Source organism: Pezoporus occidentalis, unplaced genomic scaffold, assembly GCF_034315485.1.
Source record: "Pezoporus occidentalis ecotype Australia unplaced genomic scaffold, CSIRO_AGI_Poc_V1 ctg7, whole genome shotgun sequence".
Classification (NCBI taxonomy): Eukaryota; Metazoa; Chordata; class Aves; order Psittaciformes; family Psittacidae; genus Pezoporus; species Pezoporus occidentalis.
Genome location: NW_026916052.1, coordinates 4,259,169 through 4,320,116, shown reverse-complemented (window position 1 = coordinate 4,320,116; position 60,948 = coordinate 4,259,169). Strand labels below are relative to the sequence as shown.

Here is a 60,948-nt window from a genome sequence, read left to right as displayed (position 1 = left end):
GGCACAGCTACAGGTTGGGCAGAGAAGAGATTCAGAGCAGCCCTGTGGATAAGGACTTGGGGGTGTTGGTCGATGAGAAAATGAACATGAGCCGGCTTCAGTGTGCACTTGCAGCCCAGAAAGCCAACCGTATTCTGGGCTGCATCGAAAGGAGCGTGACCAGCAGGTCGAAGGAGGTGATCCTGCCCCTGCTCTCGTGAGACCTCACTTGGAGCATTGTGTGCAGTTCTGGTGTCCTCAGCATAAAAAGGACATGGAACTTTTGGAACAAGTCCAGAGGAGGGCCACGAGGATGATCAGGGGACTGGAGCACCTCCCGTATGAAAACAGGCTGAGAAAGTTGGGGCTGTTCAGCCTGGAGAAGACTGCGTGGAGACCTCATAGCAGCCTTCCAGTATCTGAAGGGGGCTATAGTAATGCTGGGGAGGGACTCTTCATTAGGGACTGTAGTGATAGGACAAGGGGTAACGGGTTAAAACTTAAACAGGGGAAGTTTAGATTAGATATAAAGAAGAAGTTCTTTCCTGTTAGGGTGGTGAGGCACTGGAATGGGTTGCCCAGGGAAGTTGTGAATGCTCCATCCCTGGTGGTGTTCAAGGCCAGGTTAGGCAGAGGCTTTGGGTGGCATGGTTTAGTGTGAGGTGTCCCTGCCCATGGCAGGGGGGTTGGAACTTGATGATCTTAAGGTCCTTTCCAACCCTGACTATTCTATGATTCTATGATTCTATGTAACCCTACGGTACTAGGTCTGATGCGCAGATACAGAAATATGAGGACCTCAGGAGTCTTGTTTACATTTATTAGGACTTTATTAATTGAAAAAAAAAACCCAAAACAACATTTAGTTGGTCATATGCATGAAAGGGTAAAGTCAGATAATCTTCCCTTATAAAGCTGAGATGTCAAAAGAGGTTTTACTCCTAAGACATTTGCATTATACTGGCCTCGAAATTTGTCCCTTTACCATCTTTCTGGAGACAGAACATGTTGGAACACCTTTGGAGACATGCCTGTAGGAGCCAGCCAGTTTGCTTTGCCTGCATTGCTTTGACCCTGTTGGGTTACACATGTGTATCCTGGGTGAGGGGTCCTACATCTTCCTTCTTTGTAACAGGAGGTGTCACAGGGGAGCTCTTAGCTTCGAGGTATTCGACTGCTCCATACGTCACCACAGACAACACAAGCATAGACAATAAAATGTACAGTTTGATGTAGATTTGCAATTTGGTGCTGTAACCAAAGGCGATGACAAATCCTAACGATTCCCAGAGACGGTAATTTGCAAAGGCAGCCTCCTTGTGTTTCTCAAATAAAATGCCATAGAGTCCTAGAATGAAGGAGAGACAAGGCTTGCAGAGATTAAATCTGCAACTACATATTTTCCACAAAGGGAATAAATAGGTGACAATCTCCCTCATAAATGTCAGAGAAAGGAAAACACCAACTTTGTTTTTAAGAATATTTATGCTCCTGTGAATTGCTGTAAGTGAAATAACAGAGCAAAAATGACAAAATAGAGACTATCAGAGAAAAAGCAAAAGAAAGGAAGGTTGGGCTCTACCGGAGTGAGATGACAGGAAGTTAATTTCTCAAGCTATCAATCAGCCACAAAAAAGGAAGGTTCTTGCACTGACGAACAAGTAAGTAAGGAAGAAGAGGAGATGGCCAGAATGTAACCTATTGAGAAGGTTATACCAAGTCCTTACAGGCTTCCAGGTAGTTTTGTCTATGGACAACATGGTCCTTAGGGACCAAGTTGCTCTTTCAGTGTGGGGTAGAAAGGATCAAAGAGCTATGGGGATCTCCCACTGCCATCCTTCACCACTTTTGGGGGGAACCTGCATGGACCCTGCTTACACTCTCTACCTGTTCTTCAAACCATTTTCTTTCACCTGCCTAAGAACACGCAGAGACTGTGCACGTAAAATGCATGTCACTTGTTTTCACCACAACTTGGCTTCAGAAAGCCCCCAGGTGAGGCTCACACAGTGTTCCTAACAGTAGTAACATATATGCGAAGGTTTGCCTCTGAGATAAGTAGGTTTTCCGATTTTTCAGGTCCTGGACAATTTGGAAAAAAAATTATCTTTGATGTATACAGAAACTCTGGCCAGCAGCTGGAAAATGTTCTTGACATAGAAACTTGGTTAAACTGGTAATCCTAATGCACTTGTGCTCACTGGGAAACTCCCACTGAGTTCAGTCAGCTGCACACCCACAGCTGGGAGTCAGGGAGGGATTCCTAGCCTCTAGGTGTGACTAGTTGGGCACACAGGGAAGGGGAGAGAGCTTGCTTTCCTCCAGGTGCTAGCTAGCATCAGGGGTAATAAAGCAGCAGGCATTTCCACTGACTTACTTATCTGTGGTATGCATGGGGGGAAGGCAAGAAATACAATGAACCTTAATTCTTCTCATCCACTTCTCTATTTAACGACACATCTGTGTGAAATATGCACATTCAGCCAAAAGGCACAGAGGAATACAAAGTTCTCTAAAAAACTGGGTTGGCTCAACTAACCTTTCAGTTTTGTTAAGAAGGGGGAGATATCTTCTGTATGTAAAAACTTACCGCATCCTGATGACTGTAAAAGGACATTTACTTCATTTTTCAATTTAGACATGATGGAAAATCTGGACAAGAGCATCACAAGATGTACTTAGCTCATTAAACTGGCAGAGTGTAGTGTAGTGTGAATTATTTGACAATAACTCATTATTATGTGACCTGTGTTATCTTCTGGAAAGGGATTAGTGAGGAGAGTTATTACAGGAAGGTTCCTGATGCCATGACAATTCCATGTGTTGAGATAAAAATGGCTTGCAGCTGGTACCTATTTTCCCTTGCTAATTTGAAGCCTTCTTTTTCATTCAAAGCAATGTTAGAATTGAGTGAGGATCTACTCCAGGGTTCAGTTATAGGAAAAGTTGATTTGGCAGGAGAGATTTCATTTCCACGGTGCAAACATGGTATTAACTAGCAGTTATATGGGAGTGCAGTGGTGGTTTTGCCTCAAACCTAAACGTTTGTCCTTATCACTAACAGTCAGCTGCAGTACTGTGCAAATTGCCTGGCTGATGCTTTAACAGGACCTGCTGAGCTGGCCAAGTGGAGAGGCTGCTAGGTCTGAATTTTTGCAGCTCACTTCCATGGCAATTATCCTCCCTGTTTGCCAATGCCTATTTTCCCACTCGTTCTCCTGGTACTAGTATGTACAAGGTATGTAACAGGACTGCTGGAATATTTGAGTCCAGGTATATAAACCTTCCAGACTGATTTATATCCTTCCTAAAGATACATGTCAGCCTGGAAAGGACTTTATTTTACTGTAGTCTCCCCAATAGCTTAGCTCAGTGCAATATAATGGTTACACCCCAAGTGCAGTTATTGCCGGGGGGGGGGGATAATAATAGTATCTGTGTTCAGGTTAGATAAGAAAGGGCACTACACATTCGTAAATGAAGCAACTTTCTTTGGAAATGAAGGAGGGTGTCCACACATACACAGACACGTTAGGAAAGCTTTAAAAAAATCAAGTGATTCACCTACTGTGAGCCTATATATCCTCTAGGGGGAACTCCAGTATTAACTATCCACAGCAGGCCAAAGTGAGCCATCTTCGATTAACACAGAATACCTTTAGTACGTGGCACAATGCCATTCTGTTCAATCATCGGTTAACCTACTGAGGCCCAAGCAGCAGTTATGGGAGCTTGACAAAGGAAGGACCAGAAACCTTAGTCCCCAGTGCTGTTTTAGAAGTCTTATCTCACCTGATAGCCTTTGGAGCTGAGAATTTCTCATGTGATGTGTATCTGTATAAAACTGATAAAGGGAAAAAGAAATTTAGCCCTAAATGGGTATGTCAAACTGGAGATTCCGTTCTCGGAAGCAGCATTATGGAGTAATGTCACTGCACCTGTCTGATAAGGTTTTATGTCATCACTTGGTATTTCAGGATGACAATATGACAAAGCAAACTGTGATTTTATAACTGGGGGCTGTGGAACAGCTGAAGAAGGTACAGACAAAAAAAGATACTGTGCAAGCATAAGGAACATTTGGGGTTTTTCTCAGCTAACACAAATATGGAATTTGCACAAGTATTCTGCAGGGATCTGGGAATGGAGATGACCTGTTACAGTGCTGTAATGGAGGTGAGCCTTGTCACATAGCCGCAGACCTCACTTGCCATTGAGTAAGCATGAAGCATTATTCACTGTCTATCTGGGGGCTGGGAACTGCAATCACTTCCCAGCCACCTTCTCTGACACTTAGGTTCTCTGCAGTTACACCTTCTTTCCAAAGGAGGTCATCAGGTCCGTCTTTGTCAGGTGTGCAGGGACCTGGCTGAGGAGATGTCCTTCTCATGGGACATCTCAAATGCATGTAAATTCCTGAACAGAGGTGCAAAGGGGGTGGAGGCTCTTTTCAGTGGTGTCTAACAAAAGTGGACAAGAGGCAATGGGCACAAACTGAAACACAGGAGGTTCCCTCTGAACATCGGGAAACACTTTTCACTGTGAGGGTGACTGAACACTTGCTTGGGTGCCCAGGGAAGGTGTGGAGTCTCCCTCCCTGGAGATATTCAAAAGCTGCCTGGACATGGTCCACGGTAAATGACTGTGCCTGGGTTGCCCTGCTTGAGCAAGGGGTTGGACCAGGTGACATTCAGAGGTCACTTCCAGCCTCAACCCTTCTGTGATTCTGAAAGAAGCAAAGTATCTGGGGACAAGGCTTTCTGGAAAAGAGAGAAGCAAGATAAAGAGTAGGTCCTTTATCCTGGTGGGAGACTGAGATATAGCTCTCAAGAGTGTTGGGAAGAAGCCTGATTAGCAGCCAGGAAGGCTGTGGCTGCAGAAGCAGGAAACAGCTTTACTTCAGAGAGAGCAAATCCTCACTGAAGTTCTTCCATGAACTTGAATAATGAGAGTACTGATTTAAAATTACACCAAAGGCACAAGTCTGTGGGTTGAGATGAGAGAAGATGAGAGGGTGTCCCTTGACATATGTAGTAGTTCTCCTCCAAGGGATATGAGCTGCTGGAGGGACAGAGAAGTCTGGCTGGTCACTTCCTTCTGTGTAGAGGTGGGGACATATTCTTGAGATGAGATCACTGTCAGTGCCATGCAAAGAACTGTGATGTTTTTTTCCCTTTGGCTCTCTGGGAGGAACATGACAATTTATCTAGTGCATAAAATCATCTAAGCTACCGAAGCATCCAGAGGGATCAAAGGGAGGGAAGCCAAGAAACATAACCTGATGTGGGCCCAGGTGAGCTAGCTCTGTCACATGCATATTCCTACGGCATCTGCCAAATACGAATTTGAGATAGAGAAAAACAATATTCATGAAATAAGAGGCAAAATATGAGAGCAGATGGGAGAATATTTAACTGTCTTCTTATCCAGGCTAAGGCATTGATTTACAAAGAGTGCGACTGATAGTCATGAGCAGACTTTACTTCAACTTGTCACAATATATATGTATCACTTTCTTTCCCTCTTCAGCATTTTAGAGTCTGTCTTTAGTGTCTAGAAGAGAATTTCCTCTAGTTTTGATTAAGGGATATGTTTAAATAATCCCTTGTGGAAGTCAGTTCATATCAGCTCATTATCTGAACTCTAAGTACATAATAATCACACTACATCACAAAGCAGAAGAACATAAAAGATTCTAGAGACAACAGTAATACATCATATAAGTCAAATGGTATACTTCCAGTAACAGACTCCTAGGTTAAGAGTGTAATAACTGAGGCAAGTATACAGTGATTTTCCCCACTTAGTGCTCTCCTGACTCTCTCAGTCAAAGCTGTAGAGACTTCCTGAGTTGGAAACTTCCTCTGTACTACCAGGCTTTAATAGCCCCCTCAGAATATTTCCCCTGAAGTGATGTAATTCCAGCTTAAAAACATTTACATTTTGGCAATGAATTTCATACTTCAATCATGCATTATGTAGAAAAAGCATTTCTTTTGATTTCTATAAAGCTGCTGCCTGATAACTTTATTTGGTACCATTAGTCCTGTTATAAAGGGAAATAGTGAATTTCTAAACTTTTTCATACTATTATCTTACTGACTGTTTTCCTTACTTATCACTTGTCCAGGCTATAGTGTTCCAGTCCGTTAGTCTTTCCTCAAGTGGAAGTCTCCCATGACTCTGTTCCTTTTTATTGGCTTTTTATGTCTTATCACATTGGATTAAGATTTTTGAAATAGAGCAAATCAGAGCTGCAGGAATTTATTTGGTTGCATAATGTAGCTCTCTGTGGTTTTCTTCACTTTTTTCAAATAACTCCTAACAGCCAATTTGCTGCTTCTTTTGTTGCTGAACTTCGAGTTGATTTTTTATCCAGAGTGCTCTCCTTTATTGCAAAAGACAGACTAAATGTGTCATTCTTCTTAGTTTTCCAATTTTCTTTGAAATACTTATGCTCCTCCAGAATATTTATTCTGAGTACCCATTATCATCTTCTGCAGTGTTATTCCCTCTTCATCTTAGAAAAAAATGTTTAATGAATATTTTACTTTTTTATTCCCAACTTGTTATTTCTTTTACTTTCCGATGAACTAATATATTTCTTTCAGATGCTGTCTTAAACCGATTATAATTTTTATGCACTCTTTGTTTTATAAATACAACCATACGAATTTTTATATCTCTATAGAATACATTTCATTGTCACCAAGACTTACCATTAGTTTGTGTCTGCCAAATGGCATCAGATAGGCCCCAAAGAGCAGGGAATACAAAAAACACAGCAAGCTGCTTAGGATGAGGTTTCCACAGCAGTAGTGCTATTATACAGGCAGTGTTTGTAACCGCGGCTGTTAATTTAGAGAGAAAGAAGATAAATGTAAATGCAATTACAAACACGACAGATAGTAGTAGGTAACACTTTCAAATTCTTCCCCCAACTAGAGCACAAGTCAATCTTAAAGTCTTTCTGGTTCATTGAGATTTGTGCTGACAGAGTTGATACCACATGGAATACAAGACAATGTAGTCCTTTAACAGTCTTCAATTAATAATTCTGAGCAGCGTCCTGTGCTGAGAGATCCTCATTGCTGATTAGCCCAAAGGACAAAAACTGCCACTCAGTAGGAGAAGGGGCAGCTGAAAGATTTGCAGTCACCATGTGAGTCATGTGCAAGGGGGAGGAAGCACCCTTCGACTCTCCCTACCAAGTCCTTAAATTGTAGATTTCCTTTCAGAGCCAGAGGAGGCAGTTAAGGATATATAGAGGGTCTGGTGACTTTTTGTCTTTCTTTTTAAAAGTGGTTTGTAAATGATTGCTCCCTTCACGGGTGCACCTTCACCAACTGAATACAAAGACCATTAAACAGAACTGAGAGGTTCAGAGGTCTTGTATTGCTAACACTATAGTTCTGCTGTTGTTCTTGTTATTGGTTTACTCTAAAGCGAGTTTCATAGAGTGAGACATACACCTATGACAGACACATACAGAAAAAATCTCTGAAGTAGTGACTGTAGCCCAGGTTTAAAATTTCCTGTGGAGGAAATGCCTAGAATACCTAGATGCACACTGACTCAGTGACAATTCTAATAATACAGGTTACTCTTGTAGTGGAAATCAGGTATTCTCTTCAGTAAGCTTAGTGGATACAGGGACACAAATGAAATATTTCTTGGTATTTTTTAATGCCTCCATTACTCTATTACTCATTCGAGTCTTCCCTGGAGAGGGAAATGTCCTTAAATATACACATCTCTTCTCACAGCAACATGAAAATTACTATCCCACACAAGCCCTCAATTTATTCTAGCCTGACATGCTGTCGCATGACTTTCTTTCCTTTTTCTCCCTATACAACGAGTAGTGAAAAGAACACCAGGCCAACCTTTAAAGCTCTATAAAGGTGGAGGTTTCACCCCAATGGAGAAATCCTTCTCAGGCATAGTGTAGGCCTCAACATCTGTATTGTAAGATGATTTATCACTGGTTGCATTAGAGCTATAGAACATTAAAGCTGCAGGGCACTTTCTGAGTAGACAATACCCTCAAAAGCAGGATGAACTACACCACCAGCAAAGTGATGTAAGGTCTCAATGATAATGACCTCAGTACAGTGGTTAACTGTGCTGCCCCTCTTCTTATGAATGAAATTTGCCTCCAGATTGACTTTGGTTTTAAGTGATAGCTGACAGTGAGCTTTCCCTTTGTAGTGCATGCAAAGGGGAGAGCACTGGGTTTGATATATATCACATGAGGTGATTAGTCCTTCAAATGACCTTTACATACCTAATGCAAACAGAAGCTTTCTACCGGTGAACTGAGAGATCTTTCCAAAGAGCAGAGAGCAGAGGGAATTTACAGCTGAAAAGCAGATCATCACATAACCAACATAATGTATCCCCAGGGCACAGGTCACGTATGCCTGGAAGAGAAAAGACAGTGATAGCACCTTTTCTTCAGTAAAAACAAGCAGCTGAAGTTCAAGGGTCTTAGCCTGAGTATTTGGTAAATAGCCAGCATGGACAAGATCAAAGGAGCACAGCTACAGAGTTTGTTGACAACTCCCTGGTGTATTGACATAGTTGGCCTTCAGCAGTTATATTCCTAACCTAGTTCCCAGTCAGGCTGATGCCATGCAAACAGAGCAGTAACAGGCAGAATTCAGAGCACTGCTTGCTGTGCAAATAAAACTCCTGGAAGTGGCACTAGGAATTTTCTGCCCTTCCTTTCATAGCCTAAGAGATGAAAATCCACAGTCAGCAGTATTGTCATTACAGAGCAGCTCCAAAGAAAAGGACCTCACCTGTAAGAGTATACAACCAAGGAAGGGGCCACAGAGTGCCCCATTCAATCCATTCAAACACAGCAGCAAGTGCACTCTCCCATTTGCTCATATGCAAGGTTTGAAAGCTTAAGTGTCAAATAAGCAGCTCAGGAAGATTGTCCCCTTTCTTTGGAGACTTTCTCAACAAATGTCTGGAGAACACACCTGCTGTGTGTTTAGGTTTGTAGAGAGACTGGAGGAGCAGAGGTGGTTTTAATCATTTCAGTCCAGAGTTTGGACCTGTTGCACTAGTGACGGGCGAGGGCTTTCAGCCAGCCACATTGAGGATTTGCCCTGTTACCGTAAAGGTTGTCAAAATAAAATATGTGGTATGTGTGCTGACTTGCACTTATACAAACTCTAGGGAAACCAGAAGGAAGGAAAATATAAAAGCTTTGCAGGCTGCTGGCTTTTCTCCCAGTTTGTTATTTACAACAAGCTGAAGAGTTTGAACCTGTAGCTCTCTGCTGTGGCCTCCACTGGTGAGTTAAGCTCTCTACACTGTTCTTTTTGAGGCTGTTCCAAGGGACATATTTATTGGTGGCCTCTCCTGTTTGAAGCTGTCACTCGGAGTTCATTCGAGAAGTAAGCAGTAATTTAGCAAACCACAAACTGCTATTGAAAACATCTTCATTTAACAAGGAAATAGAGTTCAGATGCAATAGCAAGACACAAAGGCACAAAAAAACAAGTCAGAAAGACACAGATTTTCATTGTCATCCACACCTTTGTGTAGTCACCAGAAAGAAATCCCTGTTCCAACCCACTGTAAATTGTCAGAGGAATTAGAAGACACTGTCTTTTATCTTTAAGATGCTGGAAAGTTGCTAGGAACGTAGACCAAAAGGATGATGTCTCTAGTATTTCTTTCTCAGTCTCTGCTTGGTCAGATTTGATCTGGTCCAGAAATGTAACAATCAGCAACACAGCTAGCACACCACTAGCTGCAAAAACAAAACAAAAAGTTCATGAAAAACTGAGGAATGCTGCAAGAATGATGGGAAGTTGCTTGCTGCGGTTATTGTTCTGACTTAGTGCTTAGCTCTCTGTGGGATGTTTTGGCAGATGCCTCTGATTCCGCTTCAGTGTAAAGGCCATTTCTGTGCAAACAAGGAGGCCTGATCTACATCCACATCTTCTGCTTACAGCTGCACAGCTTTCAAATCCCCTCAGCTTAACTGCGACTGACCTGTTGTGACAGATGCCGGGGCAGCTGATCGGGCACAGAGGGTGATCGCTCACCCTTCCAGGGCAAGGGAGGGGTGTGGGGGCAAGGAGCTGGCCACAAACAGCTCCCTCGGGAGCTATCAGAAGGCTTTAAATCAACATGAGAGAGGGATATTCACTTCCAGTGCCAAGTTTTTCATGGCTAGGGGAGATCTTCCTCCAAATACATAGAAAGAATAATAAAAGGCTGGAAGCAGAACTGCTGCCTTGGATCCCAGTATATGCTGCCTTTTTTCTTGCCTTTTCTTTTTTTCCTTTGTTAGCTCAGAGCCATGCTTTTAGCACAGAATATTGTGACAGGATGAGGGGTGATGGTTTTAAATTAAAGGAGGGGAGATTCAATCTGGACATGAGGAAGAAATTTTTTACAGTGAGTGCGGTAAAATTCTGGAAAAAGTTGGCGAGGGAAGTGGTGGATGCCTGACACCTGAAGACATTCAAGGCCAGGCTGGATGTGGTTCTGAGCAACCTGAACTAGTTGAAGATGTCCCTGTTCATTGCAGAGGTGTAGGACTCAAAGACCTTTGAAGGTCCCTTCCAACCTAAGCTATTCTATGATTCTATGTGCTATTTTAAAGATGACAGAGAGTAACTCTGGGGGACTTGAAAAGGATGCAAATTACAGCTTTGACCCTATAATTTCCAAGCAGAAGCAGCATATGAAAGAATACATGGGGTAGTTAATCAGAAAATAATCATGTATGTATCAGTCTAGGCTTCTTGCTTGTGGAGTGAAGCAATACCATCTTTTTCATGTTATGAAGAAGTTAACTGTCTCATAATGTACATGGAGCACCCACAGATTCACAAGTGATTGCTTCTTTACAAATGCAAGGCATGATTATGTTTCCTGTCTTACTTATGCTGACTGGAATTCCATCCATGGAAACAAGTGGAGTTCAGAGTAAGAGGAGAACGAGGCACCTGTTCCCATCTGCATTGCCTATTTAATGTGCTCCTATGTTACTATGTATGGGCGCACTCTCTTCTGCAAACTTAATGTCCAAATATGTTAACAGATTTATATTTTTTATCACTTATTATTTCTTAGCCATGCCTCCTAGAATGAAATTGTATTCTTCGGTGCCCTCATTCTCCACTGTAGCTGAGCTGTAAATGCTTCGTCATTGTTGGCTCTGCCATGCTGTTTATTAGTGCTTATGTACTGACTGAAGGACTTACTTACATGGATGAGAGCAGGACATCCACATTTACAAGACAAAAAAATAATCTTACAAACAGGTTGGACGAGGCCTTGGGTGATATGATTTAGCGTAAGGTGTCCCTGCCCACGGCAGGGGGTTTGGAACTTGATGATCTTAAGGTCCTTTCCAACCCTAACTACTCTATGATTCTATGATTCTATGTCAAATGAATCAATAGCAATTATAGGACATAAGTAACTTAATACTGGTTAGTATGAACATTAATAGAGATATCCACAGCTTGTGGGAAAACTAAACAACAAAAGAGTTGTTCATTATTGTCTCCACCCAAGCTGGGCAAGATATGTATTCAGCAACCAAACAGAGGAAACATTTAAAAAATGTCTGTGAATGAAATAGTTAGCTATTTGGGTTCCCTCAAGGTAGGAAAAGACATGCCTTTTATTAAGAGCTTAAAAGAAAAATGAAACCCTACTGACGCGGGGTCAGTAGACAGCAAGATTGCATTCATTTTGCATGATCCCAGCCTAAGGGAGTGCTGTATATGTTAGTCATCAAATTTAAATTTAAACTTGTGAGCCAAGCCTGCCTTTAGCAGAAAGACATCAGCTCCAGCACACTCTGGAAGGGAAGTGGGGGGAATATCCTTTGCATTTTCTCACCAATTAGGAATGGAGCTTGGGGAAGGAAGGAGGTTTTCCTGCGATGCCCCTGTCCAGTGAGGGCTGGCTTTGACCAAGTCACATTCTGTTTGAGCATATGGCAAATTACATGCATCTGTCCCAGCAAAGAAGGTATATCTGTATGCAGGGACTGCAAAGATATTTAATCAGAGCTAAGGTGACATATTGCCTTTCCAGATACTTCCACTTTATCCAGAGAATAACTTGTTTTGAGCCAGATACTTTTTGAACTTTCGTCACTGAATGAATCTTTGCACATCTATTTTTGTCTTTCTGATTTTGGATGGCATCAGCCTTCTCTGTCTTTGATTCCTTTCTAACCTTATGCAAGGAAGGTCTATAGCAGCTGTAGTTACTGAAGGGGAGATATGCCACTTCATCTAGTGCTTCTTTTTATCTTTGCCTTTCACACTAAGGTATTGTAATTCAGGCCACACAGATGAGAATTGACTGAAGTTGTAAAGTCTCAGTGGGGGTCCAAAAACCTCCCCAAAAACGACTGCATGCTCTGGGAGCCCTGGTTCAGGTCCACCTCTAATTACAGTGCAGTTCTTGTGCTAAAACTGTATTACACATGGTAGAACACCAGCCAGTTCTGATAGGCATCCCCAGATAACTAGAAGCTGGTAAGTTCAAGTACCACTACAGCTGGCCTGCTCTTGGCATCTTGGACCTTTGCATGTGTATATAAAGTTACCCAGTGCCATCAGCAACTAGTTCACTATGGTTGATCTTGAAGATAGGTAGTGAATTTAAACCTATCATCTCATGAATAACTGGATAAACTGCTGTAATCCTCTAATTTCAATATGGGCATACTTTTGATTCTAGTCTGTAGAGCAACACAGACTTTGGGTGAAACAGAGGGGTCACCATGCTGGAATTCAGCTCTATTCCAGGTGGAGAGTGTAAAGAATGTCTTGCTCATAGAAACAAAAATGGTAAGGCACTGGCACAAAGCATTTGAAAGTGTTTGGGAAGGAGTTGTTTACAGCTCTCACATACCTTATTTCCTTTTAGCAAATTGGATTGAGGGCGGAAGTTGGAAACTTTATCCACAAAGTCACACTAGGTTTCACAAGTAGTAGGCTCCCTGTCAATGATATCCATTAAAGACTGTGTGAATTACTTACCAGTGTAGATCCCTAGCAGAATGTAGATTAAGGAGTTGGAGGGTTCTGCTGACTCAGTGGTGTTAGTGGTATTAGTCATGCAGTCATATGCTCCACAGCAAGCCACTTCTGAGATTTCCACTAATTCAGTAAGAACCAAAAGAAACACTGGTCAGGGAAAGAGATCAGATGAATGCATGGTCTATATAAGGATAGAAGAAGAAGAGAATCCAATGCTTGGTGTTTGGTCCTGGTTTCAAATCCTTCCTGATTAGATTTGATTAACTTCAGAATGTCAGTTTAACACATAAAAATTTGATCTACCAAAAGTAGTTGCTCAAGGCAGAATGCTTTATGGGAATGGAAGCCACCTTGAGACATCTTTTTGTTTTATGAATTCAAATTATGATTACCCACAAACAGAGTCTTCCAAGAAATCAGCTTTTCTTGGCTTTATTACTTTATGACTGGTTTTATTACTCTTTGAGAATGTACTTCAAACTAGAACAGTTTGGCAGGGTTTGTAGTAAGACCTTTGCTTTGCTCAATCCCATCAGTGTTGTACTGAGCATATGTCAAAGCCACATGTGTGTGCTCACGCACCTTGTATGTTACCACAGTACCATGCCCACTTTCTCCTTCCTGTAAAGAAAAAATACTAACCCAAAGCGTAAGCTTGAATAAGCTGTATAGAGGGGAAGAATGATCAAAAAAACATAGAATTGTTTCAATGTTTTCACTGCAGAATTTGTCACTGGTCCAAGCATAACAAAGGGCAATACACTGTACCTTGGCTGATTCCTTAAACAGGGCTTGACCTGTAATTTTGCATTTAAGGTTATTGTGTAACTACTTTGAGTGTGTTTTTCTCCATTGCTTCCAATCAAAGCTGCTGCAATGTGAACCAGCTGTTTAGCTAGCTTCATAAACAACTTTAGGTTCAACATCAGATAAAACTTAACATGAACAAAATCATTACGTTATTATAGCCAGTGGCTACCACTGCAGTTTTGAACAAACAGACCTGGAGCAAAATCACCATATGCAAATAGTGAGTCACACTAGTAGAGTGCAGAAGTGTGTAAAACAAGTTTTCTATCTGTTCATGCATCCTCTAGATGAAGATGCACATGCAATTAGCGACATGGAAGTTGCAAGGCAGGGTTTGCTCTGTTCCTCTACAAATAAAGCTGCAATATTGATGAGTAAGAAAGGATGACTCTTGTTTTTTACATTCTTTTGTAGTATTACCTCATGGTGTAGCTTGCCTTGCTGTGTCTGGATGCAGTGATGCAGGCAAAACGTCAAGTGTATGTACGTGTCTGAATTTTATGCATTTTGATTCTGTAGGTGCATACCATATCTATCTTTCTGGCTGCTCAGTGAAATTATACATTTTAAGCATATGAGCAATAGAGGTGGGTGCCTTTGCTGCACTGTCAGAGGAGAGGAAAAGAAGTGAGTAACTGGAGATCCTTACCCCCTCACCCACAAGAAGCTCTCTCTACATTAAAGCTGAGTTTCACTGAGAAGGCACAGCTGGAAAGCTTATGGTATGACTGCTCATCATTGTTGTGAAGATAGGCAAGGCCTTTGGCTTTGAGAGCTGTTCACAGCACACCTCCCAGGAAAAGAGCATTTCCTGAAATCCAATGTAGTTGGCAAAAAATAAGTAAAATATTTTCTTTAGAATTTAATGGAACATTCTCCAATGTAAAATCAGGAGGGGATTTACAGGACCAAAAAAATAAACCCCCAGTATTTTAATCCCCTTATTAATATGATGTGTGCTGTGAAGCTGAAGAGAGTAAAATGGTTGCTCTCTGTGCAGACCCCACAGCTGCACCACAGCTTCTGTCCTGCAAATGAAATCAGAAAGAACAGACAGTCCCTCCCGAGATATGTGGATCAGGTCATTAGATCAGCAGGGCTCTGTTGCAGTTGATGCAGTCCTTTAGCATTCTGCTTTGACTGTGTTTCATTTGTAGTTTCTTAGGTTTAAAGGAAGTAAGTGCCACACCTTGTGACAACTACTTTGCCATAAACCAAGAATTCAAATACTAAAACCTGATGCCAGCTCCCTGACATTTAGTTTTAACCTAATACCTATTTGAATACTTTCTAGAGGACATACTGCTGAACTGAGCCAGAGGAGAGAGCTAACTTCTTGCTATTCATAGTAGCAGTGTGTATGGAAGGCTCTTTCTATGTCCATCTTGTTCAGACTTTGACAGGATAGGGAATGCGCTGGAGACTGCAATGATAATACACCCTTCTACTTTGAATCTCTGCAGTGGCATCCAACTATTAATTTATCTTCACAACTGCCCTTTTAAGGCTTATATCAATTACAAGCATGGGAAATGAGAGCAGCACTGTTGAGTGATTTCTTCAAGCTACATGGGCATCTGCTGTCTGAGCCTGTAATGCAGCAGAGGAGCCTTGGCATGCAGGCTCCTGCCAACAGCTACTTCTATTTCTTCTTGACAATTCTGTAAAGCACTCATTTTCAGCAAGCACCAGCATCGGCTTGACTAACTTTGAATGCTCAACAGCAAATCAATCCAATGCTACAAGCTTTGTGAAAAGGCTTCTTCAGTATTTTGCCTTTTGTTTTAATCCACTTTAAACAGAAATCAGATGTGAAAGACTGCCACTGCCAGAGCCTATCTATGCGTTACAATATAGGGGTGGAATTCGAAAGGAATTCAACAGACATTTATTTTTGAGCTGGTTGTCTGAATTCTCTTTATAGATGATGAAAAGATGATAGAAAATAGACACTTCCAGAGAAAAGTGCCTGTTTCCATTGTCTGTGAAAGCTCAGCTACAGAAATCTACCTTTTAACTATCTAGAACCAGCTGATGTTTATAGAAAGAAGTGCCAAGATTTTAAAATATATTTTACCTTTGGTGGAAGCTTGGCTAAATACCAAGGATGAAATAAGATTTCCCCAGATGCCGGAGGACTGAAATATCAGAAAGAAGACCCCAAAGTATTGGTTGATAATGTCTTTCCCATTTTTTCCTGCTTTCTCAGCGTATGCATTGCCAGCTATGGTGAGGTAAGTGCATTTGGCAGACCATAGTGGTGCTCCTCCTATGCCCAGGATCACAGAGGTAGGAATTAGTGTGTACCTGCCAAAGAACACTTTATTTAGCATAGTTATTATCCATTACCATAATAATCATTTGCCCAAAGATCCAGGCACAAAAATAAACACAAAGAAATAGATTTATCCTTTGTGTGATCCAATAAATCCGTTACATGGAACCAAGGAAGGGACAATCTTATGAAGTTTAGGATGTGCAAGCACTCCCAGCTGTGTCCAGGTGCTAGGCCCAGGATGGGCTGGCTAGGTCTGTGCTCATGTGCCTTATCCTTTTGTAACTGAGAATCAAATTGCACCTGCCCTTCAGAAGATGGATCAAAACAACCTTCCTCTGCAGAACTGCATTCCCTGTCACTGGAGAGCAGAAGCTCTTCATCCACCTCTGAAATGGCAAAGCAGAATCTGGCATTCTCCTGTGGTCCTCTGCTCCCAGAACCACTGGCCAGAAGACAGCTTTCCCTTCAATCTTCTCAAAAATGGTCCTTAAATTAACTTGGGTTTTAATGAAATTTATGATTTCCTTTTTTTTTTTCCTGAAGGGAAATCTCTGCTACACACAGGATCTAGAGAAGCAGCTTCAGGTGGGTGGATGGATGCATTCATTCTGGCCTTTTGCACATTTTCACCTCTCTGCTTCATTTCCTTCTTACAGGTAACACTTTTTGCATCCAACTTTAAATTCTGCAACACAGACGCAGAGAAGAACGAACTTTGCCCTTACCGATTTGATTCAAACACAATAGACAGAGTTAAAGTATTTAAATTGTACCAGCTAGCATGGAAGTTTCCTAGGGAGAATGCGATGTAGCAGCACATAGAGCCTGCAATGGTCCACTTGCAGCCCAACTTCTTGATGAGGATTGGAGGGAGGAACATGGAGGATAAGATGAGCGCAGCATAGAGAACACTTAAGGATGCAACACCCAGGCCTTCTTCTGAATGGAGACTGCTCTGCATTGACAACAACAGCAGTTGAGACAAATTTTATTACAGTCATTGTGTTGTTTGTGTATTGTGTTTTTCCTAACAATGATAGCCTATTTATGAAAATATGATACAAAACCAGGTGAGCATTGCTCAGATTCAAAGCTTTCATGAGTCAGACTTTATTTAATGTAATTCGCTTGAGTTTCTCTTTGAAAGCAAGCTGAATGAAGGATAACCTCTTTTCTTGGCCTTCGCTTTTTGTCTCAGGCAGGAATATCATCAGATCTGCACTGCAAGGGCTGATTTAGCAACAGTGGAAGATTCTTTGTTTTAAATACAGGTCTGACATTTCTAAATTCTTCTGAGGGAGGCCAAGGTCCAAATATCCTAAAGTGTTCACAGCTCACAACAGCCCTCTGTAGTTGGAAGTAATTGATTCACTGACACTTTCACAAGGGAGGTATAACATGTTACTGATCTAACCAAGTTTTATACCTTTTATGCTTAAAAATTCTCCTCTTGTCTTGATACTGTGAAACTTGCAATGAGAAGATTGAGATGCTGCTTATCAACTTTTTCCTTTTCCTTTTCATTAAAAGCTAACATGATCCAGTTCGATTTTGGAAGAGGGAATGGATGTTGTGAGGGTAGCACTTGAGAGCGCTATAGGAGGGCAAGGTTGCTGGTACCTGCACTGAACACTTCCAAGCCCTCCAGCAGCTGCATGGCCTGGCCATGCAGGACCATGATGGCAGCCACACAACATCCCTAGCAAAAAGCAGGTATCAGGAAAGGGAGGTGAGGAGATTCTCTGCTATGCAGGGTCAGAATATCTGAGAATCAAAATTGCTTTGTAAACAGGCAAAGAGGCTTCCTGATCACAGAGGTCTTATCTCTGAAACACCACAAGCCCAGTTTCGTCAGCTACAGCTTCCAAAAACTAGAAGCCAGGCTTTCAAAATCATATGATTAGCTCAATTCTTGCTGCTTTGGGTTTTTTTTTGTTTTTTTTTTTTGGAGGGAGGAATCACAGAACCTCAGAATGGTTGAGACTGGAAGGCACCTCTGGAGATCATCGAGTCAAACCCTCCTACCACCTATAGCATGTTACCTGTGTCCTGGCAGGTTCTGAATGTCTTCACAGAGAGAGACTCCACAACCTCCCTAGGCACCCTGTTCCAGTGCTCTCAATGTAAAGAAGTTCTTCCTCATGTTGAGGTGAAACTTCTCGTGTTTTAGTTTATGGCCATTACTCCTCATCCAGTTGCTGGGCACCACTGAAAAGAGTCTGGCACCATCCTCCTGGCACCAGCTTTTGAGATATCGATAGGCGTTAATGAGATGCCCTCTCAGTCTTCTCTTCTCTAGACAAAACAGGTCCAGCTCCCACAATCTCTCCTTGTAAGAGGATTTAATACTTCTGCAGGCTACAATACAATAAAATAACTTACTTTTGATTACATCTCATCAAGTCCTCTTAACCACCAAGACAAAATGGAGAAAGAAGAGGGCTATTTGTGAATCAGCACCACTGCCTCCTGCAGTGTTAGAGGAGGCTTTATATTCAAGCACTTACCCTGAGTGTGCCCTGTTTCAGATGGTGGGTTGACTAGTGGCTTCTTGGGTTTATCTTTCCCTGGCTTATCAGTCTGCACAGATCATAAGATCTCCATGCATTTTGGGACTGTTTGTGCAGAACTTCCCTGAACTTGGAATTTGACACTGTCAACAAAGAGAAACTGCTCAAGGAAAGGAGAAGAAAGAAATGTAAAGAGCTAGCAGGGACCTGCCATTCTATAAACCCATCTCTGCTACTGTGCTTTAAGATGTTAATACCAATACAAGGCAAATCTGCCTTTGATTTAAAATAGTATTTTTTATTATTATGCTATATCATGATGCCAGGAATTATTGTATGATTTTATACTTATATTATTATACTTAATGGATTGTGCATTTTATATTTTACATTGTTGCATAACAATAATATTTTGGAAATTTAGAATTATTCAAAACAAACCCTTTCCAGAGATTAAATTTCTTTTCCATTTTGCAATATCTTCTTTTACCCTTTCCAGAAATGGGATTTGGTTTCCATTTTGCAAAATCTTATTTTGAGAAAAATCTCAGAGAAATTTAGTTTTCATCCTAACGACTAATTTCCAGACCTAAAGTACTCAGACACAAGTATTCAAACTACTTGAGAAGTACTAGAATAAAATATTCAGTAAATGCTGGGAATCAGGGTGAGGAATACTAACCTGTAGCAAATTGATGGTTTAACCCACCATGTAAAAAACACTGTGCATGCCTTCCTTGCAGAAACCATGGAAAGACTGATGGGTCTCACACTACCAGCTGGCCTGATGGTCTTCCATGCCAACTGTCCTGCCAACCAGCAGCACAGTCTCCTCTTACCTGTAGATTCTGGAGTCCTCCATAAGCAGTGAAGAGAAGTAAAAATCCGAAAGAAATGATCAAAACATTCTTAAGATTCCTTTCCATGTTGATTCATACAAGACAAAAGGTCTGGCGGTAGGCAGAGATGATCCAATTATTCCAGGGGATGATCTGAGTTGGAGAAAAACAGTTTATGCTTTGTTGGAAAAGGTCACTTCTCACTGCATGTGTAGAGGAAAGAGTTGTTAATTATTTGAGGATTGGCCAGTGAACTTTACTTTTACTGATACTGAAAATGGAGCTGTTACTCCTGTTATGGACCTGTTGTGGCTGAGGCAATAATGAGCACTCCTGTCTAGCAGGTTTTATTAGATAGGTATGTAAGTCATTTGGAGCACTTTGACTTAGTACTGCAGTTGTATGCTATATGGTTCTCTCCTACGACTAGCACAGAAGAAAAAAATTGCAAGCAGTGAAACGACTGTCTGGCATACAGGTACACTAATCCATAAAGGGCAAAGATTAAAAGATCATACTGAAATCTGTGTTACGCCTATTGCTTAACTAAGGTTACAAAAGCATATTAGGAAATGGGATTGTGTTACAGTGCTGTCTGCATACACCAGCCCTAAAACTGTGCAAACCAGCATTGCTGGCTGCATGGCAAAAGGGAGAGTCTTAATCCATGGTGAGCCCTGTGGCTTCGGTGTTCCAAATTTACCAAGTCATACTAATGAAAATCATTTTCCCCTATCTTTCCCAGCAACTCAGAAGACAAGAATTAAAACGGATAAAGCAGATAAATTAAAAAGCTTCTCCAGATCCTGGGGAAAAAAAAACAGCTTTTGTGGGATGTATTTTACCTTGCCAGTGCTGCCTGCTCAAGGAGGGAAGTTTCCCCCTAGCCAGCCAAACAACCCTTGCTGTGTTTGCCCCTGCTTTTACCTGTTTTAAGAGTCTGCCCTGTGAAGTTGCACCCTCTGTTTGCTCATGACACATCGGCCATCATGTAGGTCCTGACTGAGTTTCTGAATATTCCCCTTCTGAGCATATAATATCCTCTCTGCCCCTAAGCCTGGCAGCGTGAACAGACCCTTCTTGCAGCTGTAGTAGAGGAGGCGTTTGAACGTGGGACCAAAGTGGAATACAAGAAAGTCCACACAATAATGTAAACAGATTCAAGTGGAGGTGGTCTATATGGTGTCCGTTTGCGCCTAGTGGGAACGCACAGCTAAGACTTGGTTTAAATCCCGCTAGATGGCACAATTTTGCTTTCCACAGGGACACGGTGGGGAGCTTTAACGTATTAATTCATTTAATACTTTAAAGAGGTCGCAGCTAGTTTCTACTTTGGAGAAAATTCCAATGTGTGCCTTTTCATTTTCTTCTTCTGTTTTATGATCTTTTCGAATGAAATAATGCAGAAAACATAATCTTTTAATTCTCTATTGTTAAAGGTAGTGCTATATTGCAAGTCTAAATGGTGAAATACTGTCTTTTAATTTTACAGACTAGTATGCTCAGCATGCAAACACTTTCAATGCTATCACAATGCTGCTCTTGTTTTGTGGTGTTTGTAATCCTCTACAGGGCTTCTAAACCAAACCGGTAGTACTTTTTCCAGTCTTTAGGGTTTATGGACCGTTGCAGTTTTCAGGTGAAAACATTTCAAAGAAGTTTATGCCTGGTGATCATACGGTTGTTTCTGTTTTGTGCCTCTCAGAAACAGTCTGCAAAATTCCAGAGGTTTGAGCCCACAGGTTTAAAATCACTGGAAAAAATGAATGAGAAAATGTAAGAACAATGCTTACCCTAAACAAAAGTGTAATTATCACCTGCTCTGGCAGAGGCAAGAACCAAGATAATGCAAAGCAGACTTAGTTATAAAAGCAATTATTTTAGTGTTTGTTTTTTTTTTTTGACATAAGCAGTAATAACAACACAGCTTTTAAAAATCAGCATTAACTGGATGCTATGTTTAGCACGTGGTGGTGGATGGGTTATCTGCAGCTCTTCTGCGCTGGAGGAATTTTTAACTCCTAACTCAGTCATGGCCTCTCAGCAGCACAGTATTGGAGAGCATTTGGGGGAGGGTGCTGGGTTGTTTTTTTTGTGGAGTTTATTTCTTTTTTCTCTCTCCTTTCAACTGATCAAAGACATTTCAGCCTGTTCCATATCTCTTGCCCAGAGATTTGGGTTATCCAACTGCCTGGTCCTGAGCTTCTCCTTAGGAATGTGTGGAGTCTTTACCAAGGAGATCTGATAAGGCTGAGGATCTCTTCCTTTGGTACCAGGCAGCGGGGGGCTCCAGCAGGCCTGCTGTGTATCACCCTTGACACCTCTTTCATTATTTCTGCCAGTCTAACTAAGATTAAGTGAGCCTCAGGAGCTGTGCACCGCATTTTGGGTTTAGCTTTCACATACAAGACTGCAGCCGCCAAACTGAAATGTCTGTCGGAGTGCAATCGCAAAAGTGAGAAATAGAAGATGCTGGTTGAGTTCATCACTGCATCCCACAGCTGATTATGTTTGTTTTCCTGTGTTTATTAGTGTAAATGAGGGCAGCTTTTTGCTCAAAAGATTATAGCACCAGAGGCTAATCTTTGTGGGGGGTGGGGTGGAATTGTGCTTTATAATTATCATTTCCCTATTTACTCTTTCCTGGTTAAACATATTGTTTAGGCAGTTCTTTTAACTACACCAAAACAACAACTCCTCCTCCTCCTCCCCGCCCCCCCCCCCCCCCAAACCAGAATACTCATCACAGGATTTTCTGGTTTAGGAGGTTTTTAATTAATTAGCTCCTTGGTGGTACACACTATACCTTGAATCTATCTGTAGAAAGGATGAGCACTTTTATATGCCAGCTGGCCAGTGGTTTGGCCACCCACATAATATGAGCAAGCGTGCAAGAGCTGTTCTCAGAGCTTGCCCTAACTGGCACTGGTCAAAGGACATGTGCTTGCCCGTGGGTGACTCCAAACACAAGGGTGGGGGAGAGGGTAAAGACAGAGTCTTCATATTCTCACTTGAAGAAATTAAGTTGATTCCTACTCTTTTTCCATGATAAGGGCATTTCAGATGTACTAGAGGGGAACATCAGGACTGAGCCTCTGGTCCTGAGCTGTAGCAGTACTACAGAGCCCTAGTATGCTGTCTTGTGCTGCTCCAGTTTTGCATGGCTGAGATGTCCAGGCACATCTAACTCAAATACAGCTATTCCTTTTATTCCAAAGTCCTGTTCTCCCAGAACATTAGCCTGGGCTGACTCACCTGCAATGTTCCCACCTGCCAGACCAATGGCCAAGTGCTCCATTTTTACTAGACCCCTCAGAAGAAAAGTGCCTAATTAAAATCCAGAGCTGTTTGGTCCAGACTGCCTACACAGCATTTCCTTTCTTGCTGTGAAAACCTGGCCATGTTGCTCTGTTCTTCCAGTCTTCTTTCATCTGTATTGGTGCCCTGCTGATTTTGGAGTTGAAGCAGGAATGGCTAAATGTGACACACATGCCTTGCAAATCCCAGACATTCTGACTGAGGCCTTAGGAAATATAGGCCGTTACATATTGAGAGAATCTCGGATGTGAAATTCATAACTCTGAGCTGAACAGGTCATGCAGTAAAGGCTGCTTTCTCCTGGAAGCAGGTGAGAAGAGAGTTGCCAGTCCGTGAGCTCACACTGACTTTTGCCCACAAAGTTGGAATAGTTCTTCTCGTGTGAAGGATCCCAGCAGTATGAGTTGCTCCTATGTGCCTCCAAGGGCCCAAACATCCCCCCCCTCCTCCAGCTTTTCAGCTCTTGTTTCCAAATTTCCCTTCTCTCCTTTCAAATATACTGTTCCTTTTACACCATGCAGTGCGTCCACAGATGTTGTCCTTTAATCTGTTCCCCCAAGACCCTTGTACAGACATCAGTATGCCACTTCTGTCTGAATTTTACCTGCTGATGTCCTCTGCCTTTCTCTGGAGGCACTAAACTGTCTATTTCAATTTTCCTTTATGTCCTTGATGTATGTTGTCCTTCCTTACTTCTGTGCTGTTCTTTAGCCATTATCCTGCCTTCGTCTCTCTGCTTCTCCCTCCTTGCCTCATGTCCTGAGTGCCACTAGAATTTTGCTTCTTAAGGAAGTCACCTGAAAACTGCTGGTTTTCTCACAGGTTGTTACACTGCTTCTAGCCTCACTGTCTATAAGATTCCTCTCAGCACTGTTCTTAACATCTGATGAGGCCCTTTTCCAGCTCCACTACCTATCCCTTAAAAAAGAGGAGAGATGCCTTGTCTTCTGGGCTCAGAGCCAGCTCATGGTAAAAGGAGGATCAAATGAAGAAGGAGCGAAGAAGGTGCAAGCCATAGGCTGAATAAAGGTGTGACTTTTCCATCAGTAGGAACATGTAGGAGACTTTCCCCACAGGACACTCCACTCGTCTGCTCTGCTGAAGGCAGCTGTCCAAATAACTAATATTGTCTCTATAGAAAATGCAGGACTCTATTTAGGGTGGAATGGTGTGATGCCAGTCCAGGCTCATTCGTTAGTTTTTATTAGCCAGAGAAACAGTTCCTTTAGGTGTTGGACTTCTTATAGCTGTTACTCTGCTCTTGAGATTTGCATTTCTCTTGGCTGGAGCTTTCAATGCATGAATGCATGTATGAGAGTGTTCATACATACTAATTCTAGCCTAAGGGGAGATTCAAGTATTCTGAAGGTAAGACACTGCCCTGCTCAGCAGCTGACCTCTCTGCAGAGGACAGTTCAGATCAGCCTCTCCAGGCTGACAGCTGCTGATAAACATCATCCTGTTTCTCCATCACAGTTGTCTTGCACTCATTCTCATAAAAAAGTGCTTTCATCTGGTTCAGACTCAGTCTATTCCCATTTTACCTTCTTAAAACTGTTGCCTGAGCGCTGACATTGTACATGAGCTTTGCCCTGCATTTTGGATGTTTCAGAATATCTGGGGGTAAACCTTTTTCTAATCCTAAACCAGAGGCTGTTACTCAGTTGGTGAGACTTAACACCCTGCTAAGATAAACATGCCACTGTTGTGATCTGTGCTTTTATAATGAAAGTGTAGGGAGGCGGATCCTGCATGTGAACAATGGATATTTGTGTGGCAGGGGCGCTGAAGTCTTAAAAGCCATTTACTGGAAACTGCTTGACTGCATACTGGTTGTTCACATAAGCATGCATCAGAAATCCCTTGCACACACCCATGATGTGGGCTGGGAGGATGGGACTCAACAACCCAAACCATGTACTTTCACCTTCCTTTTTTGGTTGAGAGGTGGTTGCTCATGTTATTAATATCCACTATCAAACTAGCACAGAAATATGGTCTATAATGCTCAGCCAGGAAGCTGTTGCTTTTGAAAGTCTATGACAAAGAACAGTGACCAATTTATCATCTTGTGGAAATAAAAGGGAAAGGAGAATAAGGCTCAATCCCAGAAGGCAGGGCTCCTCAAAAGCATATCGGTGTAGACATCCCAGGATATGAAGGTTTTCACTCTCCAGTGTCTTCCATGTTCCATTTGTCCATTGGTTGCACCCGTGGCTGGAGACTGACATCAGCAGAATATTTACCACCTATTTGCCACTCACTTGCCATCAACATAAATATCTATGGCAGATAAAATGAAAAGGGAGCATGAGTCTTTTCCTCTGTAAGTGTTGCTCCCACTCACTTCTGCTTTCTGTTACTGAATATACTCTAAAGGAGCAGGAGCTACGAAGCTGCGGAAGTGCAAGAGGGGGCTCCTGGGAGTGAAACATAAAAACAGGGCTGTTCTTTACAGGTTGGTGTGCAGTACAGCATCAGAGAGAGGGTTTGTTAAAGACAAAAAAGAAGATCTACAAGAACGAATCAGAATAAGCAATTTTGATGTTTTTCCTTTCATTTAGTATATTTTGATGACGAAACCTTTTCCTTGTCCAGTAGGTATCAACGGGTGCCTGGAGCAGGTGATTACCTGTTTTACCTGGCATTTTCTGTGACATAAAATATAGGGAAGCTCCATAACTTTCCCCTAAGGTGACGGGAAGTCTCCCCCAGGTCTGAACAACAGACTTCTTCCATTGCCTTAGTATCAGTATCAGTAAATCATGCAGCCATTCAGGACACTGTTTCTTTGCCTGCCATCCCTGACCCTCTTCCTCCCATCTGGAGAAGCCTTGGCTTCTCCCACAAATACCCCTCCAATCACAAGCCCATTAGTCTGTGTTGCCTTATGTTCAATCAAATCAAATTACCTTTTCAAGTGGCTTCCTCTACTTTGAAATTATGGAGCTGTGAAAGACCTCCCTGGAAACAGGTACCGGAGTCCAGCTGGGAACGTCTTTGTGGCTGCTGGTCTAAACAAGCCTCACATTTCCTGTCCGTTTTAGAGAGATTAGCAGGCTCTCTGTGCATTTCTAATCTTGCATCGATCTTTATGGAAACTGCCCCAGTATGCTCACGTTGCAAAACTACTATCCCATCCTTGTTTGGAAACTCCTCTTCATTTTGGCAGTCTTTATGCAAGCTTTGAACCAAAAAGCTAACAGTATTTAGGAAGACAGGACACATACAACTCCACCTCTTGCTTATTATCTGAAATAAGAGTAATTACTATTTGCTTGCATTCTTGCTTTCATATCCTTTTCTTGTGAACTGTTAATGTTCTACCAAAGTGCTCCCACCTCCAGAGGACTGCTGAGATTGTTAATCACAGTCACTCTCTCTATTTCACAGAAGCCATGCCACAACCAGGATGGTGAGGACCATCAGTCACCCCCACCATGGTGTGGTGGGCACATAGTGGGGACCTGAAGGTGAAAAGTGGCAGCCTCTTACCATCTGTTCCCTAGTCATTTATCAGTACCATAGGAATAGTCTCTGCATACAGATAGTTTCACCCTGAATTGCATCACTGGAAAGTCATCCTGGGTTTTTTCCTATTAACAGTCATTCACAGAGTCTGTTTCAGGATCCACCGCAAACACTGGAAGACTGCTGATTTTGGCATCAGCAACTTCAGTCCTCATACACCAGTGGATGGATCCCCTTGGCTTTCCCACATAAGAAAATTAAAGCTTGGTGAAGTCAGCTTAAGTAGGAGGCTAAAGACTTCCGAGCATTGTAGGACAAGTCTGGAGAAACGTGGAGGAAAAACTGTCAGAGCAGCAGGCAGGAAATCTAGAAGCAGTATCTAGTTCCTAACAGACTGCTAACTTCAATAGGCTCTCTGTGAGAAATGGCATTTCTATTCTGTTTGCTAGTTCCCTAAGGCCAACAAGCAGACCAGAGTGGACTAATGTGTCTGCTGCTGCTTCAAAAAAACAACACTTCAATATGTTTAACTGCCAGAAATTACAAAAATGGTGCTAACCATGGATTCCTCCACACCAGCCCTCTGGAGGCATGGTAGTTTTAATTATTAAGCATTAAATACTGACTTAATTAAGTTTTATCTTAGATATTCTCTTTCAGAGATAGCTTTTTAAGTGACTATAAATGTTTTTCTTAGGCAAATAGAAAGAAATTCTGAGTTTACTACAGAAAATCTCAGCGTCTTTTCATTGTGAGATCCCTGGTCTGCAACGGAGGAGAAGAAAATTAATGAGTAAAACCACATAGGAAGGAGAAGTAGCACTAAGGACTTTATTGGAGAAGTTAGAGATAAGCTGACAAACTGTTGGCCTCTTTTTCTGATTACCAAACCCTTAAATAATCAGAATCTTCACATCTTTTAAAGATCAGAGGCAGAAGATACACATTCACAGCTCTTTATTAAAGGAGCAGATCATGCATGAAGAGGCTTTCAGTAAACATACAAAATCCATGCTACAAAACCCTGTAATAAATAGTGATTATTTTTTATTTTCAGCATGAATTATTCTGTGTGTAAATATGTTCAATTCTTTCTAGTACTTGCATCTCCTTTAAGCTGAACCCTTATTAAGCCTTGAAGCTGTTTTAAGCTATGGTCCCTAGGAATCCCTGTTGAAAAGCACAGGATTTAGATTGTGCAGGGTGCATGGGCTGTTTATCCCAAAGGCCCTCTTACAGTGAGGAGGAATGCTAAAAACAAGTGTGACTTCAGTAGGAACCTAGTTCCTGGTAGCTTTTGGCTGGAACTGGAGCTGCAGTGAGACACAGTTTGGTACGCAATGATGCAGCCTATAACCTAGCTCTCTGCTGTGCAGAATCCCTCTGCAGAGATGAGAACTCAGCCAGGAGGAATCATCTGTTTCTTGTCCTTTGCATTGCTGTTGGAGAGCCACCAGGACATTTAATCCCAAGGGCTGAAAGCATTTAGGGCTTGGTTTTACAATGAGCAGAGCTAAAGCCTGTGTTTTGGGTTCCAAGCATTCTTTTACCCTTTACAAGTCAAGGTCCTGATATGGACTTTTAGTTAATTATACTTTTAAATCTTCCTCCTTTCTATTTAAGTTTCAGGTGTAGGTGCAGAATTCCAACAGAAATCAGCTTCTGCTAAGACAGAGCTCTTTGGCAGCCTGAGTAATGCAGACCTCACAGAAACAGATTAAATATTTCAGTCTAAAGAGTTTGCTGGAATTGCAATTCAAAATAGGTAAAAAGTGCTTTGTGCTTTTAAACAGAAGCACAGCTCTCCTAAAAATGTCATCTACGAGGCATGTCAAAGGTTTTTGACGTTTGAAATTATAACTCCAGTACCACAGAGAGACTGTCCATTTGTAGCTTTGTGCTTTTTCTCCCTGTAAATGTGAGTAATTTCTTTTAGCCCTCAGTGTATCACCAGTATATTGTTTGTGGAGCTGCTTGGACTTAATAGATGAGAATCAATGAATAAACCATTTACTGGCTGTAAAATCGACTTTTATAATTGAGAGACTGCTGAAAATGTACGTATATCTGAGAGAAGCAAAAATCAAACTGTATGAATGTTTGCTGAAGATCTGAATGAAGTAAGTTGCATCTGTTTATGGTAAAAGTCACAGAATCACCTAAATGTTAGATGGCAGAGACCATGGGATATCACTTACTCCAACCTCCCACTCCCAGCACTATTGCTACCAGCACTAAGTCAGATCAGCCATTAATTTGTTTTGCTTGGGTCTTGAAAATCCTCCAAGGATGGATCCTACACAGCCTTTCTAGTAACCTGTTCCCATGCTGTGCTACTCTTCCAGTGAGGAAATGTTTCCTTTCTGTAATGCAAAAGTAGTAACTTGTGGTTTATACTTATTTTCAATTTTATGTTAATATTATTCTGTTAGGAGAAAAAAAGTCCTATGTATACAAAATATAAGGGAATGGGAAGGAAACTTCTTTCCATGAGGCATCTCAGCTGCTTAATTTCATCAATTTAGGCTCCCTGGCAGGGGGTTGGAACTAAATGATCTTTAAGGTCCCTTCCAACCCAAACCATTCTACGAAGTTAGTGTACCTGTACCAAGGACTACTCCAACATTTCTCTTCAGTGAAATATTACAGAGTAGTGGGAGTTTTCTGTAGACAGTTCTGTTGATGGATCTTACTTACCCCTTTGTCAGGAAGCCCTGCTTCTGAGGCTTATCCCAGAGACAGACACGAGCAATGCATTCAGGCACGAGATACTTATAGAGAGAGACTGCCATATTACAGACTGCTTGGGTACCTTATGTAGCCTTACACAGAAAGCACAGAGTAGAGTCTGTGCTAGAGAAAGGAGTAGCTGGTCTACAGAATCCATTATGAAATTTATGATAAGTAGATGGCAATATAAGCACTTGTGAGAAATTACTGTATTGCAAAATTAGGCTTATAGACACAAATTGTGTCTTAGTCTTCATTTTGGGTTAATACCTTGAACTTTTTCACAGGTAATGAGCCTGTGAAATAGCTTGTTTCTTGAAGGACTAAGAATTCAGATCTAGATGTAGAGTTAGAATACCTATTGTTAGGCTTTGTGGCATTTATATACTTTTCCTACACAGTTGCCACTAGGCCCCTTTTCCTTAAGTAGAGCATTCTCCTGCTCCAAATGCTATGGGATTTTAGGAACTTCCTTTGAGAATTCAGAAGCGCTGCTTGACTTGCTGCTCAGGTTTGATGTACTTTTTCTGTCTGGTTGAACTCTTTCCATCTGATCAATTCTCAGGTATTGAACTTATTTGACACCTTGCCTCAGCAACTTCCTTGGGCTTGCTCGACATACTAATTTTTATCACTGATTCTTCTATATCTATTCAGAGGCTGAGAGCATCACCTTTGTCATGGCTGATTTTTCTTCTACCCTGCTTATTAAATCATTTCCCCCCCTCCAGTCTCTGAGCCATGAGTTGACAGAGAGAAGCTGTACATAGCAGGTATGGTTGACCTGCTCCTTCAGCATCTGAAGGCTTTTTAATGAAAACAGGGCATTGCAAATTACTGAAGAGAGTTCTGCCTCTGACTTTTTGCTTTTCCTTAGGAACATTCTGTGAAGGCCTATTTAGTATCACAAAGCATATAAAATGAAAAAATATCTGTCTTCCAAAGGCTCAAAGGCTCCCTTAGAAGCACGTTGGCAGAGGCTTCATGAAAAGAGAAACCACATATCATGTTAAAAGCTACAAAGTCAGCATGAAGATCCATAGGGGCCAATACAGCTTCGAAAGGATGGAGGGTGGGGATGAGTAATGTGTAGGTACTATGGCATGGCATTCTGTTTGTTTAAGCACTTACAACTTTCAGAAACTAATAGAGAAAACCCTTTATAAACTGGTCTCAGACCAATCAAGTGACCTCACTTTCATCTAATTTAGATGAGCTATTGCTTTTAAAAACCAAGGCTGGAATCTGACAATTTGGTAACATGAAATACCACTTTGTTTGTGTATGGCTACTAAAATTGCACTGTATTTAAAATGAGGCAACCAAATAACTTTTTTGGATTCTGTTGCTCCCAAGGGCACAGAGTGTGGGCACCAAGGAAAAAAGCTGAAAGGGAAGAGAAGTGTGGCATGTGACTTAAACAGCTCCTCCAGTTTATCCCCCTGTCCCGTGGCAGGATCACCTCTACCTAGGTCATTTCTTAAATATTTGTCTAATCTCTTCTTAAAGATGCCCAAATAAAGACGTAGTACACACCTCCTCTGGGAATCTGTTTCAAACCTTTTATGGACTTCACTGAATGTACAATTTGAGTCAGTCTTGCTTCTGTAGGAACAAATTACTGGGGCCTCACAAATGCCAGGCAGAATAGAGAGGTAACTTTGTATGCTCTGCAGATAGCACCTGTCTATGAAGTCTTGGATGACACTTGTAAAACCAACTTGAATTCTAATCCTGTCTTACTTAAGGCCTTTTCCAGTGATGTATCTTCTGCAGATGTACTCAGCCCCTTCTCTATTCAGGCCTCCAGGTTATAAGTGAAATCCTTAAGCAGGACTAGATCCAAGACAGTATCTACAACACCTTGCCACAAAGCCTGTTACCCACTATAGGAAGGAAATTCTACTGGTGTGACATAAATATTTTTCTTAACAAATCCAGTCTGGCTGCTACTTATTTCCATTTTGCCTTCAACAAATATTTTGCAAAAAAATAGGTCTCCTTTTTTTCAGGCAGAAAGCGCTGGCTTAGTAGAGCAAACCTTTGAAGTAAAGGCTATTGGAAAATCACTTAATAAACCTATATATTAGAGCATGAAAAGAAGTACTAGCAGCACTTCTTGTCATGAGATATCAGTGTTAAATTATGAATATAGAAGTTACTGTTCTTGATATTGGCAACTTTATCTAGAAAAAATGGGATTTTATTTATACCTATTTAAGCACAGTTTCTACCTTTCTTATCAGAAAACACTAGGCAATTTTTAAGACCTTTTTAGGACAGTTTATTCTGAGTTTTCAGATGAACCTTTGAAAAGCAGAGTCATTTCTACATTGAAAAGATACGCAGGATCCCTGCAATCCATCCTTTGACAAGGTGCATGTCTTTGCTGTGCATGTATTTGCTAACAGCAAACCCTCTTTCCTCCTTGGCAGGTCGCAGTTTTCCATTTGTTTTCTTGTTTTCTCCCAATGTTTCCTGAAATACTATGTAGTATTTCAGATGTTATCATGTATTTGCACCACAGAGACACTGTCCAGGAGATCTGCAAGGAACTGGTGTAGAGGAACTCCCCGGACTCAGTGCTGTGAAAGGAGCTGCAAAATGAAGAATGCCCTGCTTTGCATTTTTCGTTTCCAATGACAGAAGGTCCAGCTTCTCTTTGGGGAGAAGAGCACATTGGACCAGAGGGACTCTAACATGGTCTGAGCCCTGAAGCTGGGCAGCAGTGGCTTGTCATAGCACTATCTGTGCTGTCCCAAATACATACTCATGCAGACTCTCCCTCTATGAAGGTAGGTAAGTATCTATGTATCTATTGCTTTGGGTGGTCCTGCTTACCTACGCAACATTGGACCTTTACTAATTCGTGGGAAAGTCACCACTTCAACAGATTAACATACTTGTTTGTTTTCTCTCAATTTAGAACTTAAACTATCAAAGGAGTGTTTAACACCCAGTGCTAAAAGCAAAAAAAATCTGTACAGCTTCTCTTTATCCTTGTTTTCCCACAAAAGAGTAGCGAATGCTCTAGAAATAATTATGCTCATCAATACTCAAAGTCTACTTCACGCAAATTTCTAAATCAAGCAGACATCTAAGGTTGCTTTATAAGCAAATAAAATACAAATGATCTCTTAATCCCAAATATAAACATATTAAAACCTTCTGGGAATTACACACTGTAATCTTATACTTACTCAGATGCTCCCCAAGGTGAGTTTTTACTGATTGCCTGCAACATCCTTTTGCACAGACCACACTCATTTGGGGTGTTTTTAATATGCAAGCCAGTAAATCCAGCAAGTTTGAATTAAGTAGGTTGAACATCGCCAAATGCACAAAGTCCTACATGGCACTTCCTCTCTGTTCCTCTTAAAAGCTAATTGACAGGAAGCTGTATTGCTGGCTGATGAGCTGTTACTCTCTGTGGAGAGCCACTGTTGTCAGAGTGAAGTCTTAGAGATTCCGGTAAATTTGTAACATGAGGAGCAGAATCTATGATAGAGTCAGTCTTAAAGGTCACGTCTGAACCAATGTGAACCAGTGTACTTTCACTAACATCAGTGAATCTAGACTGATTACAATAGCTGAGCCTTACTGCCTGTATGCAATTAATCTGTGTTTTTTTTTCTGCCTGATTTGGCATCCATTGACATCCAAAGTACATTAATGAGACTGTATGAATTACCTGTAAAGGCAGGCATATCTTCTTCGAAGCTTCTGCCTTCCTGATGAGTGTGTAGGAGTACTGTATTGCTAGTCTATCCAAAATGATTCTAAGAGTAAACAGTCCTCTCCTTTTGAATTTGACAGGAAAATATAGCACAGGAGAAACAGCATATTATGATTTTTTTATTATTATTTCTGGAGAATTAGAAGCAGATCCAAAGAAGAACATAAGGCTTTGTAACTCACAACACATCACTCTTATGGTGCTTGGAAGAGGAGACCTAGAGCTGGTCCCTGTTCCATTTGCTGTTTTATATTAACCAGCACATAGAATAAAATACAGGACCCAGTATCCAGACTGCCTGTTTCCTCTTTCCCCATAGAGTAAATATCTGTGTCAATGGATTGCAAAATCATTCACATGCCTACTATTTTTCCCCATTTAATGCATCTTATGGTCTTCAGAGGTGGAGGTGGATTGTATAGCCCATAAGCTAGTAGGCTGGGCACCCTTCTTGCAGGAGGTGACAGAAATGGGCTTCAGTCTCTGCAGAAAGAAGAGGGAATTGAATTTTTCATAGCCAGTCCTACAGGGGTTTATTAGGCACATCTTAACGTACTTGGGTAAAGTCCCTCTGAGGAGATAGGCCCTATAGGAAGCATTCCCTAGCCTCTTATTGCTAATTATAGGTATATTCTATGAAATGCGGCCATCTTGGAAGTGGTATATTTAACAAACTTTAGGATTTTCTAAGTCTGGAAGGTACTGTGTAAAATCAGTTACTATTCTGGTTTACATAGACTGTGCTTAGTTATCCATAAACTTCATTGGCTGTTGGTTTGGACTTAGGTTTTAAAGATTCCTGCATCGTTTTCGGGATGGATGATTTAAAATCTTAAGTTATATCTCCCTTTCTATCTTGTTTAATGACTTCAGATTTATGCTGAGCTATCATATATCTGAGTTTAGTGAATTGGGATTATTTTTTTTCTTCCTAAAACCCCCAGAATCTCAATGTGCTGAATTAGAAAAATATCAATGTCAACTCAGAAAAAAGCCGAACCCCTCCTTTGGAGACATCGCATGTAATTCCAGTCAACCATGATGAAAAGAAAGGCAAGAAAGGGGGGAGGGAAGGGGAGGGAGGAGGTGGAGAAGGAGTGAGGGGAGGGAAGAGACTGTGTGAGATAGGGAGAGACAAAGACTGCAAAACAAAGGCTGAGAAGCCATGTGCTTGCTATCTACAAATAAACAGACTACAGAAGGAGATTTATGTGGGTTAAAGGACAAAGGTGCTGCAAGATCAAGGAACTACAAAGAAGCCACAGTTGAATAAAGGCTGAATATAAGCAAACTGTCAAACCATCAGAGGAGCCACATTCTGGGGTATCTATCAGAGAAAGTGATCTGAGAGAAATACAGGTAATTTAAAAAATAATTGTATCCATTTATGAAAGTGACAAATGGCACCTGTCAGACTGAATTCAGTAACCCAAGATGTCCTGCTCAGACCTATGTCTTGTGTCAGCCTTTCAGTAATAGGGTTGCCTCTTGCCAATTTTCTGTGAGGTTTATTTTCTCCTATGATGGAAATGGGTTACAAAACGTGCATTCTGATTGTTGTTCAAGTTGCAAACTAAAATATTCAGGTTCAGTGTATGTCACTCATTCAGGAGTGCACATTCGTGAAGGCTACTGTTCTAGCAGCTAATAAACTGGAGGAGAGACTGTACTGTCGGAAAAGATTTTTCAGTGTCCTCCATTCCCTGTGCTCACAAAATCACTCATGAAAAGACAGCACTACCAATTCTGTGTATTTGAAATGATAACCAGAACCCTTGCTGTAACTGCTATCATCATCATTTTGTCTTCAAGACAGTAGAATTTCAAGAGTCAGAAGTGTAAGATGTGATTTGCCACTTGGTTTTGGAGACAGAAGCTTCACTTTTTATAGTTATGAGGATAACAGCTTACTGTGTCTTTTAAAGTGAGAGCTGAGATCCTTCTACATAATTCTAGAAACTGGGACTTCACAAAAATAGCAAATAACATAGAAAAAGGGAGAGAGAAATAGTAAAAAAAAAAAGCCTCCATCAGAACGCCACTTCTCTGTTCAGACGAAAACATAAACCAAACCAATGTCTCCAGAAAGTATTCTGGTGGCATGAGTATTTTTATAACCCATCCCTTCCTAGCAATGGGGGCGACAGAAAAAGCAGCTACATGGAGGTGCAGTGTGAAAGGAGTACTGTTTTGTTGTGGGAGCTGGGATCAGAAAGGGCATGAGGGAAAGAGACTTCCGCATGCAGTCTGCATCCAACCCATACTATTTTATGATTATATGATTCTGTGACTCGTGGAGGCACCCATGTCTGACTTTGCCCAAGCAAGTAGAAGAGGGGGGATTATCCTTGGAGCCAAATAAGGAAAACTTTGCCCTTGGAGGAAACAGCAGGAACCATCTATGACTTTAAGTACTTGTATTTAACAAAGCAGATCCAACTGCCACTGGCACAGCCTGGAAACAAAGACATTTCTCCTTACGCCAGGCTCAAGTACTCCCCAGCTACTTGTAGTGCTAAAAGTAGCAATGTTGGAAGCCCCTGAACTCTGAACATGGTGTTCCAGTTAACAAAAATCAGCCTAACACTCCTGACCATGACCAAACAATTGGGGAGCCTGAACACAAAATTTTGTGGTCAATTAGTCAAACATAACATTGCAAGGCTCCTTGACCTTTCAAAACTGGAATGAATTTGACAAACAGGAAAGAGTAGGAATGAAACGGAACAAGTAATTCAGAAACCCTCTGGGTCTAATCTGCCAATGCCTTGCACCTCCAGCCTCATTTCAAGTCTCCTAGCAGAGGAATTCATGAGTGTCAGCAGATTTCCAGGGGTGAGAGCAAAATCCTGCACAACCTGCTCCGCCACTTCTGCTTGAGTGAATTAGAAGAATGTGGTGTCTTCTCCCTGTTTTACACTGACAGAAATGCGTGTCCCTGTGTACCTCTGGCAAGTGCCAGATGATTATTAACTGAATGTTCATTGTGTGTAACTGATGAACAGAAGTAAGGACACAGGAACAGCTGTACTGGTTCAGGCCTCGGATCCCTCTGCCCCATGATTTGATTTTGACTGTGCCATAGGCAGAGGTGTGGGAAGGAGTAAGGCTGGGACAAGAGCATACTAGGCTGCTCTCTACAGTATATAGTTGTTTCCAGGTTATTTTCCAAAGTCTGACGCCATACTTTTTAGTAACCCTTAGCTGATCTCATATTTGGGTGTTTTGCCCCCCCCCCCCCCCGAAAAGTACAAAAAAAGTACTTTTAGCCCCCAAACTGTAACAACATAATAATTCTTTTTTTCTTGCTTCATTGTCTCTTTCCTAATTATTCCTAATACATGATTTACATTTGTAGCTGCTAAGCCAGCACTAAGTGCAAAAAATACACATGGAGGAAAACACACATCTGGGTGGCACAGCTTTTACCCTCATATTCTTCAAAGTCACCTTTCCCCCTTTCAGGCTTTACCCTGGATATAAATACTTGAATAGTAGCTGAACTAAGGGAGAAATGCAAGGGCTGAGGAAGCCACAGGAGAAAATGGGAAGCAGCAATGCCTTTAAGTGGGGAGGCAGCTAGGGCTGTGGGAGCTGGAGGGCAGCATCTGGTTTCCCTTCCAGCTGCCTTCACTCTTTGCTCAGCAGGTTCTTGAGGAAACAGGCAGTGTATTGCAGAGGATGAGGTACTGGAACGGCATCAGCCCAGCCCTCTCCTTCGGTGGTTGCTGAGGGCAGGATGGTTTTTCCCAGCATTTGCCTTTATATTTTTTTTATCACTGTGATTTGCATGTTCTTACTTGGTAGCTGTTGCCTTCCCCTCTGGAAATAGCAGTTGCAGTCTGTTTTCCTGTATGTTATACTTCGGGAGTATTTGCAATGAAGTCTGGGGCTGCCCACCCTGGCCCCAGTGCCCTGTTCTTCCTCTGCACCCCTCACCCGTCGCTGCACCCTCTCCATGGCCTGATGCCAGGACCTGGGGACACCACCTAGGTACTCACAGAGAAAAGATATACAGCAAGGTAAAAAGGAGAAGTAGCTCATGAATAAATAAAGCTGCATCCCACACTGTCTGACTTGCAACTGCCTTCCCTGGCTGTGGATCAATATGCAAATTGTTTCTGCTGGTCTGCTCCTGGGGCAAGGCTGCACAGGGACCCAGTGAGGGCACCCTGGGCACTGGAATCAGTGGGTACACTAATCCTCTGTGCCAGATCAGAGCAGTCACTCAGTAGGACGGGTGCTGCTTGGTGGGCTAACAGCAGTGGTATGAATGACACCATGATGATCCCGATCCTAGGGAAAGCCTCCTGCCTCACCGTGTCAGTGTGTCAGCCCTTCCCTGAACTTCCCAAGCTTAGGAAACTTGCAATATAATTGGTGGTAGTGGGAGATTACATTTGACTTGTTCCAGGGAAAAGTTAAAAATAAAATAAAAATAAATAAATAAATAAAAGCAAAACCTGGAGATAGATTTATACTGAAAAAATAGTCCTGAGCCCTGATTTAGGACGATTTGAACCTGATGCTCGGACTGACCTCTACCTTAAAAAAAGCACAGTGAACAGTCAATCAAATTCAGTGAAAACTCGCATTTAAATGAAGATGTGTGGCTAGATTTCTCTGCAGGGAATCAGTTTTATTTAAGTAATACAATAGCCTTCCCTCTAGGTATTCAGTGAAAGGGACAGTAGCAGATACCCTGGGGATAGGCCCTTTTTTAGTTGCCTGGAAAAACATATTCCTGCTGATGAATCTGCTAAAGCAGTAGCTTCCCCTTAAGCCTGTTAATGCTCACTAATATAGGTCCTTTTGTGTATTCACTAACCATTATCTTTGCTGTGAAAGCTCTTCACTGACACTGCACCTTTTGGACTGAGGAGAGGTGTGTACAAGCAGAGCATCAGACACTGCAGTCAACTGCATGACTGGAGAAGTTCCAGCCTTTCCAGACCTGCTGCCGCACTGATATTGTACAGCTCCTAATATTTTGCTGCCCTGGGCAACTACCTGTTATGCTTTCTTACTGCAAAACCAGCCTGCCATGGAAACACTTCCAGCCCACCAGCAACTGCCGTTAGGTCATTAGAGAGATGTTAAAACGTGGATTGGTGGATTGCAGATGTACGCGTTGGGATCTGAAGCGTGAAGTATTGTACTGCCTTGGGATTAGACTGCCTTCACTCTTGCTCGTGCTAGCAGAGCCTGTTGCAAGTTCTCCTGTATCACATGAGACTCTGTTCATGCCACAGCAGGTAGAATTGTGCACCCAAACCCTGGCTTTAATAACTATTGATGTCTTTCATGAAACACAGTACTAAATGCTGCATGCACCAGCAGAGTGACCACCCTGATGCCATCAGCAGCTGCCCAGAAGCCAGAGTGGATGTGCTGCACAAACTGTTGTCCTCTGGATGGCCAGGGATAGAGAATGGTGCTTATGAGCTATCAGCGCAAGGCAGGCAGTGACAGAGAGGCATTGTTTCATAGGACTGGAAGTCTTGCTCCTGAACAGCAGTGGAAGGATGGCAAGTGTTTGTTCCACCAATTCCGCACACACACGGCTCGTGGCCCTTTAAAGCTACTATGTCTGACCTCAGTGACTCAACATAAGGGATACCAGTGAAACGGAAAGGAAATACCTTAGAGCCACACAATTGTTTCCAAGCGAGAGGGTTTCTGGTAGAAAGCCAGGTGCTCATACCCTGCCTCACATGGCAGCTGATGGCATGGTGTTGGGGCCAGGCACTGCTCACTGGATGTGTGTCAGAACACAGCCTGTCCTGATGCAACCAAAATAGCCTGTATGTTTCTGTGAGCTCAGGTCTGCTATTCCGTTTGTGTGCAGGATATACAATACATCTGGAAAAATTAATTTCTCAGCCTATTGTTGCTTTCCTGAGGATCAGGCATTTGCTGCTTCTGAGCCCTGTTGACTGTATTCAATGTCTCGTCCTGTTTAACTTTGCTATTCCAACCTCTACCACTTTTTTTTTAGTGCCAGCCTTTTAATTTTCTCTTTGAACTAGAGAATTTGCCTGATGTATGGATGATTCACAGATACCGTATTTCCTCTTCTCTGAAGCACATTTACATTTTTGAGCAATTACAGCTGACAGCGATACCTTCCAAAATACCCTTTCAGGGAGGAGAAAGGAGGAACAGTGATGCTGAAATCAGCCTGAAAGGTAAATGACTGAGAGAGGGAGAGAGGGAGAAGTAAGACACAGACAATCTTAGAAGGGCAGCTGAATGCAGGCACTCATTGTGCAGCATTTGATGGCAGTGCTTCAACTGATAACATTCCTATAATCAGAGACACTGTCATACCCGTCAGCAGCCATTCAAGCATATCACAGGCAGTTCTAAATACAAATATAAGAAGCATAAGCGATAAATATGCAGAGAGTCAATTCATTTTCTCTGCTCCTAGCCCAGCATTTTCTGAAGTGAGGGAAGGTTAGTTTATAGGGTGCAAAAATGGTGTGTAAAAATGCTGCCAACCCTGCAGTACCCCATCAGGAAAGCCACTGTACTCATTAATTGTGATAGTGTTAATTTTCTTCATCATAGCTGGTATGAGGCTGTGTTTTGGATTTGTGACGAAAACAGTGTTGATTACACAGGGATGGTTTGGTTCTTGCTGAGCAGTGCTCACACAGCATCAGGGCCTTTTTTGCTTCTGGGAGTGCTGTGCCAGCAAGTAGGCTGGGGAACAGCAATAAAGACCTGGGAGGGAACAGAGCTGGGAGAGCTGACCAAACTGACCAAAGGGATATTCCATATGATGTGGTGCCATGCTCAGCAACAAAAGCTGGGGGGTATAGTTTGCCAGGGTTGCTATTGCCTGGGGACAAGTTGGGCAGCAATCAGCTGGTAGTGAGTAGTTGTTGGGGGGTTATTTTTGCTTTGTTTTTTTTCTTGGTTTTGCTTTTGTTTCCTCTCTTTACTTATTAAGCTGCCTTTATCTCATGAGTTTTCTAACTTTCACCCTTCTGATTCCCTTCCCCATCCTGCTGAAGCCAGGGGGATGAGAGCGAGCAGCTGTGTGGCACTTAGCTGCCAGCCAGGGCTAACCCACAACGGCCACACTGCTCCAGAGGTGTTCCATGTTGTACATCTCACCTTAATGATTGCACTAGCGTATTTTTAAAGCCTTCATTTTTGCCTCAGAGGTCAACTGAAAACGGAGGTTCACAGCTTGTTTTGCATCCCAAGCTTTTTCCTAAAGCAGGTCTCGAGGACCTTGCTTTCCTGTTTCTGGGAGATTTTTTGTGGAAGTTTCTTTTCATAAAGCTGTAGCAAGTATTTGGTTCACAAAGAAATCTGCTACTGAGGTTATTAAGAGCTAACATTTACAGGGCTACTATAGCCTCTGTCTTTCATCTCCAAATTGTAAGACTGAGTGGGACTAGGAAGTCCTTTCTATGAGTAGCAGAGTGAAAACCAGGCTTGTCATATGCAGCTACTGACAAGATGGGCTAATTCCAGCTATCTCTTTCCGTGTATCAGAGTACTTTACATAAAAGCCCATGAGGGGCTCATCCACGGTAGAGAACATTTATGTAACCATCAGTCATGGCACACTGCAGTCTGCTGGAGCCCTGGGAAGGGTCATCCTGACCTTCAGTCACGACTGGAAGATCATGTTACAATCTTGCTGCACCGAACAAGTTGTTCCTGCATGTCTTTTGTAAGCACGAGGCAGGCTCTGTAGCTGCTCTTCTGGAGAAACGCAACCAGGAAGGAGTCTGCTCTGTGCCTCTGCCTCTCTTAAGGTTTCACTGCACAGCTGAAGCCATCCTGCTTGCCGGTTATCTCCTCATTCCCAGTGTCATGCCTTGTCTCACCTGACAGTAACCAAAACTGTTCTTGCTACTTCCAGGCAGTACATGGGACTGACAGGACAGGAGATTGGCAGCACTCAGATGTGGAAGGCTGGTCTGCTGGAGGTCTCCTTGGTGGTGGACTGTTTGGGGTAGGAAGGACAGGACAGCAGCAGAGCGATGTACTCATTATCCATGAAAAAAATACCACTGTGTACTTGCTTACTTGTCTGAAGATCTGCTGATAAATCTCAGAATATTGAGAAAAACAGTGATGGAATAGGGAACACTGACTATTGTTTTTTTCTTTGTATAGTTAGAGCCTTATTCCCCAAATCCATGTTGGATAAGATATTTCACTCCAGTAAAAGATCTGGCCCTCACTTGTTCAAGGGCTATCTTCACCCTCTTGCAGTTCTGGGAAAAGCATGACCCTTTAGTCTGCCTGCATATCTCAGTGACATTCCCATGATGAGACACATTAAAGTAGCTCTAGGCAAATGGCCTTCCAGCCCTCCATTTATGTGTGAGGGGCAAGCTGCTTTAATATGATTACTGAAAAATGGATAGTTACCTGAACAGTGTACAAATGAGGTGCTGCTGCTACCTGTGAACATAAATGATCCCTAGGCAGACTCAATGAAACTGGTAGCACTCTGCTAACAGCAGATGGTAGAATATATGAAGGAAGGACTAAGGATACAGGAACAGATAAGAAATTGAGGCTTCCAAACTATTTTCACCAGGAAAAGTACTGCCTGTAAATCTTGCGTGGCCATCTGCTGCAGTGTCATCGGTTACAGTGGAGGAAAAGCCCAGATGCTTTGAACCCAGCCCTGCCTTCTGTGATTAGTGTCTGGCAATGGGTTTCATTAATAAATGCCCAGTTATAGCTTCACTGCTGTTGTAATCGCTCCCTGGCAGTATTTTGCTTTGTTTGCTATTCAGTTTATTTCCACTACATTACTTTAACTTGGGTCTGTATGTCAGTCACAGCAGGGCTAATGAAAGATACTGGATTCACAGCTTTAGAAACTAAGTTGGAGCTCCAGCAAGACATGTCTTTCCTGATGGTTCCTTGCCCAAAATATCTGAAGGGAGAGAAGGGGAGGCTGTTGTCTGACCCAGCAAGTTCCTGCTACTTGGAAAGTCCCTCTTGATCATGAGTAATCAGTGCTGTTTAGAAGAGTGCTTAAGTTCAGAGCTGACTGAGGAGTAAGGGGACTTCTGATGAGCTTGTAATTTCTTGGACATGGCTAAGAGCTATCTGTTGGGTTTTTAACGTAATTCACTTCCCAATAGTTTGCCCATTTCTAGTCAGTTTTTTAGAAAATCTTAAGATTAGGAGAAGAGCAGTGACTGTAGTGCAGGCCTTTCAAATCAACTCAGTGCTTGCAAAATTCAAACAGCCAGACATCTGGGTGCCTTGCTAAGCATGGATTAGCCAGATCCAGCTCTCTCCCTAGACTGTGTATTCTGACAGCTCTTTTTCAATGAAAGTACGAGGAGTCTTACCACTGGAGTTCACTGCCCATTACTAAATCATTGCACATCCCTGCGTTTTTCTGTCTTTGAAAGATACCATGGGCCCCAGTGGCGGTGTTGTTTTTTTTTCCCAAGCATTTAGTGATCTAAAGTAGAATCCATAACCTCTATTCTAGAGCTGGCAATAGTGAAAGTGCAGGTGGGTGTCAGCTCTCAGTCTTTCAACCACCTCAGCTCATACTCTTGTTCAAATTTGCTTTTAGTAGCACAGTAGCAGCCCGTGTCTTATCTACACTACATTTCCTTCTTGGCAGTGCTGGAGTTAGAACATTCAGAAGTTTGAAGAAGATAAATCCAAATTAGACAAGGGCAATCAGTTTTTTTTCCTGGAATTTAAACCAAAAGCACCTACTACTGCCAGTTGTCATGCCCAAGCAACTTGATATCAATCACTGAGGTTATAGATAGTGCAAACTGCATGAGGGAAGAAAGAGGCATAGGACTTTACAGTTCACAAAGTCTTTGTAATAACCCCTTGCTCATTGCCTTTGTTGTCTCACTTGCTTTAGTGTTGTGAATACCAGTAAAGTGCTGAGATATGAAGGAGAGGACTCTGGTGAGATGAGGGAAGTGGAGCCAGAGCAAAGGCTCATGAAATGCAATACAGCAAGACTCAAGGCACAGATGACCTCATCAACATGTAGGAATGCCAGACTCCCAGGACTGGTGGCAGAGGTGTTTGATAGGATTTACTTTCAGGCACTGAGGACGCCAAGATAAAAGCAGTTTCATTGATGTGCCTCTGTGGCCTGTACCTCTAGTTTTGGCTGCTTTGCTTTCTTGGAGAGAATTGTCCCTTCTCCGAGAGGATACACCCAGAGGCTTAGCAGCCAGGATAAGCTTTTGTGCCTGAGGTTGCATTGGATGATATCCTGCTAAGGGACAGCGTTTGCCACTAGATCCACTCTGGCGCTGTAAAAAGTGCCACCATGATAGATGATTTTCCTGATTCTGCCAGTACCTTTTGGGACACTGATTGTATTGAGGCATCAACTTGCAAGCCAGTCAGTTTCTGCTTTTGCTCTAACATTTACCTGTTGTGCAGTTTTGCGATTGCTGGCCCGATGTATAATAGGATTCTTTTATAAAGTAATCTCAAGGGATGTCCATTTGCGTCTTTTTATTAGGCCTGCCGTTGCTCACACTCATATGTGTGTGCCTGCATGTATATACAGTCCTGAATGAATTCCTGGTGATAATATACACTGAAGGTGGACTTGGATTCTAGGGCATAGCCTCCAAACAACACCTCAGGATTTTTGGAACAACTTTTGAAGTCCTATATTTTGCCTCCTCTCTGCTTTGGAATAAATTCAGAGCTTTTCAATTGAAAACATAAAGTTTTCAGGTCACGCTGTCTCTCAAGAAATGGCTAGAGCCAACCTTAGAGCTTTGAGACTTCTGTTACAAACTTCCTTAAAAGTATATCTTGGTGAAACATTTCTGCTTGGACTTAATCAGCATTTTTATAGAATGTCTGAAAACTAAAATGCTTTTATTAATTGTGTACATCAATCAAGGTATCTTTAAAGATGCCTGTTTATTTGTTAAGAGCTTAAAGATCACAACAATGGTCAAATAGTTTAACACTCCAGATTGAAAGACTTTTTGAACTTCCTGCTCTGCACAGATTCTATTCTTTCTCTTTCAAGTGGAAAAATTAAAGCAGTGATTAACAAGTGTACATCTGAAATAGGGAGATCTCCCTACAGACTGCAGAGGCTGCTTTACGCAGGAAATGTTGTTTCCAGTAATTGAATATGGTGATATAATTTATAGTAGCTCAGCCACAAGTTTGCACAAATCAGACATAATGCTCTTGATTAATTAGATTTTCTGTTTATCACAACACCACAATCTTCAGGGCAAAGATGATAGTTCCCCTTTTATTTACAGCCTTCCAGGAGGTGAAAGGCTTCCGAGAATTGGAATTGCTCGGGTTCTCACTTCTCACATCTCTGCCAGTCATATGGGCTGCCCTTCACACTGAATTAGCTGTCCTGTGATCCTGGGACACGTGCAGCATGAGCAGGTAGGTATATGCACATGAGCATGTGCTCAGACATTTTGTCCTGTTCTGTTTGAAAGACATAATGTTGTTTGGGTTTATTTATTCTTTTAATGTGAATTGGGAAAGCAGCCCCTAGATAATGAGAGTGTTTTTTTTGTAGGTGATTCCAGGATTGGTTTGTGGTTTGGTGGTTAGGGGGTTTTATTATTTTTCCTCAGAATTTAATGTCTTCGGGTAGTATAATCCCCATGCAAAATGTTATTGCTTGTTCTGAAACAGGTCTGGTTAGCTCCAGTGAAGCAGAACACTGATATAACAGTCTATTATTGTTACTGTGTGTGTTTTAAAGCACTAGCACTGTGTTTAGCATTGACTGAAACACAGGAGATAATGGGCAGCTTATTGACTGTCTCAGAGCTCATTGCACAGAGGCTGGGATAGGAGGTGATCTGCTCAATTCCTCGCATAACACTGCAGCCTTTTTTGCTGCTGAGCACTGTAGCTCCATCCCTATGTCATAGGTGCAGGTGTCAAGGTGCTTTCCCACTACATGACTGTCATGGAAGTTTCTGGAAGAGGGAAGTACTTGGCTTCCTTTGTTGGAGCAAGTGGCAGTCATGACTAAGCTGCAGCGCTGAAAAATAATGGGGTAATATCAGCCTTTTTTCGAAGCAGGGAAGGAAGAGATAAAATAAAGGTGGTTGCGTGGGAAGTTTTGCTGGCATGTGTAGAAAAGGTGGAACTCGCTTCCCTAAAGAAAATAAACTAAGATGTGTAACATTCACAGTAACATTTCACTTTGTTATTAAGGCAGGTCCTTTTTGAAGTCAGTGGGAGCTTTTCCACTGCTTTCAGGGGATTTTAGATTAGGCCTATCCAATTGTTTTGGTTGCTGACATATATCTGGCCCTTTACTTGTTACTTTAAATGAATGCTGCATGGGAAAAGCATCAGTTTCCCCTCCACTCAGAAAGCACCTAATGGGTTGTAGCTGCACCCATTGAAGAGAATGGGTGGACTCAGGAGGGTGGTGTTTATTTACCCAACACTGTTTATTTACAAAACGCTGGTTTTGGGTTTACCTCAGCAAAGGTGTTTGTGCAGAGGAGAGGCCGTGAGGCAGCCCTCTGGAAGATGAACCCCAGGAAGGATCTGGAATGATCTGTCCTGCTGAGCAAGCGCTGCTTCAGGGCAGGTTCCCATGCTGGGAGCAGAGGCATGCCCTAGCCCTATCCGCTTACAGTACAGGTTCTTCTGTGGCACCTGCAGCTTTTGCAGGGGACTCTGCTCTATGCCAAGCAGAGGGCTACGTTTTTTTGCAGGGTGTGGGGTGGGGCTGAAGTTGTGCTAATCTTTACTTTAGAGATCACAACACCCACAGCAAAAAAACTCAGCTGGTCTACAAACATAGGGAAATACCATCCTTTTCTCTGTCCATCTACAGAGGGAAAGGGGAGAAGCAGAGAGGAGATGCAAGGTAAAACCTGTGGATTCCCATCCCACTCCTGTTTTCAGTTTTCTGGACAGACCTTTATGATTCTGAGTATCTTGGGGGGGGCGGGGGACGGGGACGGGACAATACTGGAATCCTATTAATTCTTTTAAAAACAAAACAAACAAAAAATAACTTACTTTTTATTTTTAATGGCTAAGAAACAAGTGAGAGTCCCAATGTCTACCTAAATGTAGAATCAGTCTGTGCTTTCATGCGCCCAGATTTAGAAGTGAACCTTTGTTTCTCTTTAAGGTCAAATAAGCCATTGAGTGTGCCAGGTGGGTGTTACTGGCCTGCGGCTCCAGACTCTCCCGTGATAAAGTACTCTACTGCAGTGCTCCGCTACAAATTGGTTTTGCAGTGTCCATACTTCGGAATTTTTCATGCTGATACTTTTGTGTGTCCTTTCTAGGATGCTGTTACTTGAGATTTTACTGGAAGCGTTGAGTCCAGGACAGACCAGGGGCTGCTGAAGTAAAAAGACTGTATCTCTCGGGATGAGTCCATTGTTCTGACAAACAGAGGGGAAACCTGCTATGACTTCTTAGGACTTCTTGGTACCAAATATGGAACTAGTTTTGATGAAGTGTTTAGATGTGCAGTGAGTCAAGCAATATCCCCCTCCCTCTCACTGGACAAGAGGTGAAAAAACAAACAGAAGCTTTTAGGATTAATGTCTGTGCTGTGGCTGGGACAAGCTAGGGGCAGTACCAGAGCGGCAGAAGAAGATTTGCCTCTAGAGAGAGTCTTGGTTCTGTCAGAACTGATTCCAGGAAAACCTGCATGTAGGAGAAGTACTGAATTGCTTAATAGGTATAAGAGTGTTCAGTGAACACCAAAGAAGACTGAGAATTGTATACAGGTATGATTATTTTGAATAATTGTGAGGGCCACCTCTGATCTAAGGAGGCCCACAAGCAGGCTAAGCACAGATCTCTTCTTTAGGATGGCTTATACACATCCAGCTAAAGAAGGATGTCAAAAGTGAAGGACAATACTGTCACAGCAGCATCTGCTCACTGTCACAGGAAGCTCAAAGTGCAACAGAAGCATGTTGAATGTCCAGCAAGGGATTTCTATAGGGGTGGCCACAGCTCCGATGGGGAGCATGATGTAGGAGTGATGAATGTGCATCAGGCGTGGCACTCCAGTAATGCAGAGGGGGAGCAGAGTTTAGGAGCAATATTTCCATCAGCCCTCATACATCAGCATGTACAGGTTTTGTAGCAGGCAGGTTCCTCTTTAACTAGCATGCTGCTTGGCTTGTGGACCAAAAGGCTGTGGCAGAAAAGCTAAAAGTTGCAGAAGCCCTTTGGTGTAATATCCATCTAGTTTTGATGTATTCATCTCTGTGCTATCTGAGCACACAATTTCCAGCCATGGCCCTATGAATTCTTGTCTCTCACAAGGTGTGGTTGTGTTTTACAAGTAACTTTGAGCTGGCTGGCTGAAATACGAGCCCATGGCATTTAGACCAATAATACCGTAGAAGCTGTAGTGTTTTCCTCAGACTCCTGGGTATCCATTAGCTGCAAAGCTGCCAAGGGACATTCCTCAGTCAGAGGAAATTGAGTGTAGGTGGGCAGCCCAGAGCCCAAGTGCATACTTTATGAATTCTCATTTGTTACACTTATAGGGGTGAGTCACACAGTAATCATCCTACTATCGAATTCAGCATTGGGTGTGTTAGGTTTTTTCTTTTAACTCAAATGTTACATGAAAGTTGCCAATATTTTCTAGTAGTTTAATTTCTGAGAGTGGGAGAAAATGAAGCAAAGCTTGCTGGCTGACACATTTAAATGTGTGCAAATACTGCGTTAGATGTGCACTGTTGGGGTTTTTAAATGCCAAGAAATATTGTAAAATACTTTTGTGTTATCTGAGGGACTCTGGCAGGAAAAAAAAAAAGAGCTTGGACATCATTACTGTCTGATGCCAGCCAGACATCTTTCAGTATTAAGCAAGCCTTCAATGCTTGAGAACAGGTGGCTCTCTAATTGGCCAGAGTCACTAACCAGGTAAGTAGGCAGTCACTCACTGGAGGCAAATATAAAATACTTGTGCATATATACAAAATATTTTGCCCACAAGGATTAACCCAGTCTGGAATAAGATAGAACTTGTTTGGGTTTTGTTATGCCTAAATCAAGTTTTTAAAGCAGAGACTCTTTTCCAAGAGACCTCTTAGGGTAGGGTAGTGTCTGGTGCAATCTACATTGTTGGTGCTAAACTCCAAGTGACTGGCCTGTGATGGCTGCCTCCAGTCTGCGTGCTGCTCTACACAGCCAGTGTTTCTGTGTGGGTTGCTGACACCACAAGGGAGTGGGCCTGGAAAGAACTTCTCAGAGACTGGGAAGATGTGTGCATCTTGAAACATCAGCCTGTGCCCAATATCTATGCCAGTCCTTTTCCAGTGCCTGCTGTCTATGTTGCACACAAGAATGGTCCATCCCTTACAAGGAGCAGTCCCAGGGAGGGTTTTCTGCCAAGAGATCCTCAGGATTTGTTTCCCCTATGTTTTGCTGTGTTTGAGGCAGGGGAAGGGTGGAGTGATGCCTTGGTCAGGGATGTCTTCCAGCTCTTTTCCTCTCCTGTGATGGAAGAAATTTAACTTGGCTTCTAAGGCCACCAAGGTCTTGCCCAGCCCACTTCAGGCTGAGTCCCCATGAGTCATGGGCCAGTACTGTTTAACATGTCTCCTCCAGCTGGCAGGAAATAAGCTTGTAGTCAGAGAGGCAGAAATAGGAGGATAAAAGGAGTATCGGCAATGACAGTCCTCTCTTTGCACTTGGTTATTTGTTGGATTAACCAGTTTTAAAAGCCAGTGATGTCCTGACAGCATAAATGTGGAGAAGTGTGTTTCACTTAGATGGTGTTAGGAATTCATTCTCTACTTTGAAGCCATTCTTCCTGCTCTTCTGCTTTGTCCTTTAAGGACATCCTGGAAAAGGCACACCTCTTTAATCACACTGCACAGTTGACATGTAGTCCTGCGTCTTTTTTCCTAAACTACACCCTAAGGGAGCAGAAAGTCTATAGAAATGCTACCTAGCTCTGAGACAAGCCAGAAAACAGGTGCCCTCCTCAGCCATGCGTCATTCTCCATACTCTGGCCCAGAGTAATTTCGTTGTTGAAACCAAGTGTCTTGCAGGCCACAATAAAATGAGGAGTGAGGAGCTGATGGCTTTTTTTGGTGAAGATAAAAATAATTTCTGATAAGTGTAATGCAGTAATTGCTAAGAAGGAGACAATCACTGTCTTTCTAATGTGCACATAAGGAGCACATCAGGTCTTGACTACACACCGGTGTCCCTTGATTGCTACCAACGCAGGCTTGGAAACCCCAAACCCACATCTGGGTACTTCTAAGCCTGTCTCCCCTTCATTTAATTCCAGTGCTCGGGGGCCATATCAGCAGGCAGGAACTATTTTCTAGTTCTTTGTGACTCAACCTCCCTTCTTCCTAGGGAAGCTGAGGGGCATGCCAGGTGATGTACTGTACAGGTGTCTTTTGGATGCTGGCTTGGGCATCTGGGGCTTCCCAATCCTGTGCAGTCACAGAGCATTTCCTGGCATTGTTCCCTGGAACAGCTATTTGTTCCATCATTTTTCCACCAAAACCGCCTTTCTCCACTGCCACTGTAAACTGTTATTCTTGCAGAGGCTGCATTTCAGGGGTTCAGTGACCCATGTATAAACTAGCCTTTCCACCAAAATGTTCAAATTACTATTTTGCAATTTGAAATGAGCAGTGCCACAAAAATGCTAATCCTTATCAGTTGCTGTTTTTATTTCCTTCCTTTGTAACAAGAATGAAACAGTTGTGATAAATAAGACTATTACTCATGCCTTGTACCACTGTCTAGTCTGAATCTCAGATGAGTGTTTTTCCCCTGCAGGACAGATACTGCTGTCTCTCTGGCCAATTTGCAACTTGCGTATTGTATTTTGTTTGTTAGCTATCCCCATGGATTCAATCTGATGAGCTGTTCTTCTTTGCTTGCCCCTCCACCACCAGCACAATGCCTTATCTTGCATGTTGCATCCAAGGCAGTGCTTTAAGACATTACCTTGTGGGTTGCCTGCCTCACAGTGCCTAGCAAAGCTGAATCAGCAAGGACTCTGGCCATACTACTGAAGTTTGTAAAAGCTTTTTCATTAACATTAATGGGAGTTCAATCTTCTTTTGGTATGCTGCTGCACATACTGAATTCCTGATGATTTTCAGCAGGACCAAGTGGCACAAAGCCACTCCTGTGCAGGCCAGTATTGTGCTCGTGGCTCCCACTGATACATAACTAGAACAAAACACATGGTAGCTTTTGAAGATTTTGTCCTTAGACCTATAGTGCATTCTAGGAATTTGGTATGAAAGGTACTACAGATGCACAGCTCAGTACTATGAAAATAGGAAGATAAATATAGTTGTGGTATTTAGCTAGCTCAGTGACTTCTGTTGTCTAGTACAGTGTATCCAAGAGTGATCAAAATAAAACACTTCAAAAGAAAGGTGCGAAAAATTCCTTCATTCCACATTATTTAGTTATGGGATAATTGCTGCTAGGACTTCTTCCGTCCCACCTTTTTTAAGAGCTCCCTAGTGCACTGAAGCTTACAGAGGTACACATCTTTCAAAGCTCTCACATCGTTTTTGAGAATATTTCTGATGCTGGTTATTCTTGATTTCTGTGTCAGTGACTGATCCTTTTGTCTCTGAGATGTTTGTGGGGCCATTAAGTTGTGCCACTGAAACATGTCCCACTATAAAAAACTTTCTGCCTGTGCAAAGGGCAAATATCTTCCTCTGACCTCAGAAGCAGAGCCCAGCAAGTAAAGTGAAGGTTGTTGAATGGTAATCACAGAAGTTATTAGGGAACCATGTTTCAATTCCAGTCTTGCATGAGGTGACTCATAAAAACAGGGAACAGGGATGATTATTTTAAGAACTTTGAAAGACTTCTTGTCTTTGTCCTTTTAAACAAATACTATTTAGATTATTCCTCCCTCCCCCCCCCGTGTAATAATCATGGGCTACTTCTGCTGTGCTTGCTAAGTATGTTCACTTTTCTACAAATGAAGTTTACCTGTTAGTGCATCTTGCACTAGAGATTATTCAGGGCACCTGAATCCCAGTTCTTGCCCATTTTGTGGCACCCTCATCATTAGAAAAGGTGAAGGATGTTGTGTCTGTAGAAGAGCAGTGTTAGTGCTGTCTCATTTTCAGTTTGTATCTCCTTACAGACATGCAGTTTCTGTGCTCACCGAGTTTCCCCTTGTTGCTTGTTAGCTTTTCTTTTAGTGCTATCTCCTCATCTTTCAAGGATGCAATAGTCACGTCTGCAGGGCAAAGGATCTCAGTAGGTAGATTGTTTTGCTGAGGGAAAAACACACACATAATTCAGCATTTAATGAACAGACTCCGAAGAGGTGCATTAAATCAGCAGTTAAGGCTGAAGGTGTATGGAGAAAGATAAAATATTGTCATCAATGGCAAAGGAAGTTATATGAAATAAGGACAGGAGGATACCATGCTGTAAACATACAGCTAAAATGCTTAGATTTTCTTGTGGTTTATGAAACACTAGAAGACCCTTTGTAGAGCTAGTACTGAACACAGGTGTGATAAAGAGCTGAGACAAGGTATGGCTGTTCCTTCCTCATGTGATGTATGTGTGTGAGGCTGTGTCAGGAGATATTTTCCACAGAATAATGGAGTGAGAGAGGCATTGCAGCTGCAGGCTCCTTACACTCACACTGAGCAGATGATGTCTAGGATTTGGACTTGTTTCTCCTTCTCATTGGGATATGTCAGTCTCCCTGCCAACGGCCTCATGGCATTCCCCTGCTTATAAATGCCGTGGTTCCTTCCCATGTCATCCCCTATCTGCACCCAGCAGTTTAACCCCTAGAGATTCCCACTTATGTACTATGCTGTGCTGCCTATCCTCAAATTGCTTGTTCCTTCAGGCAGGAGGAGCCTCTTTCTATATCAAAATTTCATAGAATCACAGAATGGTTTGGGTTGGAAAGGATCTTAAAGATCATCCATTTCCAACCCCCTGCCATGAGCAGGGACACATTCCACTAAACCAGGTTGCTCAAAGCCCCATCTAAGCTGACCTTTAACACTGGCAGGGATGGGGCAGCCACAACTTCTCTGGACAATTCCTAATTTCCTTCTGCATTGAGGCAGTGGTAGCCAACTCTTCTGTGAGGAGGCAGTCTGGGCAGTGGTAATGCAATTTTACTTCTTTTATATGGGAAGGTCAAAATCACTCATGCTCTTGTTTGCCTTTCTAAAGGGCCCCTGACCATCAGGAGCTCAGAGTTCATGCATTTCTGGGAAGCAGGTTGTACTAAGAGGTCTCAAGTGGGTAAACCACAAAGTGATGTACTCCAAATCATCAGATGCATGCTCTGATCCTTGATAAACAAACTGACTTCACTGCTTCCCTTCACTCTCCCACTCTTCACTCTTCTTTAACAGAGTCCACTTCTCCTGATGTCTTTTCTAGGTCATGCCAACTAGATGTCTGCATATCATTCTCCTTTCCCTGAGCATTATTCTGTGCGTAGCTTGTATACATTTTGGCTCCCTTGTCTGAATGATTTAGTTCTTATCTCGCTGCTTCGCAAAAAAATACTTCTCTTTTTCCTCTCAGTGTTCCTCTCTTGGTCGTGACTGACATTATACCAACTCCAGTTTCTGCAGGAGGCTTTGTTTCTTCTCCTCCTCCCACAGCAGTGACAGTTTTTTGCAGTTCTTCAGAATGAAAGTTTTACATACCTGTATATGTTCCAGGGATCATACTCTTGACCCTCCACTCTTATTCACAGTATTCTCCTGTAGGAGGAATCACTCTTGAACATGCAAAGTTTAACTTAAATATGGGCTCAAATCAAGTGTGATACCTGCACATCTGTGCATGTTGAGTGACAGTCGATATCTGAGTCTAAGTCCATCCTTGTCATGAGCTGATACAGATCTGCTGGCTCAAAACCCTGTACCCACTGGTATATGTTAAGATCCCATTCGGAATTTTAGAGGCTAGGTGTGTTACTTCTCAGGCAGCTGGAAGCAAGGAGAATTTCAGATGATCCAGCTTTGCAATGCACTTTCAATCTTTTCCACTTTCTACAGCACGGAGAAACCAATTCCCCTTCTGGACTCAGGAATAAGGATCAAGTAAGGTGGTAACTCAGCAGGAAGGAAGAGAGACTTGGCTGTTTGGCTGTATTATCCAGTTGTTGCCATTTTCTGCTGGCTTTTCATAGCCCCCTGTAACTCAGACAGGATAGAACATCCTTGAACTAGCAAATAGCTGCCCCTGGAAAGGCAGCATCCATGCAATGGCAGAGTCCTTTTATAGAACAGGGTCCTAGGGGGTAGACTGACAAATATTTTCACCAATGTGCAATTATGCTATTTAGATATCAGTGAATACTTTGAAGAGCATCCTCATCATAGCACTACATGTCTCTGCTGCATGCTTAGTGAAGAGGAGTTAGGGCAAGTTGCCGTTGCCAACAGTAATGCTACATTCATGTTGCAAAACAACTGTAGCGGAGATGAGTGAGGAAATCTGTCCAAAAAGCCTTTTCTACTTAGTGGCGAGAAAGAGGAGTGGTAAAGGAGAAACCCTCCTACAATGAAATATGTATTTTACCAAGCCAATTACAGAATAGAAAGAAGACAGACATTAACATGCCTAACGTAATCTACATTTCATAGAAAAAAAAAAACAAGAAAAGTTCAAAATCATTTTTCAATTTTAATTAAACAGTACTGAGTTCTTAATTTTTTTTTCTGTACAAAAGCTTTCCTATTGCTTATATTTTAATATTTGCGCAGTGTGCTGTACAAAGCCAGTGTATCTCCTGCCTTCTTAAAGGCTATTGGGCTCCACGCTTACGATAGGATTTCTTTAAGTTCATGTTTAGTCCAATCTTTTCTCTGGATTTTTATCTGTGTATCTGAGTACACTGAAACAGCTGTGCTTCCACTTCTTTTTTTCTTCTTCCTTTTAGAACTGGAGCCAAGAGCTGTGTAAAGTGGCAGCAAATTTTTATTTCCTACTGCCCTTGACAGGGTGGATTTATACTAGAATAACAGCCAAGCTGTGTACCTTTGGTCTCCCACTGTAAGTCACGTTGAGATCAAGAAAAGGGGCTACTTTAGCAATGAAATTGGAAGACATCTCAAAAATAAGTAACATCTCCATGGCTCCCAGCCCCAGTGTCTCCATATGGACTCACCTAGCTGGGCATCTGTGGCTTTTTGGCTGTAGTTCAAGAGACACAACTGCTATTCATATGTGTTTTTCAGGGTCTCCATTTCTGCCCCATCCATCTCCCTATACCCACAAGGCATCCCAGGATCCATGCCCATCAAGTTTCAACACTGACTTGCTGCAAATGAAAGATGGCCACCATCCCCAGCAGGTCAATATAATCTCCTGATAAAACATCCACTGGTATTGACAAGAAAGCCCTAGGGAATATATCTTCTCTAAAGAAAATGATTAAAAGAGATGGTTGGGGTACTAGTGCTTGATTGAAGGAAGAAATATTTTTTCTAGCAGAAAAATGAGCACTTAAAAATGTTTGGCCAGCTGAGGACAACTATCTGGCTGGTGATGCTGAAGTACAGAGGACAGTTAATTCATTTTAAATCTCTGTTGCTGTCAGATGAGTGACTGGAAAACACCACCATGCTGGCTGTTGCTCTGGGTGTTGTCAATGGACTATGACGATGACTGGGACCAGGCTTGTTGAGTTCAACCCCTCTTCCTTGCCATTACTTCTCACTGAGTGTATTCAGCTGGTATTCCACCTTACAAGCTTGCAGAGGTAGAGCCTGGGGCATGAGCATGAAGAGGGGGATTATTCTCTCCCTCCCAAAGTGTAGCCTGTAATACACAATCTGCTTCCAAGGTTTAGCTGACAATGTCCTGTTGTTTTGGGAGCCTGCCCCATATACCAACTGCATACTGTGGCAGCACTGGCCCCAACAGGAGAAGCTGTTCTTCCTGTCAAAGAAAATATACAGGCATGACTGAAGTGCATGCAGAATACACTGGCTGAGGAAAACAAAGCTGTTCCTCTGGTCTTTCCCTCCACTGATGTGTTTTAAATACTGAGTCAGAAAATCTTTTTTTCCTCCCCTTGGTTGCACTGGGATGATGAAAGGAGAGTGAGCTGCTTTGTGAGGGATACAAAAAGGGGAGTTTTCTAAATTTACTCAGAAGCCTTCAGAACCTGTCCCTCCTGGGATTTGCCCACAGCAAGAACCAAACCGCTTGCTTGGATTTCCTTTAACTCACGTGAGTGAAACACTTCAAACTCACTTATGTGTTACAAAGAGGGAAGAAAAGCTTGAGCACTGGCATACTTCCCTGCTGCCCCCCTTTCCCTGTAACTGTGAAGATCTGGATTCAGATGCTTGTTTGCACCAGCACAACAGAGAGAAGCTTCCCGGTTTTGTCTTATTTAGGAGAATTACAAATCAAGGAAGCAGTGCTGTTGTGTACCGAAGGCAAGTATTACCTCATCACCACGCAGTGTTATTGGCTAGAGATCACTGGAGGAGGGGTGCTGGTGCCTACCCACTTGGTGAGCACTGGATTTTCTCATTATCTCTTTATTTCCAAACTGATCCTTTTAATGGATGTCACCTATAGGGACAGCCTGCCTTTGTGGAAGTATCTTATAGAACCTGGGAGGAGCAGCCCAAATGTGATCATAAAGGGACTGAATGAGATCAACAGAAACAATTTAAAAATAAATAAATTACCTTTTAAATGCAATGAGCAATTGTGCATTCAACAGGGAGGTTTTAACAATCCTTTTAAAATTGCTATTAAATCCCACAGAACAGCTCTGAAATTATGTAGTCATTAGAATCCATAGAGCTTCTTGGGTTTTATTTTTTTCATAGGTCTCTGTATATTTCCTAAGGCTAAATCATGTCATTTTTATTCATGACCACCCTTTGCCATTGGTTTTCAGAAAAGTCAGCACTGATTGGGGTGAGCATGAAAAGCCTGGTGATGACATTACTTACCTCTTGCGAGGACCTGGTTTCTCAGTCATTGAGAACATATTGCCGTGTTGGGAGACACCACAAAATTAGGATTCCAGCTCTAAGATAAAATCCCAAAATACTTTCTGGGGGTCAAAGTTACCTCTCCTTTTACAGACAAGGAGAGCAACAGCAATTTATGTCACCTGCTAATGTGATAGCTGCATGAAAGCAGCAAGACTAGAGACATTGTGTGAATCCAAACAATGCTGTTGCCACCGGCCTTGGTTTTCACTTCAGTCTCATTTCTGTGAAATTCCTTTTGGCATAAAAGCAATTCAATGTAAATTAAGCAAGGATCTCAAGGTTTGTCTCTTGATGAATAACATGGCCAGGTGCAGTCTCAGCTCCAAGACCCTCTTCAGCATCTGTGCCATACAAAGCTGTATGCCATGTGTGCTGCGAATGGCCTTTAGTCCTTTATTTCCTTTATGGTGATTATTAATAGGGGTCTGAATTCTCTCTCTCTTTGTCTCTCTGATGTTGTTTCCTTTGTTTCCTTCTAGGAGCAGCACAAGGGGATAGAGAGCAGACAAACTGCATTATCCTGGTAATTAACTATCTCAGCAATATAGTGGCACCATGGCAGTGGTAATGCTGTGTAACAATTTGCATGCATTAGTTTTGATGTCCCAGGGAAGCAATTTCTGTAGCATTTAAGAGGGAAATAAGGAGGAAAAAAGGGAGGGAAGAAGGGTTGAGATGTTGTAAATATATGATTGTAATTCAGAATTGTATTCAAAGAAACAGAATAGTGAAGCTCTGAAAGTGCTTGGGGTTCTGTTAATATGGATGCAGTTACTCCTGAAGCAGTAAGTTGACAGTGATGATCCAGTTTGGAGCATATAGGGTCCAGTTTAGGACCCATTGATCTCAGTCAGTACTGTGGGTGCATACTGTCTCAGCTGTAAGGACATTGTGCCCCTGCATGCACTGCAGTCATGATGCTGCATGGGCACTGCACCCTCCCTGTGTTGCTGCCTGGCTTGTGGATTTCAATTCCTGCAAGGAAAAGAGCTCTGAGCAAAAGAGACCTGCAAAACCTGTCAGCATATCAGATGATCATGTGCTAACATTGTTGCCATTGGAGAGACAGAGCTTTGGCAGTGAAAATTTATCTGGCACTGCCAAAATCCTTTGTATCCTGGGCTCCTTTTTGCACAGGCAAACCCAAAAGTCCTATTTTCCTTTGATCTAAACCCCTCTGTGGTGGTAGTGGTGCTATGCTATAGTTATCCCAGCATGCCTTTTTGCCCAGATTGGTTGAAACAATTAAATCTGAAAGGGGGGTCCATGGTCTGTCAGGCAATAGGGGAGGGGGTGCCCCAAGCTGGTTTCAGATCGGTGGGAATCTGCAAGCTCTGTGTTACCTTCACAGAGACTTCTCCACCTTGTTATCTGTGTGACCTGTCAACATGTGGCCCCTAAATTACCTTCCTGTTCAGTTTGATAATTTACTCTATGACTCTGGGAAGATTACTTAGTATCTGTGTGCCTGAGTTTTCCCAGCCATAACTTGGTGTATTAATTAGACAGCTTTCTCAGAGGAACATGGTGAGGTTTAATGAATTCATGCTTACAAAGCAATTTAAGATTTCAGATGAAAACTGCTAGAGAAGTGCAAAATACCTTACAATTAAAACAGAGAGGATACAAAATAATAATAATCAAAAAGGCCCTGAAGCTGCTGATTACTGTAAAGGGGAAATATTTATACTTGAAGTTACTAATAAAAACATCAATCACTGTATTTCAAAGTGAGAGTTTTCAGCTACATAGCATTAGTTAATATTATGCTAGGTATCACTCAGTATTTCCATTGTCTTTGCACAGAAAGAAAAACCTATTAAACTGATTTACTCTGGATTTATATCAAAAGGAGATCAGCGTTGCGCCCGAAATATGTCAGAATAATGTAAAGCCCTGACGTGTTTGTTCATATGGCTATCTTTACTTGGAGCAGGATGCTGCATCTATTGGATGACTCACCCAGCTGAGTTCAGAAGCTTTTGTGGAATCGGGGCCTTAATTGTGCAGGAGCACTGGAATGAAAAATCATTTTCACACCACAAAGAAGTCCATGCAGAGTACCACATATGTGGAAAAGAAACCAAAAGTGTGAAGGACATGCCAAAGCCTTTTCAGCAATGAGAGATTCCATTATGTAACGCATAAAACACAGGGATTAGCGTGACCTCACACACCTCTATAAAATGAACATTATCTTTGCACATGCACAGCCAAAAGGTGAGGAGAAGAAGGCAATGATTCTATGAGGTTTTTCAGAGAAAGCAGTTGGAGAAGCATCAGAGCAAAACCACAGAAGACTAAGCAAGAACTGTTTCACATTCTGGATCTGTATCCTGGTTTCAGCTGGGATAGAGTTAACTTTTTTCCTAGTGGCTGGTACAGTGCTGTGGTTTGGCTTTGGCTCTGAGAACAATGCTGATAACACACCAATGTTTTACTTGTTGCTAAGTGATGCTTACCCTGATCAAGGACTTTTCAGTCTCTCATGCTCTGCCAGTGAGGAGGGTCACAGGAAGCCAGGAGGGCACAGCCAGGGGCACAGCCAGGACAGCTGACCCAAACTAGCTAAAGTGATATTCCATAGCATACAGTGTCATGCTCAGTATATAAACTGGGGGTAGTTCTCTGGGAGCCACTGGTTGCTGCTCAGGGATAGGCTGGGCATTGGTCAGTGAGTGGTGAGCAATTGTATTGTGCATCACTTGTGTTTTTTTCTTGGGTTTTATTCCTTCTTCTCTCGCCTTTTAATTGCTATTATTATTATTGTTATTACATATTATTATTTACTTTATTTCAATTACTAAACTGTTCTTATCTCAACCAATGAGGTTTACCTTTTTTTCTGATTCTCCTCCCCATCCCACTGTGGGGAGGGGGGAAAGCAAGCAAACAGCTGTGTGGTACTTACCGGTTTATGCTGGTAAACTAAAATGATGATAAACAATGATAGGCCTTTCAAATACCAAAAGTGAGATTGAGACTGTTTAAGATTTACACCAATTGGCTCAGTTGTAAACCCTATAAACCACAGTCCTTGCTGTGCAGCCTGCAAGATCTGTATCCCCCCTTCATTACAAGGGAGGCAGCTGATCCCTTGGCAGGGAGGGTAACTGCCTGCAGGTCAGTGCAAGCTGTTAACTTGGGGAGGAGGTGTAGGTGCTGGCCTACCTTACAGGTCAGGACAGGTCCTCAGACAGTTGATATGGTCTCTGTGCTTCATGTACAGCTAATATCAAATGATGGGCTGTGCAATAGTTTGAATAAACATGGCTTTCCTGTTACGGGGCAACTTACGCATGCCCTGTCTTCAGAGGTCGGTGCTGAACTGAGAGAGAAGACAGAGAGTACGTTGACTATTCAGAAATGTAAGGGCTAAGGCTGGACTTTGAATTTCAGTTTCCTAGGCGTACATACGAAATTTGGCTCTCACATGAGTAAAACAATAAACATCTTTAATGTACTCTAGGCACTGATGTTGTTTTCATGGAGCTGATCCCTCCTGAGAGGAAGTGGGCATTTGTCTTGACATTTAAAAAATCTCAGAAGCTGCCTGTTCTAGGCACCACAAGCCTGAAGGGCCCCTGGGCAACCATCACCATCCTGGCTGACACCCATTTGTCAGATGCTTCCTGAGATTTGAGAGGTCTCTGGCCTCAGCTTTCCATTTTGCAGCTGGGCAACTAAAGCATTCCTGGTCTTGGGACAACAAACATAGAGAGCCTTGTTCCCGTAAGCTGATTCCTGGTTCATCCTCAGATGATGAGCTCCCAGAAAGGCAGATTGCAGTGAGGACTGTATATGATGTATAGCTCTTAACATCCTTGGACATTGTGTTTCAGTTTAGTATACATTTTAGGGATTTAACAGGGAATGAGAAAGAAAGGGATAATCTGTCTCTATTGAAAAGACAAAAAGAGAAATGTGAAAAGTATTCCAGCCCTCTGCCCCAGAAATGCCTTGATGTATTAGTTATCTGAGTGTTTGCAACATGTTCTGGCAGTTCTGTTGCCAAACCTGTAACTAAAATACTGAGGAAAGCCAGGTGTCAATTGTCTTTCTAGCAACAATTGGCATCCCAGATATATTCTTTGAAAAAAGTCAATTTTGTGTTAAATAGCTTGGAGTTCAAATGTTTACAACCCCAAACTCTGAGTTAATGCACACTCCAGGGAGTATCTGTGGGTCTGACATCAGCTGCATTTCTAGAGTGGTACAGAAAGCCTCAACCCTGGTGCGAAAGTAAATGTGTGGGTGCCTTCACTGACAGCGACTTCACAAAATAAGAAGCTTCCTTAGGGCTGTGGGCAGATGTGACCCAGCTGTGGAGTTAGGACTGTGATACATGAAGCAGTTCATGCCTACAAACAACTGGTCTGGTCTGGGGGAAGGGAGGAATAATTTTCCCATTAAATCTATGACGGAAGAGGTGGGAATAGGGTCCCTATGTTCCCTGTGTCCAAGGATGTTCCAGGCTCAGGAAAGCAAGTGGAGGCTGACAAATGAGCTGGACGCAACTGTGTAATAGTGGGCTCTCAACTTGCTCCCCTTCTGAGTGTTGGAGTCCTGTTCCTTGCCAAAGGAGGGAACTTTGGAAACTTTGGAACTCGGAATGGGTACCAAAGCTCATTATGTTATGAGGAGAAGTGGTCATAAATATATCTGTAGTGGAAGACGTAGCTCTTGCTTAGAGCTGTCTGAATTATCAGAGGGCTTAGTGCTCACTACATTGGATTTTTACTTCTTTTGAGAATTTCAGGTTGTCAATAAAGTACTTGAGTATATACAGATATGCTGACTGTGGGGAACTATAGGTGTTAAACCAGAAAGGACCATGAAATATCCTGGGTTTAACTTCCTCCCTATAAAAGGCCAATACACTTAATCTGTTTACTTGCATACTGATTTCAGTAACTTCTGCTTGGCTAATGCAAGTTTGAGGATGTCAAAGATGCAGGAGTCACCATGTCCTTTTGAGTTTGTGTCTCTTACTGGATGGGCTAGGGATGAGCCTGGTAAGAAGAAAGACTGAAAATAAGGTTTATTTATACCTAACTGTGTGACTTGAATGTTTAGCCCTTTACTCTAGAGGTTTGCTAGCTACTTGTTTATCCCAGGGAAATAATTTCCATATATTTTGTCAAGTCATTTCTTGATATTTGTCATTTATCTTGACTTCTTCCACTATAACACATTTTCACTGACTGACTGAAAACTTTTCAGCCTCCTTTCTGCTTTTCTTTCCATTTTTTAATAC

At 42.3% G+C, this 60,948-nt stretch overlaps 1 protein-coding gene across 6 annotated transcripts; it reads right to left on the bottom strand.

Moving 5' to 3' along the window:
* Nucleotides 1-785: 785 nt before the first annotated feature.
* On the bottom strand, nt 786-22,208 carry UNC93A (unc-93 homolog A). Of its 6 annotated transcripts, none has more exons than XM_062641704.1 (9): nt 22,191-22,208; nt 19,451-19,649; nt 16,875-17,056; nt 15,901-16,130; nt 13,014-13,133; nt 9,531-9,748; nt 8,267-8,402; nt 6,699-6,830; nt 786-1,327 (listed from the first exon to the last, which is right to left on the bottom strand). In XM_062641704.1, the coding sequence occupies exons 2-9, from the start codon at nt 19,535-19,537 to the stop codon at nt 1,062-1,064; spliced, it is 1,371 nt and encodes a 456-aa protein (XP_062497688.1). In that variant the 5' UTR covers nt 19,538-19,649; nt 22,191-22,208; the 3' UTR covers nt 786-1,061. The 6 variants fall into 6 exon arrangements, with proteins under 6 accessions (XP_062497688.1, XP_062497686.1, XP_062497685.1 ...); XM_062641702.1 differs by lacking the exon at nt 22,191-22,208 and adding an exon at nt 19,754-19,774 and having other exon boundaries at nt 19,451-19,653; XM_062641706.1 differs by lacking the exon at nt 22,191-22,208 and adding an exon at nt 3,772-3,823 and having other exon boundaries at nt 1,164-1,327; nt 19,451-19,833.
* Nucleotides 22,209-60,948: the final 38,740 nt, after the last annotated feature.

Bases quoted from the DNA above. Each gene is read 5' to 3' on its own strand.
- UNC93A (XM_062641704.1), bottom strand. From the start codon at position 19,537: ATGGAAAGGAATCTTAAGAATGTTTTGATCATTTCTTTCGGATTTTTA. The intron at 13,134-15,900 runs GTAAAATATATT...TTACTGAATTAG, and splicing joins TAGCCAAGCTTCCACCAAAG to TGGAAATCTCAGAAGTGGCT. The intron at 9,749-13,013 runs GTAAGTAATTCA...TTGTTTTTGCAG, and splicing joins TCTGCTAGGGATCTACACTG to CTAGTGGTGTGCTAGCTGTG.